Raw genomic sequence first — 72,089 nt, forward strand, 5'->3', positions numbered from 1 at the left:
GAAAGTAACTGTTTGCCTTTAACAGGTTAAACGGATAAGTGCTGTTTTAGTTGCGCGTACAGGATATAAACACACACATACTGCTTCGTAATGAAAAACTTGGTCCAAATATCCCCCAACATACAGAAAAATCGGGTGGTCGGACTCAGAAAACGAAAGTTCAACGCTTGCATTTGTGGACGGAATGTTTTTTGTTTTTTTTTATCGTTTATGTTCTACGGCGACATCGAGCCCGTTTGAAACCGCAATCATAAAGTCCAAGAGCACACCTTAAAGACAGTTAACAGTTTGGAAACATGGGGCTTCTTCTATATCCATCTATTAATCAATCTTAATTTGGGAAAAGAAAGATGAAGACTTTTACACCATTAATAAGAGTGAGCTGCCTGAATACAGAGGTCTTCTGTCTGTTATTGTAACGGTGTGTCATTTAGATCAGTCTCTCAGGCAATGATATGGAGTCCTTCCTGATAATCTCTGCATTATACAAGGCCATTACTACTTATATATGCACTTTATTGTGCCTATACAATCTGTTATATAGCGCCTTTATATTATACAGTGCCTTTATTATCTATTCATCTCTGCATTAATAGTGCCCTATCTATCTATCTATCTATCTATCTATCTATCTATCTATCTATCTATCTATCTATCTATCTATCTATCTATCTATCTATCTATCTATCTATCATATGGTGCCTTTTACTTCTATCTATCTATCTATCTTATAGTGCCTTTTATATTTATCTATCAATCTATAGTACCTTTATATCTGTATATCTATACATACATTATACAGTGCTCTATTATATAGTGACTTTCATATCTGTCTATCTAATAGCACCTTTTTGCATTCTCTTTTGTAAGTTGCTTTGGATAAAATGATCTGCAAACCAAACAAATGTAAATCTTTCTGTGTCGTCTCTATCTATCTTTCTTATATAGTGCCCTTTGTTCCTATATATGTTTCATAGTTCATAATTATATAGTGCCTTTTATATGTATCTTCTAATCTGGTTTATAGCACCTTATATAGTGTCTTTCGTTTCTGTATATCAACAAAAGAAGGAGGACTTAAATGTCTAATTGTGTCTTTACAATATGTTATATAGTGCCTTTCCTATTTATATTATACAGTGCCTTTAGTATCTATTCATCTCTGAATTAAAAGTGCCCTATCTGTCTATCGTAACTTGCTTATCTGTCTATCTCTACATATATTATATAGTGCTCTATTAAATAGTGCCTTTCATATCTATCTATCTATCTATTATATAGTGCCTTTCATATCTATCTATCTATTATATTGTGCCTTTCATATCTATCTATCTATCTTTCTACTATATAGTGCCTTTCCTATCTATCTATCTATCTATCTACCTATCTATCTAACTATCGTAACTTGCCTCTGTCTATCTCTAAATATATTATATAGTGCCTTTCATATATATCTCTCTATCTATCTATTGTAATTAGCCTTTCTGTCTATCTCTACATATTATTTAGTGCTCTATTATATACAGTATCTATCTATCTATCTATCTATCTATCTATCTATCTATCTAATAGCACCTTTTCACATTCTCTTTTATAAGTTCCTTTGGATAAAAGGTTCTGCAAAGCAAATAAATGTAAATCCTTTTGTGTCTTCTCTATCTATCTGTCTTATATAGTTCCCTTTGTTCCTATATATATATTTTATAGTTGATAATTATATAGTGCCTTTTATATGTATTTTCTATCTGGTGTCTCTCATACGTGAATCTGTCTGTTGTATATCGTGCCTTTCGTGTCTGTCTATAAACAAAAGAAGGAAGATTGTTGTCTGTCTCTCTTAGTGTCTTATATAGTGCCTTTCATATCTGTCGAGAAACGAAGAAAGCTCCAGACTGTCAGTGCGTGATAAGAGTGAACACCACCCTTGTTTCTGGGAAATCCACTGGAGTGTCCGTCCGATGCCGATGATGACATTAAGCAGTCGGTGACGATGTAACCACACAGCCAGATCGCCAGTGCTAAATTAACATTTAAACCGTAAAAGAAGAGAGCTGGTTTAACTCTGGCGGTGTATTCATTTGCATTTGCCCCACTGTTTTGAAATGACACCGTTTTCGCGGAGACACTGTAGGATGAAAGCAGGGCGGTAATTTAATTGATGTAATAAAAAGGTGACCCCACAGCGATTGGCAGTGTTTATCTCCTCGAAATTTCAGTTTAGTTCAGTTTGTGTTTGTTTAGGACTCTTCCATGAATGCGCAGGCGCAGAGCGCTGCCAGACGTTCTCATGTAAAATGTAAACTTTTTCTTTTTTAAATAGAGAATTAATAAGCTTAAAAACACAGATTGGTTCACACACACCGGGAAACAAAGTAGTTTGAAACTGATTAAAATAAATGGAAAATAACACTACAGGTCCATTAATTAATTATTGAACTGTGGCCAGTTGACTCATCATGTTGCGCAAATCTGCTTTAGGAGGAATGCGGGACTGAGTGATAAAAAGCCTGTGATGATGGCCTGCCTGGTAGTCGTGTTTACCGATTGGGTTAACTTCTTGTCGGTGCTAATGGATTTAAAAAGCAAGGCTGTTGAGTCTTTAAGGGAAGATTGAGAGAGCCGAACAACTGCGGATCTGCTCTTCTCTACGTGCGAACTGCGCTTCTGTAAGAATTACAATACACTCAACACGCCACACCGCGCGGGCGACGCTCTTTTGAGCTTCTGGTTTTTATTAATTAAATTGTTTATTTACACCCCCCACACACACACACACACACACCCTTCCCCCAAAAATGCACAAGAATAACGTTATACTCTTCAACATAAAGGTGTCGGAGAATTTATTTTTTTTTAGAGTAAAGCCACAGGGGAAACGTTTTTGGTTCCCAAAAGATCCATCCCATCCACATGAAAGTTCCGGATAGGACCTTTTTATCGATTTAGCTCTGTGACAGGCGTCGTGCAGTAAACAATCATGAATAGATGGTGACAGATTGGGTCATGATAGAAAAGTAAGAAATTAACTAGAGGAGACTATTTATTCCATTCGTCACTCGTTTGTTTAGCTAATAGCTAAGATGTCCCGGTGTCTCATCCAAATGGCTCTGAGGCTGGGGATCTGCACTGCCAATCGGAAGGTTGCCAATGCCAATGGGGACTCTGCTCTGTTGGGCCCTTAAGCGATGCCCTTAACCTGCAATTGCTGAGCGCTTTGAGTAGTGAGAAAAGCACTATACGCAAAGAATTATTATTTTTTATTAAATGCTTCTTAAAGGTTTTCAAGGTTTCTGCTTCCAAAAACAAACAACTAAATGAATAAATAAATAAAAAGACTATCGTTGCATACAATAACACAGGCAAAGTCCATATGTTCTTAATCTGTTAGTGTCCTGCTAAGTAGGCTGCTATACGATTTTCCCTCATATTTTGAAGATTTTTAAAACCCAAACAACTAACTTTACCAGCAGAGAAGCCTCCTCAGAATGAAATGATGCTTGATTAAGAAATGGTGCCTCGAAAAATCTTCACACTACCCAGTAAAGAACCAGAAAGTGTCATTAAGTGACATCCACCCTAAAAACACCAAAGCGAAGCTTCCCGAAGTGACAAAGCAGCGGAGAGATGTGCGGGATTTTGAGGGACAACACGGTGTCTTCCTGAGAGGTCTGAAGGTTTGATCACACGGGTTCAAAAACCTGCCATCAACGAGCATGATACTAGATTATCTGCCAGATATAGCGCCTTTCTGCTGTATACAGTGCCTTTTGTCATTCTTGAATAATGTAGCTGCTTATAGGTCTATGCTCCTCGATAGATAGATAGATAGATAGATAGATAGATAGATAGATAGATAGATAGATAGATAGATAGATAGATAGATAGATAGATAGATAGATAGAGTGAAAGGAACGAGATAATAGATAGATAGATAGATAGATAGATAGATAGATAGATAGATAGATAGATAGATAGATAGATAGATAGATAGATAGAGTGAAAGGAACTATATAATAGATAGATAGATAGATAGATAGATAGATAGATAGATAGATAGAGTGAAAGGAACTATATAATAGATAGATAGATAGATAGATAATAGATAGATAGATAGATAGATAGATAGATAGATAGATAGATGAAAGGCACTATATAATAGATAGATAGATAGATAGATAGATAGATAGATAGATAGATAGATAGATAGATAGATAGATATGAAAGGCACTATATAATAGATAGATAGATAGATAGATAGATAGATAGATAGATAGATAGATAGATAGATAGATAGATAGATAATCTACATCCAAGTGGCTTTCATAAATTAAACAAGCGAAACGTTTAAAACATATTTAAGCTGCCACCTTTTTTTTAATTAATTAATCTTGCAAAAGTATGTTTACACATTTAACTAAAACCTTTTCAATGCACCTTTTTACGCGTATTTTCACAGACTGGCCTCTTTCTGTGTCGAGGTGATGATGTCCGGCTTAAACGTTTCATTTCGCTAGAATTACAAAGCCAAGGCGAATTCCAATTCCAAGTGATGATTAGAAATCCCATATGAACACAGTATAAAGTTTACTTTTGTTGAAATTACATTCTTATTCGAAATGTCGATTAGTGACTCAATAGGATTGCATTCACAAGATGAATTTTGCTGAGATTTGATAAAAACCCTGTAGTGATTAGCGGTGCCTCTCCAAGTTTAATTTCACTGAAATGAGAAACACAACTTTATTTTTAGTCTTGCTGATGATCAGCGAATCCATCAGAATACACTAGAAAAGTCTGGTTTCGATTAAATTAGGTAATCTGATTTGATATGTATATATAGCGTTCACAATATTGTATTAAAAGGGTTAATTTTGCCGAAATTAAAATGCGATCTTAATCCTGACTAGACCAAATGTAATGATTGTCACTGAAAAGTAACTAAAATGCTGCCTTCTTACTCCGCGTGATGATTACTGATTCCATTTGAACGTAATAATCGCCCTTTTTGGGTTCGTTTTCATGAATTTGCTTTGAAACGTTCATTTCAATTTACGTGTCCTGTTTAAATTTGCTTGCAACACCATGCAGTTTCCTTCCGTTTTCTCGGCGAAAATAGGGATTGCGAAATTCGGTCCTTTGTCTCTTTTCAAGAAATTAAATCAATCTTTTTTATTATTATTATTATTACTTATTTTACTTTAAAGATAGATTTTAGCCATTTCTTCCTATACTTGTGAAGGTATGGGCCACGTGTGCCCCCCAATAGACAACGACTACAACAAACAAGAGCAGTTAAACAGATTTAAAATCCAGGTTGATGTTTTGTAAAACGGGGTTTTGAAAAAAAGAAACTGTGGATGTAAGAGAATTATTTTTAGCTACTCTTGTGTATTTTTGGACTAAAGAGGAACTATCAGTTTCCTTTAAGTAAGGATGTTCTCCGTTAAAGGTCACATCTTTGCTCCGTGTTAAAAGAAAACAGGGCCTCGCAAAGCCAAAGCACAGTACACACTGCAGGCACATCTTAAAGCGTCTACGAAAAGAAAAGAAAAAAAAAATCAAAGCAGGATCGGCTTACTGCGGCTTTTTAAATGGGGGGATTGAACTACAGCCGCGTAAATTGTGTATTGGGACTGCTGTTAATTTGATTTTTGCACGGCTGTTATTTTTCACACATTTCCCTTAACGTTCTCTAGAACCGGAGATCTGTGTTTGTTTAAAATGTGTCACTTTAGTGAAGATGAATGCGCATTTAACGAAAAGGTAATTGTGTCTCACTCAGTGAAGCAACGGCAAAGAAGCGCATGCGAAATGTACGGGCTGCTTGACGGACCGACGGACATAACGTTTGTTTTTAACTCTTCTAAATTCCGCCTGCGTATCTGATGGGTTAAGCTAAAACTTCATGAGCTATTTAGGCAAAGAGTTTTTATTTATTTTTATTTTAATAAACCCGAAATTCTATTTAATTAAAAAATCAGAACGTTGATCTGTTACCTTATGAATTAAATGAAGACCTGCGTCAACTTGCCAGTTTTAGGAAGCGTGTATCAGTTTCTTTCTTTCTTGCTTGCTTTCTTTCTTTCTTTCTTGTCTCATCTCCATTGATCAAGTTTTATCTGGGCTGCTGACAATGATTAATCAAGATCAAAGGCAGGCATTTGCGAGATATACGGAGAGCACAGTCCTTACTCTTCGCCTGTCTGTCTCTTTTCTCTTGCACTTTCCACAGGAGCTCGACGCGCATTACGCAGTCAACGTGGCCGTGGATCGAAGTGGACTCGCGTTGATGAATTATTTCATGAAACATTTCTTACGATCAACACCCCCGTCCAATTTAGTAAAACATCTTAAATATCTAACCCTGCTGTTTTTGTCATAAAACGAGACCGTATTTTATTTTCGATGTTGGCCTCCAGACTACGCACGCACTTTACTAACATTTTTTTCTGGCAAAAAGAGCATTTGGCACACGAGAGAAGACCATTCAGTCCACCGAGCTCGTTTTGTTAGCATATAGTTAAGTTAAAGAAACGCTATAATTGAATTCGGGTTCACTTAAAAAAAGTTTCATATTTCGAAAACAAGAAAATAATTTACTTACATACGCAAATCTGTCTCTTCAAAAAGAGTTAAAGAACAGCATTGTTTTCGCGCATCTGCAAAAGGATATAATTTGTAGAAGTTCAGTTTACAGTGAAAAGTAAAAAAGAAAAAAAAACCAAACAGAAATATGTGATTAAAAACACATACAAAAAAAATGTATTCACATATTTCAGATTGGTTTTTTTTAGCAGCAAACTTAGATTCACACGCGATAAAACATCTTTTAAATATAAAATGTTAAATATTTCCTATTCACATTTGCGCAAAAATAGACCGCAGCGTACACTGCCAGTAACGGGTGCGTGCGATTGTATGTATACATTTTTAAAATTAAAATGTCTTTGGGATTGAATTTTCCTACTCATCTTTATATTGCACCATTCATATCTATATGGAAGAAAGGTTGGGAGCATGCATATCTGTATACTTGTATGCAATGTATTAATTTCATTAGTTCAAAAGAATTTCAATAATTTTAATCACAATCAAACTGCCTTACTTAAAAACTTTTATATATATATATATATATATATATATATATATATATATATATATATATATATATATATATATATATAAAGTTTATATATATATAAGAGATGTGGGCGCGTACACTTATTTAAACGTACTTGTTTAACTTTCTGGAGCATGAAACTGGATCGCCCGATTCTCTATTAACTAAATTACGATTTTGCCCGGTAGTGGGCGCTGTTGATCTATGAAAAAAACATGTTTTAATAACAACCTCCTTTTCTCAAACACTAAACCAAGCAAATTATACAGAACGCTCGAATGTGTTAAAGGCCCTTATTGAGTAAAGACTCCAACTGAAAAAGAAGGCAAATAAAAACGTACACATTTATAATCTTTAAAAACATAGTGGATTTCAACTTTGGACCCTGTTCCTTCCACATTAAGGTACATTTTCAGTCCCCGCGTGTGCACGAGTTAATACATACTGCTCAGTTACAGTATTACTGAATTTATTCCGTTTAATTGTATTTAAAAAAGAAAATCGCTGCTTCCCGTTCCCGAGAGAAGAGGCGCGCTTTTCTCTTCCAACACGTCTGCCCAAGTTTTGCTAATTAGACTAAAGAATGATTATTCGTCTTTAATCAAGTATCTTTCAGTCGTAAATGCCACTCACACCCTGTAAAACACTTGAGCGTCTCCCGGTTAGGGGGCTGCCTGTTTGACCCTCGAGGATGTGTAGTTGATTCAGACTTTTATGTTGAATTTTAAAGAAAGTTTAAAAAAAAAAAAAAACGGAAGAACGGTACTTTACAAAAGACACCGAATTCCAGATTTTATTTAAATTTACTGGAGATCCTTTAAGTTACTGTGTATTTCTAAACTTATTTTATCTCATATCTCATACATTTTAATGTATTTTAATAGCTATTGTACCATGCATTTAGAGAACGCGATCGTCGGTTTTAGCTCTATTAATAAAATAAACGTATGACTGCTTCGAAAAACAAACTTTTCTGATATGTGCATATCGTATCATATGAGTTTTTTGACTTCCGAGGTTAGCATTCTAGTTTCTATATGGAAACGTCTAAGCGAAGCCTTTTCGGCATTTATGGGGTTAATGTATACTCATTAAGGTCATATACATACGATTACTGTTTCATTCCTTGTAGTTTTCAGGTGCTTGTGCACTCAGCCAACCGTAAAGCGCCTCGCTGATTGACAATCTTGCGTTCCATTTAGAAAAAATCGCCTGCCAATGGGTGCAGACGTGGGCGGAGCTCCGTCGTAGAAATTGCTACCAAACATTGTGTCTTTTAGTCACTCTCAGTTAGTTCAATCCGAGGCGGCTGCAGTGCTGCTGCTGGCGGCGACGGCTCTGGTTGTGGAGTATCCAGCTTGCAAATTAATGAAATTACGGCATTAATACTAAAAAAAAAATCTGCTGATTCAATTTGAACATCAATAAGGACTTAATTACAAAAATAACGTGGCTGCGGAGGAAGAAATACAAATACAGCTTTTCGCCTTGTTTTACCGAAACCAGCACGTTCGAATGTGCATTGGCTTGTTCCGATTCTGATTAGCAGTTTCTAAGGAGGCATTTTGGAATACATTTGGACGAATACCACCGAAAGGGCATCTGCAGTGTACAGTTCTCCAAACGGTGCCTACATACGCACTGTTAATTTGGATCTTTACCGACAACTGTCGCTGGATCGTGGGATAGACTTTGGTGCATTAAAAGGTGCATTCTTCTCATTTTTACAGTATTTGCCCTACAACGGAGAAAGACGCGCTCTGGGACTAGAAACCTATTTGTGAGATTTTTTTTTTTTTTAATCTCTTTTGGGAATTGGGGATGCCGTTTTTAAGTTTATTTCTCTGGTTGTTTTTACATTTGGAAGCCTTTTTTTAAGCGAAACCAAAAAAAAAAAAGGATCGTCCGCTCTAGTGTGTTGTTGCTACCTTTCCGAAAGCGCCGACTGGGAGTGATCGACCATGACGATGATAATGAGGAACTGGTTTTGGAAATACTGCTTAGGAGTTTTGGTCATAATATGCAGGATAGCATTATCCCGTTCGACGATTTTGGACTCCATCTACTGGAATTCATCAAATACCAAGTAAGGCAAATTTTTTCTTGGGCTAACCAGTTTACGCGTTTGGATCGGGTTCTTTCTTTTTTTTTTTTTTATTTATTTATTTAAACTTATGTTTGTTATAGAATTCCCCTGATTACCAAAACCGAATTAAAGCGCATTATTGTTTGTTTCAAGTGGACGATTTTTAATCTTGTACAATGCAATATTTCATTGACGCTTAGCAAAGTTGTCTAATCGGGTGTGTCTTCTCAGGTGGTGTGTGTATTAAAGTGTATGTAGATAACCTTTCAAAAGTGAACACTTGATGGCTTATTACTTGTTCTCATTTTACAGTATCTCAATGTTCACTTTTTTCCCTTGCCAAAGCTAATTACTGCTAGCATAAGCATTTCCATCAGACAATCCATCACTGTGAACATTTTCTTACATAAGATACTTGTCCGACCTTCGTTCTTCATCCTCTTAAAATACTAGGGGCAAATAAAGTTTAACCGTCTAGCTAATAGTGACAGCTTTACGTACATATTTTTTATTAACAAACGATATGTAAAGCATTCCTGTTTTGGAGCGCTTACGAGAAATGGCCGTACCTGTTGGTACTAGAGGTTCTAGACGGCCTCCACGCCTGAAAATATATAGCAATAATGAGATTATGGAAATATCTGAATCCCTATAAACTTTGTCAAGAAGACGGCTCCTGTGGGGTTTTTTTTTCCTCCCCTACACGCCCCATCCCAGCGGGCAGAAATTTTACTTTTTTGGCCTTTACAGCCCCCGCTTAAAACTCTCTCTCTCTCTACAGACGTTTGCGCGTTAGCAGCTGCACCTGCTTATTTTTGTTGTACTGTTGTTTATCTGCCGTGTTTTGATTGTTGGTCAGTTTTTTTTTTCCGTGTAGCTCCGAAACCCGCGTCCAGTTGTGATGTGTGTGTGTTTTTTTTTTTTGTATACCGAGTTGGTACCACACTTTGAAATTTAATTTTATAATTTTTATAAAGGGTTATACGTCGATTCTATGTATCGCACACTTATTCGCCCCAGACCTAGCACCCGCAGACAACCCAGTCTTGGGGAAAGTTGAATAGCCACAAAAGTAAAACTCGTAAGCTACATTCGCATTTCTTGCCTGAAGCACTCGCAATAAATGAAGGCCGACTTCGTATGTCGCTCTATGGCGGCGTTTACTTTCACCCTCTCGGGAGTTCGCAGACCATACAGGCTAGAGGGGGTCTGTCCTGGCTTGACGGGATTTGCTTCCATTCACCCCCTTCACGATTTGTGTAATCGTTGGAACTGCTGCTGAAATGACTACACGTATTTTGCAAGAGGGAACGAAATGCGTCTAGAAAAACCGCATGCACATCTTTTTAAATCGCAGTTTATTTCTTTTTTTTTTTTTCCTCGTCCATTTTTGAACCATCCTCTTGCACCGCGGTGTTTGTTAAAACACACTCGTCAGTTATTTTAAAGGGCATTTATCTACCCTTTTTTATTTTAAAGGCGTAATTCCAATTGCGGAATGGCGCTCTTCTAACCTGACGGACTCGTCCCTTGACCGTAAATTCTTGTTAACCCTCTGGTAATTGAAATTGCATACTGTGATCGTGCTCCAAATGCCACCTCGAATGTCTTCTGCAGAGCGCGGCTTACGCTCATGCCCTACAGAGGTCAGTCGAGTCCCGGAGCTTCGTGTTCTCCTCTTATTTTGGGGGCTCTGAACGATTTTTGTATATTGATACTGCCACCACGCAGGTGTGCGCAGTATTATCTGCAAATCAAGATGCTTTAAAATTAACGCGTCGTATCATTTTTGCGTGAGCCGTTTGCACCGCATTGTAGCAACATTTCCACGCACTGTCCGGCATAACGGGAAAACGGTAATCGGCAACTCTCGGGGGGTTGGCTTGGCCGTTGGCTATGAAGATCTTTCTGTGATCGCTGCTGCTTAAGAACCTCGCTGTCATGAGATTTTTACATCCCAAACCCCCCATTTTCATCAATACAGACCGTAAAGCCCATCGAGTTGCATTTTTATCGGTGACGCGTTTTTATACAGTCGCCCTCTGGTCTTGGTAAAGGGCAAGGCAGCGCAACAGCAACAAAAAAAAAAAAAATCGGGCTGTGCAGATCTGACTGAACCGTTTAGTTGTCGCGAAATTGAATCAATGGAATCGGCGCGCGGCTTCAACTCAGCTTAGAGCAGCCGCTCGCTTCCTCGCAAGAATTTACTGCTTTTTTTACGCAGAAAAACGAGTACAATATCCTTGATGGGGGGGTAGGACGAGGTAGCCAAATTGATATGGACCTCATTACCGACCTCATTGTTCGGAGTGTTTTACGGCTTCAGCGAGGCCAGCGCGGTGTGTCGCACGTCTGGCTTTCTAAATCACATTCAGTCAATTCGCCGTCCTCCTAACAGCCAGCTCGGCTACTGTATTTGAACGCCTGGCGAATCTTTTTATGTAATTTATTTAACGGGTTGTAATTAACACACGCGCGCGCACACACACACTCGTACGCAGGCGCGCGTGTGTGTGTGTGTGGACCGCCTCGGAGATAAGTAGAAGAATGCGAGATAAAGAGCCTGCTTCGTAAATGCTGATCTTCCCATGCGGAACAATAAAACGCGATCAGCGGCCTTGCAGAGGGAATCCCTTCCGTTGCTTGCTCCTTGATGTTTGTTTGAACAGATTATCTCTGTGTATACCGAAAAAAAAAAAAAAAATCCTGCCCCTTTATTTGTTTTTAAACTTTGCACTGTAGGCTGGAGCAGTTTTTAATTGTTTGCTAATCTTGTGCCCTGTTTTTGAGGTAACGGCGGATTGGGCTGCAAATGCGGTTCTTTATCATTTGATTGTGTCCTCTTAAAATCATTAAGCACCCCTCCACAGAGGTAGAACACAACCATTCAGCAAGATTATTATTATTTTTATATAGAACAGAATATATAGTCAAATTTTAACATGGTAAAACCTTGCCCGAGTGCAGCTTTAAAAACAGTGGTGGATCCAGACCAAATTTACCAGGGGGGACCAGTATTCTGTGCCCCCATGAAAAAACATCACCCTAAGTATTTTCAAATTTTATCTCTTCAGCACAGGGGCCAGGGCCAGTTCAGTGCCCCCGTCTAAAACCGCCTATGCTTAAAAATGAAGGCTCTGAAGTGGCACTTTATTGAGTTGTGTGGTTTCTTTTATGGAATCCGTTTGCTTGGGAAAGAACCATTTCATTCATTAACATCCGGAATATATATATTATACAATAATAAAAAAAAATGCAAGCGAATAAACACCGCAAACTTGGAGTACACACTCAAAAATAATTATGAAATGACATTTTATGAGGCTGTGTGGTTCCTTGTCAAACAATTGCTTTATAAAAGAAACCCTTCATCCTGGGATGGGCTCTTGAAAGAGGTGGACGAAAACTGAAATCTGTGTGTGTGTTGTACACAGCGAGACCTCTTTTGTAAATTGCCGAGCCTCACTGAGATTTCACAGATCTATTATCTCTATTTTTCTTTTTGAATTTATTACAGACTTTAATAAAATTTGGTTCTTTTCTGGCACTCTTTTGGTTCCTAAATGAACCTTCCACATAGAGTGCCATTACTCAGGGCTACTTTCTGGACATCTTATTTTTAAGAGTGCATGAATGTTGTGAGTGGGGTATGCCCCCCCCCTTTTCTCTTTTTGAAGTGGTTTGTTTGCTAACTGATGATAAAGTTTCTTTTTAAGTAAACAAAGACCCCCATTTCCCCAAAAAAAATCTAACAATAAATCATTACCGAACTGTGCATTTCAATGCTGTTATTTAGTGTGCTGGCACTGATAACAGCCCTTATCAGATGTAAAGTTATTTAAAGTATTGTGTGTGTAGAAGAGACCTGCACTTTTTAAGCGTCCTTGTATATAAATAGAATTGCTTAACCTTGCATTTAAGTTTTACGACAGCTTTCTCCCCCATAATATTAAAAACCGTAATTCCATTTGCCACCGCTGAAATGGTGCCCTGGCTGCCATCTCTGCAGAGCCCCTGCCTCAGTTTTAGTTTTGAATATTTTATTTTTATTTATTTATTTTTCCTTCTGATTGCGCTGTTGCCCAGAAGTTTTACGGGGCACATCTTCACGATGAAAAGGCAAACCTTTCCATTGTTCTTAATAAATAAGAAACCCCCATATTCTTATTTTAGATTTTATCTCTGCATTAAAATGCACCTTACAGTGATGTTTATCCATACAAAATGCCTTTAAAACCCTTTTTTTTGGGAAAACATGACCATGGGAAAGGCGCTATATAAATTATTAAAAATCTTAGTCCTTCTAAAATGGCACTTTATTGCATTGTGCGGTTCCTCTTTGAACCTTTTTATTTTGTGAAGGGTTTTCAGATTTGCACACATTCCCAGGACAACTTTTGAGTAGGTGACGCCCAAAAAATATATACTGGTTCTTTTTGATAGCATTTTACAGTTCTTTACTGGTTTGTGTGGTGGCTCTCTCTCTCTCTCTCTCTCTCTCTCTCTCTCTCTCTCTCTCTCTCTCTTTTTCATACCCCCATGGACCCCATTTCCTTCTTGACCAGGGTTCTTTGCATCTGAAGTTGGTCCTTTTGTGCTTTTAAAAACTTTTCTAATCCGTAGAAAGACCTGCCAGTGTTAATATTTTAGCAGGGCACTAACAAATTACGAAAATCTGCTTGTGTTGGTGTTTAGCAGTTGCTCACAATTTCCGACTCTCGATGCATTTTCAAATGTCTTCCCAGCTAGTTACGGTTCGCTACTGTATGGAGCTCATTTTGAATTTAAATAAACAAACGGCGGTTCTTTCTGGAACCTTTTTTTTTTTTTCCATGTGGAATCTGTGTTTTTGGGAACCAGAAATGGCTCCCCTATGGCATTGTTCTGAAGGTACCTTTTTTAAATTTTACTCTCCATAATAACGGCTTTTAAATGGCATTTTACGTGGGTAGTGGTGTGGTTCCTTCGTAGAACCGCACTTTGACAAAGAACTGGGACCAGTTCCTTGTGTTCTGCAGATCCTTAACTTCATAAAGGGCAGAGTGGTGGTTCTGAGGCTAAGGATCAGCGTTGGTATCCCGAAGGTTGCCGGTTTGAGTCGCCATCACTGCCAAAAAGAGATCCTACTCTGCTGGGCCCTTGAGTAAGGCCCTTAACCTTCAATTGCTCCATGGGCGCTGTACAATGGCTGACCCTGCGCTCTGACCTACCAAGGGGTATGCGAAAACGAACAAATTCCTAATACGAGAAATTGTATAAGGTGAAATAAAGACCAAAAAAAAGTTGGTTCCTTGGGCTCTGAAAAGATTCCTAATGTGGGTAAAATGGAGATCGGGTGCTTTGTAAATGACATCGACTTTACTATACATTAAAAACACTGAAAAACAGCTATCCAGCCTGAACTTTTTAAGCCCCACGGTGTGTGCAGCAGTCATTTTTTTTTAAAATGGTGAACCCTTCTGCATTTTTTCAACTCCGTTCTATTCATTCGATCAATGTGGATGAGACCCACCAAAGCTTGCCAGTCCTATCTTTCTTTTTTTTATTCCTCCTAAATAACCTCAAGTTGTGTTTCTTGGAGGTCCCTAAAGTTCTACTGACTACCACCACACTGCCTGGAATATTTTATTGAGCCTGCTGTAGATCTTAATAGAAGGTTCCTTTTTCTAGCACCTTCACATGAACGGTGGAGCTTTCAGGATCCAAAAGTGGTTCTTCTGGGATAACGCTCTGACGAACCGCCCTGGCACCTTTTTAAGTATACACTTTAAAAAAAAAAAAAAAATGAGAACCCGAGGGGGCTTCAGAAGCATGATGCTTGTGCACAACGGCTACAACAAAAGACGTATGAAATGGTTTGAGTTCACGTGTTTCTAGTCTGGACTCTCCACAGGCACAATACCTGAGTTTTTATAGAAATGAGTGAACCATTTTTTCTGTGCAAGCACACCGGTTTATTATCAATATTTTGAGTTTTTTTTTTCTTTTAGGAAGTGTACACCCTCTTTAAGGTGCAGTGCTGTGTTCAAATGGTGCCAACCCCAGAAGCCTCGGAGTTTTTCTCTCAACCCAAATCTCCACCACTGTGTTCTTCGGGTACAGTATTTGGAAAAGGGGACCACAGTGTGAAGAAATGAAGAACAGTGCAGAAATATATAAATCGCCCAAAGATGGTTCTTTTGTCTTACTAAGGCCCAAGTGGACAAAGACCAAGATGGTTTTTGTCTGTCGTGCGTGAAAGAGAATTTCATTCTTAGGCATGGATTTCTCTTCCGTCGAGTTGTCTTTACTTTTTAACAGATGTGTGAACTCCATAAAGAATTTGCCGGTAATCCGTTCCTGTAGCTCGGGGAACCAAAACAAAGCGGGCAGCCATAGCACTCGCCCCCTAATTTATTTTTAAGTAAATCAACCCCAGCTCTAGTTAATAAGGAGATTATGCTGCATACTACCTCTTTGTAAAAGTGATGCAAATTAAAGACTGCGGTAGAAAGGCACAGATCCAACATGAATGAGGTGCAGATAACGCACACACACACAAAAAAAGGGCCAGAGGAACTCGCTGTTGTAATCGGGCTGTTTTTGCAGAGTCGTCAAACCCCCCCACTTTAGTCTTTTTCTGCATAAAATGTGCTAAATCCTCCTACTTTATACAATGTATAGAAAAGCCAAAAAAAAAGGGTGCTTCCATGGCAACCTATAGATTAAGTTCATGTTCACGATGCCCCCCAACCATCGGCGTGGCTCGAGGGTATTAAGTGAGAACGCCAACGGCCTTAGAGAGCTGGGATTAGAGTCCATGCCTGGCTGTGGACTGGGTAGTATGCCAGGTTACAAAGAAAAGGGGTGGGGTTGGCAAAACATTTTGTTTGGTTTGCAACCACCCTTAAGTTTTTTTTATTTTTAAAGATTCGCATTGTCAGGTTTTTTTTTTTTTTTTTAGGTTCCCAAATTCCATTTCACTTTACCTTCGTGCCCATTCAGCTCGATGTGTACTCCGACATCTGCTTCATTCATTTGTGCTGCAGACGCCGCCCGACAAAGGCTTGGCCATCTTGGAGGTTATCTGAAAGGAAAACACAATTATGTAGATGTTAACCTGAGAGGGGTTTATTAGACCCCCCCGCCACCCCCAGCCTCTGAGCAAACACGCGGTATAAAACTTGGGAGCAGCAGGCTGTCCTATTTCCCGAAAAAAAAAATGGAACTGCCTTTGTTTATCCATTCTGAATTTTTTTTGTTTTGTCTTTATTTTCTTGCAATCCATACAAAGCAATCAAGTTTTTACAAAAAGAAAAAATTAACAGTTTAACAGTATTTATTTATTTAAGGTGCCCCCTTTTTGATATATGTATATGTGTTATATATATATGTGATATATATATATATATAGAGAGAGAGAGAGATTATCTCTTCTTTCCTAAAATTTTGATTGGCATTTAAATTTCAGAGTATCTTATTATCTGAATTATGGTCGTCTTTTTTTGGGTTGCATAATAATAATTCTTTGCATTTCTATAGCGCTTTTCTCACTACTCTAAGTGCTCAGCAATTGCAGGTTAAGGGGGCCCAACAGAGCAGAGTCCCTTTTGGCATTTTACGGGATTCGAACCGGCAACCTTCCTCCTGTATGTCTGCCAGTACCTCCTCCTGATTATGTGCTCTTGCGCTAAAATTGCTTCTGACAGGGGAAGGTGGGGGGGGCGTTAAATTTTTACCAGTTACAGGTTCTGAGCAGTAATGGAATTTGAGTTGCGGCTGTGCAGATTTTCTTCCAGCGCTACGTTCAGCACCTTCCATTAATTTTATTTGCCCGGAGGAACAAAAGTCAATTACATAAAGGAGAGTCCCCTATGTGTTTTGTTTTTAAATGGTGGAAAAAAAAAAGAAAGCTGAAATACGCTCCTGAAAGCCCCCCTTTCCCCGTTCACAGTATAATTCAGATAGATGAGCTCTTAATTTGAGCTTTGCAAAAGCCAGAACAGCTGCGTCTGGAAGGACTTCTGAATTATACCCCTCATTTGGTGGTCCGGGTTTGTAATCTGCAGGCGTAGTTTATCTGCTTCCCGACCCTCTGCACTCTCGGATCCATGACACACACAAAAAAAAAAATGTCAGGCAGAGTTCCCGCTTTGCATTACAATGCATCATGTCACTCTTGTCAGTAGAGACCCCCACTGTTTGCTTTGCTATTGTCTCTACCGATTTTTGAAAGGGGGGGGAGAACTCCTGCGTTGGTACTGGTTCCCGCTTTGACCCTCTATGCAGTTTACACTTTGGCAACTTTCTGATCTTTTCTTTTTTTATTTTATTAAAACCTTTTTCTCTGTAGTAGTGGTACTGCAGGACCACATCACCCATTTAGCTTTGGGCTTTCTACAAAAGCAAACTGTTGTCAAATTGACGAGTATTGAGGTGGATTATAACACAAGCACGTGTGCGAGTGTCTGTTTCTGTTGTGTGCCCTTTTGGGATTTCTAAAAGCGCTGGTGAGGTTTTTGATGCACCCTCTGTTGAAATGAAAAACGCACAGATTTAATCACAAAATGTGTAGTGCACTGCAAAGCACACATGCAACAGAAAGTAACTTGCGGATGGGCGGAAATCCACTTATCCACCTTTTAATGGATCCGACGTGATTTGAAGTGTTGAACATTCTGAAGGGAATTAGTCCAGTGGATTGAGACTGCGAGTTCATCAAGAACACTGAGAGGGTACATTTCACAGAAACATTAGGAAGGTTTTCTTGACACGTGGAATAAATGACCAAGTAGTGTGGTGGACAGGAGGACTTTAGGGGCCTTCAAGGCTCGACGTGATGGTTTTATGGAGAAATGAATTGGACCGGACGGGCGTACTTTGTTGGGCTGAATAGCAGGGGCGGCAAAGAATTGCTGTATATTTTAGTCTTTTAAATTGAAATACCTAAATAAGGGGGCGGCAAAATTTTTCCTCCGCCCCGGGTGGCTGATACCCATGCTACGCCACTGCTGAATGGCACATCCTCTCCCTTTTTTTTTTTATTAGAACAATCTGGACAAGTGCCGGTTTGTCCATCCAGTGGTTAGCATCTGGAACAATTTTTAAAAAATAGGCAAAAACCTGTAGAAGAGTAAAAAAAAAAAAAAAAAAAATCAAAAATCAAATTAGGGACTAAAAATCTGTGCAATCCACCAATTCCGTTTTCTGTTCTACACCCAGCACCTTTCTTGCACTTGCTCGGGCCACGTGAATGCGGTTTTGTAGCTGATGACTGATCACTTTTTGTGTGGTGTGCAATGGATGAGTGAAAAGAACGATAAATTGGCGTGCGTGTCACGGAACTCTGAGCCCTGACGTGACTAGGCCAGTGTCGCTAAGCCAGGCATATATATATATATATATTTTTTTTTTTTTTTGTGGTAGGGACCACCGGCACCTTTTTATTTGATTTTCTAGCAAAGCGCTTCGAGTGGAAAAATTCAACAAGCAGTGCTGGGCGGCAGCAGCGAAAACGGGTGGCTCTGTCTGTAGAGGAACAGGGAACGGGATCTTGTGTGTGGGGTTCTACCAGATCAAACGGAGAAACCGTGTCAATGTCAATTTATATAGCACATTTAAAACAACATAGTAATGCTGCGGCCAAAGTGCTTTACAATAATAGAATAAAAGAAAAAACAATAAAACATAAATAGTAATAATAATATACGAACATAAAATAAGAGAACAAATAGAAATAATGTTATATGATCACAAAGAGGAAACCATCAGTATTGCTGAAGGTCACTGAATGCAAGTGAAAAGAAGTGAGTTTTTAATCTCGTTTTGAATTGTAGACGACTCCTTAATATGACGAGGTAGAGAGTCCCACAGGCGAGGAGGAGGAGCAGCAGCTGCAAAGGCCCTGTCCCCCTTAGTTTTACACTTGGTACGAGGGACAACAAGAGACAACTGACCAGAAGATCTAAGCACTCCGGATGGCTGGTGTAAAACACACAATTCAGATAAATAGGCAGGAGCGAGCCCATGTCAAGATTTAAAAACTAGCAGCAAGATTTTTAAAATCAAGTCGAAAACTGACAGGCAGCAGCCCGTGTAAAGAAGCTAAGATTGGAGAAACAGAGTCATACTTCCTTGCCCTAACCAGAAAGCAAGCAACAGCATTTTGGACCAGCTGTAACCTGTATATCAGGGATTTGTTAATGCCAGAATACAGCGCATTGCAGTAATCGAGGCGAGAAAAAATAAAAGCATGAGTGGCTTTCTCAAGATCTTTAGAAGATAAAAAAGGCTTGACCTTACCGAATAGACGAAGTTGGAAAAAGCAACTCTTGACTACAGAAACTGTGAATCGGACAGACCATTTTTTCTAATTACTTGGATTTCAATCCATCTTAGGTGGGTAGCATAGCTAGTAAATACCCAAAACTGAGAATAACTTTTTTTATGCTTTGTGGGTAAGAGAGATCTAATGCCCTCGTGGTAGGTAGGAGCCTTGCATGCATACAGTATGCCATAATTTTGGATTTAACATTCTCTGTTTAAGTTGCCTTTCATGTTGCACAAACTCTCCAGCTGTATAATTCCATACTCTTGGGGGTGACGGAGCATATGTGTTAAATTTACGATTGCAGGTTCAATCCCCACCGCTAGCCCCCCTGCTGTTTCCCTTCACCTTCTGGGGTTCAAGCGACATTATACAGGGTGGTTCAGATCTAATTATGAGAAGGTGAAAACATCACACCTGCTGTTCGACTGACGACCGTCTCCCCGCCATTTTGGAATGCAGGTCAGGGGCTACCATCTATCGGCAACAAAGATATTTTTTTTTTTTTTTGGTGAATTCTCTATGTGATAAACTTCAGTTCTAGCGTAATGAGAATTGCGTAATTCAGTCTGGACCACCCTATAGTAGTATGTCAAATTTCTTCTTATTCACACTTCCATTGATGAGCCCAGATCTACCATCTAATACGCCTGCTTAATCCTGAACAGGACTATGGTGGGCCGGATCTAAACCTAGCAAGCAAGGGGCACGAGGCAGGAACAATCCCTGGGTAAGGGTGCCAGCCCACTGCAGGGTCAAAATTCACACACGCACACGGGGATAATTTAGCATTGCCTGCTCGCCTGACCTGCATGTCTTTGGACTGTGGGAGGAAACCCAAGCAGACATGGAGATAACAACAACATGCAAAGTCCACACAGGGGGAAGTTTAAATTTCACAAATGCGAGAAGATCTTCAGGTCGTCGAGCTCGTTTGTTTAGCTGATGGTGAAGCTGTTCCAATATTTCTTAAAGGTGTTTGTGGTTTCTGCTTCATCTCCATGTCTTGGTGGGTTCCCACATCGCCCCTAACTTCCCACCACAGCTGTTTGCATAAAGAAGTTCCTTCTGGTTTCAGTCCTAAATGCACTTTACCCTTCATTTCCTAAGGTGTCCTCCAGTCCATGATTATCCCGGTACTATTTACGGCGAGCGCTGCACCAACATGCCACCCTTATTCCAAAGAAATAACCAAAAATGAAGTGTAGCCTGAACTCAAGAGGTCCAGTCGCTTTTTCCGTTAGAATCGTCAGTTGTGTTTCCTGAGCCTGCTTTTTCTGTTACAGGGTCACGTAGAGTCCGACCTTCCCGATCCCAAAACTGACTACAAAGCAAATGGTGATTTCTTCTATAGGCGTCTCTACGTTAGATGAAGCGTCGGTACAAACCATCGGGGGTGTCTCTTCGACAACGTGCTTCACGAAAACTGACGCGCATTTTAGGTAACCTGCCGTGGGGTCTCTTGACCATTCAGGTCCTTTTTTCTACCAGTAGAATAACAACTTGGAAATGTAGTGGTGCGTGTTTTTAAATAAATGGTATAGATTTAAATTATGACTTTACGGCCTGATCCTCTTGAGCTCTCTGGTGATTGAGCTGAAATCGAACGCCTGCAAAAGGCAAAGAAAAGGGTACCAGAGGACTATCTAATTATAGAGGAGTCTTCCAGGTTCTCGCAAGTGTGAAGCGAGATCGGGCAGGGCAGGGCAGGGCTTCCCAGAATGCACTTTCACTTTCATTGAAACGCCAATTCAAGTGGTGAGGTCTGGGGAAGTAACTTGTAGAGGATGGAAGAATCCCATCGGCCTCCTGCTGAACACTCCTTGTGCTCTCCGCATTCAGAGAATCGCTGTGTGTGCGTGAATCTTGAACGCTCGAATAGCTAATTTGTGTGTGTGATCTAATTAAAGTGCACATATGCGCTGCACCAAAGCCCATACATTTCCCAGCATTGTGTTTCTTGGCCACCCCTAGAAGTGGGGAGGCCTTCTATCGGTGCCTTCACAGCATGCCATTTCTGCAGCTTGCTTGCATCATCAAGTTTTTATTTAATGGGGGGGTGGGTGGTGTTCCCCTGTGGTAGTGTTAGGGTGTCACGCAGCCCCCTCGCCCCTTCAGTTGATCGAATGAGCTCACTGTCTTATTAGGAGGCCATGCAACTGTATCTCCTAAGCGGCTCACCCGCAGCAGTTTTTCCCCCCTTTTTAGTCCTGATTGTCTCTGGATGATAATTTTGTGAAATCGTCGTGTAAAGAATCCATCTTCTCTCTCTCTTGTTGTGAACATGAAACTTTAGTAATCCATCTCTGTAATTGTACCTTCTCTTCATTGCCAGGCCGCTCACATTCGGTATTCAACAATGATTGCTAATAGCCCATTCAGGCAAGTATTTACTTGTTAGCAGGAGAACAGAGCATGATAAACGTCCAGCAAGCCCCGAGCCTCCATCGGCCTTTTTATATGCAGACTGGTGCATATTTATGGAGAGGAAATGACAAAGGGGAATGTGAATGGACGTGGCCCTCCGTGTTTACTTTAAATGAAGGTTAAAGTGATTACAGGCAAAAGATATAAAGGGAAGCCGGCTATGTTTGTTTCTCCTTATCAAACATGGAGCTTCACTTGTGTACCTGTCTTTTATTTCATTTTATTTTTTTTTTTTACCCCCAAATTAAATTAATGGCGTCTGTGTGGAATGCAGACGGCTTAACGATGTGACCTTGCTAGCTTACATTAGGGGGACCAGCTTGATCCAATACACGTACACCAGCATCTGTTTGTGGTGTGGCTTGCATCACATTTCTTCTGTAAAGTGAAACGCCTTTTGTGATTATACACAAGTGTGTGTGTGGTTTTAAAAAAAAAAAAAAAAAAAAAAAGTGTAATCGCAAAAGGCGTTTCACCTTACAGAAGAAATTTAAGTAAGCCAACTGTACTAGACGGCAGAGGTAGTAAATGTATGTATATACTGTATGTGTATAGATATCTCTCTCTCTCTCTCTAATATATATTAATATATATATATATATATATATATATATATGAGAGAGAGCGAGCGCCGTTTGTGTTGTTGCTGTCACATAATGCAAAGAGTACACGACACGTGTTTCGCCCATATTTGGGCTCATCGGGCGTACGCACTCCACTGCACCCCTTGCGGGAATCGAACCTCGGATGCCAGCGTTAGACAAAGTCCCTTTTACGCTGCGCCACGGCGTGGTGTTCATTTTTATTTGACAGCCTGGAGATTGGAGTAATTTATGTTCATAGCATTCGTAATCCGAGTCTCGATCTGATTGTATGGGTGGTTACCTACCAGGTAATGCATGTGGTTGGTCGGTCTGCCAGTCGGCAAACGTCCGCCACATTCCCTATCAGTTGAGAGAAGCACATCATAGAATGTTACATCGTTTTACTGTCAAATAATGCAAAGAGTACACAACTCGTGTTTTGCCCTTATTTGGGCTCATCGGGCGTACACACTCCCTGCACCCCTCGCGGGGCGGGATTGAACCTCGCATACAATCCAATCGGGACTCGGACTACGAATGCTATGAATGGGGGGAAAAATATGTATATGTGTATATAGAGATATAGAGAGGTGTGTATTTTAAAAAAAAAAAAAAATCTCCATCCATTATCCAATCCGCTATATCCTAATTACAGGGTCATGTCTGCTGGAGCCAATCCCAGGAAACAAACCCCGGGCGGGGCGGCAGCCCACCACAGTGCGCACTAGTGATGGGAACTTCGGATCATTTTACCGACTCGGACCTTTTGAGTTTGGTTCAGCAAAATGAACAAATCTTTTTTCGAGTCATTTCGTTCAATTCTCTTTCTGGCTCAGACTGCATAGGTTAAGCTTACGGGGCTGTCACGTGATGAACGAATGACTCAAACCCGAAGATTCGAGAGATGAACTAATTAATTCTGTTTCCGGCTCAGACTGAGTTGGTTAAGCTTATGGGGCTGTGACGTGATGAACGAACGACTTGAAACACCCGAAGACTCGAAACAAGTAAATCAATTCCAATACAGAAACTATAGGAAGTTGCGCAAATGCGCATGCGCAACTGAACGAATCACTCACGAGACGACTCGTTCTTCCCGAGTCGTATTAAAGATTCGTTCAGTCGTTCAAGAACAACCCATCACGAGGGCGCACACACTGGGGACAAAGAATCACCAATGCACCTAACCTGCATGTCCTGTGTGAGGGAACCCACACAGGCACGGGGAGGACATGCGAACTCCACGCAGGGAGGACCCGGGAAGCAAACCCAGTAGTGATGGGTCGTTCTTGAACGATTATGAATCTTTAATGTGACTCGGGAAGAACGAGATGTCTCGTTGGAGTGATTTGTTCAGTCGCGCATGCGCATTTGAGCAACTTCTTAATTTCTGTATTGGAATTGATTCACTTGTTTCGAGTCTTCGGGTTTTTCGAGTCGTTCGTTCATCACGTGACAGCCCCATGAGCTTAACCTATGAAGTCTGAGCCGGAAACAGAATTGAACGAAATGACTCGAAAAATGATTTGTTCATTTTGCTGAACGAGACTCAAAGGTCAGAGTCGGTAAAATGATCCGAACTTCCCATCACTAAAACCCAGGTCTCCTAACTGCGAGGCAAATGAGAAGTGATTGGACCGTGGGCGTGGTTGTCAGTGTTTGACAGGAGGGCGGGACTTGTCAAAATCTCTTGGCGAAAAGTCTCCTCTCGCGGGAGCTGAAATTATCTCAGAGTTTTATAAAAGGAAATCCTAGGATGAGACTTCTTACCCAAAAGGGTATAATTTCCTGCAAATAAGGTGGTCTAAAAATGAGGGTGTTTTTGGGTGTAGCGGTGTCAACATTGAGAGCCCCAAAAATGTGATGTCTTGTATAACTAAACTTTAAGTTTAACGAGATCCCGTATGTTGGGGATTTTCTTGTACTACTACAACAACAACAACATTTATTTCTATAGCACATTTTCATACAAACAGTAGCTCAAAGTGCTTTACATATTAAAGAATAGAAAAATGAAAGACACAATTATAAAACAAAATAAATCCAACATTAATTAACATCGAATAAGCGTAAGGTTCAATGGCCAGGGGGGACAGAAAAAACAAACTCCAGACGGCTGGAGAAAAAAATAAAATCTGTAGGGATCCCAGACCACGAGACCGCCCAGTCCCCTCTGGGCAAACTGAAACTACTGATTTAGGAAAAGTGATTTTTCAAAATGTTTAGAAGTAATTCTCATGAACACAATTGGCAGCAGGTGGGTAGTAATTGCCTCACAGTTAGGAGACCCGGGTTCACTTTCCGGGTCCTCCCTGTGTGGAGTTTGCATGTCCTTCCTGTGTCTGCGTGGGTTTCCTCCCACAGTCCAAAGACATGCAGGTTAGGTGCATTGGAGATTCTAAATTGTCCCGTGTGTGTGTGTGTGTGTGCCCTGCAGTGGGCTGGCGCCGTGCCCAGCGTTTGTTCCTGCCTTGTGCCCTGTGTTGGCTGGGATTGGCTCCAGCAGACCCCTGTGACCCTGTAGTTGGGGTATAGCGGGTTGGATAATGACTGCCTGTTATTAGCTGTTCAAGGTTGTTGAGTTTTAACTGTGTATATTAAGAATGCCCCCAAAGATCATGAGAAAAGATGATTGTGGCCTCGGAGGGCTACCAGTTTTATCTGCGAATCATGTCAGTGTGTCCTTACTTTGTGACATACGGCGCTCAAGTAGACGCTGGAGGTATGGCATTATCTTGCAGAAATGGAAGCACTGGGTCTTAATTTTCAGACCTGGGTGGAGTGACCGGCAATTGGGCCCATCTACGTGAAAGCTAGAAGAACGTCGGGCGGGGGTAACCATGCCCATCCATGAAGTGCGGACCTATTTGACGTTTGTTTACTCGGTGCCCCTTTTTTTTTTTTTGCCTACTCAGTGTATCAGAAACGTGCGAGTCTATCGTTAGCCACCACAGGTCAGCCCTTGCTTTTGATTTACATCCTTCTTTCAGAATTGCAAGAGCAGATGGCTGCCAGCCTGCTTTTAACTCCTGAACTGCTGGACTTTTATTTTTATTTATTATTTAGCGTGTCTGAGTGCCCAGTGACTTTTCGACATGTGATGTATTTGTGTGCAGAGGGCATCTTTTAGTTTTAAAGAATAAACCTTTAATCATTCAGAAAAGAGCAGCCACATTTTTAACCTTTAAACTGATGCTACATTACAAGTATATCTTCCCATTTATACATGATAGGGATTTTTATAAATGTAAGTGGCAGCATGTTGGTTGACCCAAGGCAACATTATTTTACTTTATTTTTTTTTTTTGCACTCTAGTTTATTACATGCGCATCAAAGGGAGTCATTTTTCATCTCTGTGGTGGTTCCCTCTTTCTGCTGTAGGCTGTGAAACGTAATCTTATCAGCATCTTGTATTGGTAATTGTAAAGAGACATTTTAAATTAAAATTTGAATATAATTGTGCTGAAAATGACACCAGTTAAGCCAGAGGGGAAGGAAAAGGGAAGCCCCTCCAGCACTTATTGGCAGGGGAAATGTAATAAATGACGAGAGGTGCAATCTGTAAGGTGTGCTTTTAACCCAGTAGTCCGTGAGGCTTAGTGGCTAACGTCTGGATTATAAACCATCAGGCTCCGTGTTCAACCTCCAGACGCTGCTTTACATCCTGTGCCTTTCTATTTAATAAATAAATTGTAAATCTAAAGGGCAGCACGGCTGCTCGGTGGTTAACGCTGCTTCTGTATGGGTCCACCATCCTGTTCAGACCCTGCAGCTGGTTGGCGTTTTCTATGAAATTTGCACATTTTCACCATACAGTAGTACCTCGGTATACGTCCGCTCTGGTATACGTCCTGTTTAGACGCGAAAAATTTAGCTTGGTATACGACTTGCGTGCTGGAACATCACGCGCTACCCTTGTTTACCGCTCTCGAGACAAAGTCACGACTGCCCACGAAAGTCAGTACGCCAGTTGCTAGCATTCATTGAACAATTTGCACGATTAACTCTCTCTCTCTCTCTCTCTCTCTCTCTGTGAATTTTTCATGCGATTTTTGTGTTTTTTCACGTAAATTTGAATTGATTGTTGAAAAGTATGAAGGTGGCATGCGTATCTGGGACTTGGCTGCTGCATACCGTATGCCGAGAACAGTGAAAACAAAGACGTTATTAAAGTAAAGTGAGGTTAAATTTTCATTGATTTCATCCAATTGCGTTTGTATTTATGTATTTTAGTATTAAGCAGCGTTTTAAATTATTTTATACAACCCCACCAATGTATAATATGCCAATAGCATTTTTTTTTTTCTTTTTTTTTTCCTCATGGGAACAGATTAATCATTTTTCCCTTTTATTTCTAATGGGGGGGAAAAATTAACTTGGTATAAATCAACGGATCTGGAACGGATTAAGGACGTATACCGAGGTACCGCTATCTGCATTTAGTTTTCCTCCAACATCCAAAGACGTGCGTGCGTGCGGACCCAGCATAGATCAGATAACCCCAACCAGGGTTTGTTTTTCTCCCTTTTTTAAAACCAGTTCAGCTCTTCCAGGGTTAGGATCAGGGCTACTTGTGTAATGCACGGACGGCTAGTACCCTTTTCTATTCTCGTGACGCAAATCGGATTTTCGTTTTTCACATTCGGCGCCCAAAGGGGACATTAACGTTAGGGACCTTTAGGCAACTATGCTCCACCCCCCACTAACTTTTAAGGTTTGTATTTGTGCTTGGGGTCGGTCAGCCTAATAATTTTAAACCCCAAAAATAAAGCAACCGGTGGCGCCTTCACCCCCCAACCTTCGGTTATCTTGCACCGATTTTTTCCTCCTCGGCCACACGGGTCTTGCATTGAATGGCGTCTGGTGATTCTGCCATTCTACGTGATGTCAAATGGCAGTCCAAACTCCTCATGTGTAACTCCTAGCGAGTGGAATGAAGGTAGCCATCTCCATTCGGAGGCTCACTGTGTGTTTTGAAGACTCTTGTGTACTTCTAACTGAAACTTTGGTTCTGTAATTCGAGAATTCTTTTTAAAAAAGCCTTTTCCTTTAACGCTTGATCCCAGACTGATGTTGACCTCTTTCTGTACATCACTTTGGGGTGCTGAGCTCATCAATGCAAATGTGTGCGTGCCTGCATGTATAATAGAAATACAGACCTCACATGCCCACTTTATACTGTATATAAATACCCTAAAATGATGAATCACTTAATTTTATTTCCATGTGTTTGCATGTTGGTTTTTATACTGTCATGCCTGGGTTTCCCTTCCATGATCCTAGTCCAAGGCATTCATTTTGAAATTTTGGAGTTCTATTTGTAGAAAAGGTCCATTTTCAACTGACCGACCTTCATCACAAGATCCCAGACAATCCACGGTGTCAGTCGGACATTTTTCTTAATTGCTTTATCCTTAACAGGGTCTTGCGGGGTGGCATTCTGGAGCCTATCCCAGCCAGCCAGTCAGTCAGTATAGGGCACAAGGCAGGAACAAAACCTGGACAGGGTGCCAGTCCATTGCAGGCACACACACACATACCAGGGCCAATTTAGCGTTGCCAGTCCACCAACCCTGCATGTGTTTGGAATGTGGAAGGACCACTGGAGCACCCAGACATGAAGAGAACATGCACACTTCTTACTACAAGACCGCAGTGCCACCCTGCCACCCATTTTGATGCTTTGTGGTGTGACTTTTTTTTTTTTTACATCAAGCTTTAAAAATTTTTAATAAGTGCCATGTAGTGTATTCCTGTCCAGTTGTTAAACCGCTAAAACGCTGTCTCCACCTTCTCGGCTCGTTCTTTACTTTATATATTTTACTCTTTACACTATTTTTTGCCTTTACGTTGTACAGTGAGGTTTTAATAATATTTTACATTTATATAGCGCTTCACATAGAGTGGGGAGCCCCTTCAGCCACCACTAATGTGTTAACATCCGAAATGTGCCAGTTTGATTTTTTTTTTTTTTTTGGAAAGGTGAGAGACAGACGGGGGATGATTTAGGGGGCTACAATGACCAGGCCATGGTGGGTATTTTAGCCTGGGTATTGGGATACACCCTACTCTTCACATAGGATGCCCAGGAATCTTTAATGACCACGGTGAGTCAGGATCTCAATTTTACATCTCCTCCAAAGGACATATTTTTACATTTAAGGGGTTTTTGAAGCAAAAATAGTTTAATATTCGAGGTGTTGGTGCTATGATTTCCTTAAAAAAACATGCCTGTGTTCTGTTTCTAGCGTGCCCCTAATTTACATTTCTTTTGTGCTGTCGTAGCAGAATTCAGGCCTAATAAGTTGCAGTTCTAAAACCCGCTCCTAACAGAAGGAGGAAGCCTCTTTTTATGCGTGCAGCAGAACTAAATGTCTGTTCTAACCGGCAGCTTGCTACCCCACAAATAAAGAAGCTGGGCATTTGTGGCATGGTGGAGGATTATGCTTTGGTTTCCTCTGGCTTGCGAAGTACCGCTTGACAAAATGAATTTGTAGACAGGCTTCAGTTGGTGCTCTGTACACAAAGCCGGGAGGGCGCTGTCTGTTGTGACGGGGTGCGGCTTGGAGTTTCTGTTCCTGTGAAATCTTATTTATTCACATCTGGAGTGAGTTTAGTGCAGTGGCGGGCAGGCAGGAGGGCACTGGGTACTGAGCTCATTTTTTGAGGAGAGCAACGTCCAAGATGTTGAACGAGTTTGTGTTTTTTAAAAAAAAAAAAACGCTCTTTTGTTGAGAAAGGCCAGTGAAGGCTGCAGCGGACTGCAAAGCGTTTTTATGCGGTTTGAAGGGCTGCTGCCAGCATTTTGGTTTGAATGAATTTAGAGAATGGCATGTTGCCTGTAAACCAGAATATGCTTAGGGTGCAAATGTGACTTGTGTAATTTATGGCTTTTCTACCAAACAAGCAATATATATATATATGGGTGGTTTGGAATTCTTGGTGTTGGTGCCTTTTTTTATTTTTTTCCTCCTTGGATAGAATTTCCACAGTTCTTGCACTGCTTTTCCACTGTCGCCCCACCTACTGTTTTGATGGCACTCTGCTTCCTCTTGATACGTCGCACCCTGTGACACCAAGTCTGCCAAATGTGGGGAAAAGTCCAAAAAGATGAAAGCCCCGCAAAGGAACAGGCCTCCAACTCGCTGCCTTTTCCGCACCTTGAGAAATGTCCGTCTGTAAGAACTTGGACTTTTCATCCTAATTCTGTTCAGTGGGCACTGCATTACAATTCTGTAAGGAAAGAATTCCTGCCTTGGGCCCAGTGCTGCTTGGATTGTAAGAGCAGACTCCGGAGGTGGAGAGTGGGATTTATTTATATTTTTTTTCCCTCTCCTACATTGGGTTTTCAAAAAGGTGAAGTTTTAACAAATAGAAAAGTAGTGCTGTGGATATGATGATACAGGGCGAGTCAAAAATGATGTTAACGTTGGAATGGCGGAAACCATTTATTCACAAAACATACTTCATGTGTGCAAGATTTACAGGAACATCTCAATCTGTTCGCCATCATGTTCAACACATGGACCATATGTGGCACGTAAATTGTCCATAAAAATGGTGTGTGCGTGTGTATGTAATATAGCAGTACCATTAGTGTTAACGGAATTTTCACCTGTCTGTCTATCTATTAAATAGTGCCTTTAATATCTGTGTAATGTGAGTGTTTTATTTAGGAGGGTTAATGGATAATGTCAAACACATTGCTAATAAAGCTAAAATCACAAAATTCTATAAATATGTAAAAGAAAAATGTATTTAATAGAGTAAAAATCATGAAATGAGAATAAAATATTTACTCTCTTACTGATTGGAGTATTCTTGTTAAACTGAGGTCCACTACGCTCAATGAGTATTTATAAGTTACAAAACAATCCATTTGTTAAGTGACAATCTTATAGATGATAAAAAAAAAAACTTTTTTTTAAATGACTCATTTGAATAGCAGGAAAAATCGGGTAATGACTAAAGTGATATGCAATAGGTCATCGTAACTCGACCTTCTTGATATTTTAGTTCATAATTTAAAAATGGAATAAGAATCTGAAAATCTAACGGCATCACATTAAAGTTCAATCAACTCTAAAAAGAATACCAAACATATGTAGGCTTTAAAATAAGCCCAATTTAAAGCATGACATAAGTCGCCTAAAATCGTTGCACTTTTAGGCTTAGGATTTTGTGGCTGGATGGATGGATGGATGGATGGAGAGAGACTTTATATATAAAACATACATAATACACACACCATGGTCCAGATCCAGATTGTGTGGATGACTGATTTATGCGGGGACGATTCCAGTTCAGGTCAAAGACGATTCTTCATGTCGTCGGTTTGCACACTTCTCGATGGCCTGGGATTTTTCAAATAAGTTTATTACATACAAAAATCAAGTTCTAGCGTAATGAAAATTGCATAATTGGATCTGGACCACCCTATAGATAGATATAGATAAGATAATATAGATATATAGATATATCTATCTCTCTATGTCTATTCTAGATATATCTAATATATCTATATCTCTATGTATGTCTATGTATAGATATATCTAATATATCTATATCTATCTCTCTCTATGATAGTGTATGATATATAGTGTGTACAATATAATATAGCAAGAATACACACGCACGCATACATTGCTTATCCTTGCTTGACATCGGTCAGATTTGAAAGTTCTACAAATGTGTGATTTAATTCCACCTTAAAGAAATGTGTACAGATTTATTGTATAACTGAAGGGAAACCGTCTGACGTGTGCTAAATTCACTTTTTAAAGTGTTTGTGGTTTTTTTTTTTTTTTTAATCCATTGCTTTTTAACACTACTTTGCCCCGACTCCCACTATGTGTTCGCTGAGGTTGGATCCCATTTTAGGAGCGAGTAAGGCAGGAACCGATTCCTAGTTGGCCACCACTTTGTCACAAGACACACACACTCTTACACCCTAACAAACTTGCCACCGTGCCAGCTGTGAATTCCCAGGTAACCTGTTCTGTACAGAGACCAAGTGAGGACATGTTCACACCTCGCGCGCACACAATTATCAGTCCAGAAATTTGAACCTGGGTATGTAAAAACACATAAGGCAACAATGGCTGTTTTATTTACTTTTAACTTCTTTTGCTCTTTGTATGCCCACCACTACGCTTCATGGGGGTTTGATGTGAAGCTTTTCTTTTCGTTGCTTTAGTATTATGCTGACATGGAAAGCCTGTATTTTAAATTTATTATGCAGTTAAAGGGGTTTACCTTGTAGTGGCCTCCATGTTCGTTCTTGGTTGGCTGTGTTAAAGATGTTTCCCCAACGCGGCCAAAAACCCCTCTGCCGTTTGGCTGAAGTTCTACCTGTAAATACAGGAAAAATATTACATGACTTAGGCAGTTGATTCGGACAAATTAGCGAACTAATGCAACAAGATCTGCCGTGTGGTGTTTATAAATCCTTCCTTCTCGTTTCTGTTTGTTTGTGGACTCGTCGTCGTCGTGTGGGATTCGTCCAGGTTCTCGGGTATCCTCCGACAACCAAAATTTTGTCTGCATTCGTTTTTATTTACTGGGATTACTTCAAACCGGCCCTGTTCAACTGTGGTTGTGCATCTGCAATGAACTTTTGCTTCCAATGCCTTGGACCCAATACTGCTGAAATGGCAAAATGGGTGGGAGTATGAAAAGCAAGCTCAAAGAACGAACTGAGCAATTGACTTTGGGAGTGGAGGGGTGCCAAGCTCCAAACTTTTGAATTTAATACCCTTTATCATTAAGAGGCCAGGCCGCAACATAAAAAAAAAAGAATGCTCTAGAAAATAAAGGGTAGTAAAGCTCATTTTAATGGGTCATAATAAAAAATGGTGTGTGTGTTTTTTAATGCTGGAGGTTTTGAACAGGGAGTGGTGATGGGAGGGAAAAAATAAAATACAGCAATGGAAACTGCATGTTCTGGAAATGGGCTTCATCATCACTGGTAGGCAGATATAAAATGGCAGCTACTTGGTCTTTGGCTGCCATGAGAGCTTACCCACATGTCCCCAAAAAAAGGAACACTGTGTGTGTGTGTGTGTGTGTTTTAAGATCAAGAGATGGCTTGATAACCAGCAGAACTTGTCATGTAGCTCTCAAGGAACCTGCAGGAAGAAAACACTTACTTACAGGGTGGATTTTTTATTTATTTTTTTTTTTTTTGTCTTCTCAAGAAGCACACAAAAGCTTTTTCCAGAAACCTGTTTGGTGATCTCATCAGTGTTTCTGTGACAACAGATATGTGTGTATGAGTTGTGTGCTTTTAAATATAGCCACCAGCGAGTTCCCACAGATACCTGATTGCTGTGTGATAATTTTTTTTTGCATATACCTGGCTTGACACGTTTCTATTTTATTTATTTATTTATTTATTTATTTATTTTCCCCTCCCTCCTTTTCTTTAATAGGTTTGCCCCCGGACAAGGACTGGTGTTATATCCACAAATTGGGGACAAGATGGACATTGTTTGCCCAAAGCTGGACTCGCGACAGAGTGACAAGTATGAATACTATAAACTGTACTTGGTTCCAAAAGACCAAGCGGAGAAGTGCATTATCACCAAAACGGACACCCCGTTACTGAACTGCGTCAAACCAGATCAGGACGTCAAGTTTACCCTCAAGTTTCAGGAGTTTAGCCCAAATCTGTGGGGGCTCGAATTTTCAAGATACAAGGATTACTATATCATTTGTAAGTATTCAAACCTGAAATGAATGTGAGCTTTGATGTGACTCATCCTTTTCATTTTATTTGCCTTTAATACATTTACAGTGTGTTGTAAAAAGTAAACCTGATTGTTGCCTCGGGCTTTGGCAGGCTTGATAAACCATTTAAAGCTGCAGCTCTAAAACCTCCCTGTGCTTTCTCACAGTAAAAGTCTGGCGTTTCCTGAAGCAAGAGATGGCCGGCCGGCCGACCAGTCTGTCTCTTATCGTGCAAATGGGCCTCCACCGCGAGGTGCTGCATAATTATTTTTTTTTTGTTTTCTTTATTTTCATTTGAAACAATTTTTTATAGATGTGGCAAGACCTGATTTTTATTTCACACATATATATAGTTTCCCATTTGAAACATTTCTAGCTAGATGTGGCAAAACCTGATTTTTATTTTTTATGTACAGGGGGTCCTCGGGTTACGACACAGTTCTGTTCCTACAACAGTGATATAACCCAAATTTTGGTGCAAGTCCAAACACACTCTCGCCCAAGTCGCTGACCTATCTTAACACATTTGCAAAATCATAATCTAGAACATAACACAAAATCTGAGAAAAAAGAAAAGGACATAAATATACTGTACTGTAGGAACAGGAAAAAATGAGTGTAAAAAAATCCTTACCTTTTATTCCTTCTCATGTCTCAAAAGTTTTTATGGGAGTGAGCGTTAAACTCGAAATGGACGTCGAGACGTTGTAACCCGAGGACCCCCTGTGTATGTTTCCCATTTTGAAACCTTTCTAGCTAGATGTGGCAAGACCTGATTTTTGTTTTTATTGTGGATGTGTATTAGTTCCTATCCCTCTATATAATTTACACCTTTTGTGCAAGTACACGGAGAGCTTATATGCAAATGTGCCCACTTCTGTGTGTGTGTGTGTATAGAGATAGAGATGGATAGATTAGATAGATATATGAGAGAGAGAGGGACATAGACAGAGAGAATAATATATGTGTGTGTGTGTGTGTGTGTATATATAAACTGCTCAAAAAAATTAAAGGAACACTTTGAAAACACATCAGATCTCAATGGGAAAAAGAAATCCTCCTGGATATCTATACTGATATAGACTGGGTAATGTGTTAGGAACGAAAGGATGCCACATCGTTTGATGGAAATGAAAATGATCAACCCACAGAGCCCTGAATTCAAAGACGCCCCAAAAATCAGAGTGAAAAATGATGTGGCAGGCTAGTCCATTTTGCCAAAATTGAATTGCAGCAACTCAAATTATGCAGCACTTTGTATGGCCCCTGTGTTCTTGTATACATGCCTGACAACATCGGTGCATGCTTCTAATGAGATGACAGATGGTGTTGTGGGGTATCTCCTCCCAGATCTGGACCAGGGCATCACTGAGCTCCTGGACAGTCTGAGGTGCAACCTGGTGGCATTGGATGGACCAAAACATAATGTCCCAGAGGTGTTCTATTGGATTTAGGTCAGGAAAGTGTGGTGGCCAGTCAATGGTATCAATTCCTTCATCCTCCAGGAACTGCCTGCATACTCTCACCACATGAGGCCAGGAATTGTCGTGCACCAGGAGCCACTGTACCAGCATAGGGTCTGACAATGGGTCCAAGGATTTCATCCTGATACCTAATGGCAGCCAAGGTGCCTTTGTCAAGCCTGTAGCGGTCTGTGTGACCCTCCATGGATATGCCTCCCCAGACAATCATTAACCCACCACCAAACTGCTCATGCTGAATGATGTTACAGGCAGCATAATGTTCTCCATGGCTTCTCCAGACCCTTTCACTTCTGTCACGTGCTCAGGGTGAACCTGCTCTCATCTGTAAAAACACAGGGCACCAGTGGTGCATCTGCCAATTCTGGTATTCTATGGCGAATGCCAATCCAGCTGCATGCTGCTGGGCAGTGAGCTCAGGGCCCATTAGAGGACATGGGGCCCTTGGGTCACCCTCATGAAGTCTTTCTGGTTGTTTGGTCAGAGACATTCACACCAGTGGCCTGCTGGAGGTCATTTTGTAGGGCTCTGGCAGTGCTCATCCTGTTCCTCCTTGCCCAAAGGAGCAGATACTGGTCCTGCTGATGGGTTATGGACCTTCTATGGCCCTCTCCAGCTCTCCTAGAGTAACTGCTTGTCTCCTAGAATCCCTTGAGACTGTGCAGGGAGACACAGCAAACCTTCTGGCAATGACCCGTATTGATGTGCCATCCTGGAGAAGTTGGACTACCTGTGCAACCTCTGTAGGGTCCAGGTATCACCTCATGCTACCAGTAGTGACACTGACTGTAGCCAAATGCAAAACTAGTGAAGAAACAGTCAGAAAAGATGAGGAGGGAAAAATGTCAGTGGCCTCCACCTGTTAAACCATTCCTGTTTTGGGGGTCATCTCATTGTTGCCCCTCTAGTGCATCTGTTGTTAATTTCATTAACACCACAGCAGCTGAAACTGATTAACAACCCCCTCTGCTACTTAACTGACCAGATTAATATCCCATAAGTTTCATTGACTTTATGCTATACTCTCATTAAAGTGTTCCTTTAATTCTTTTGATATATATAGAGATAGATAGATATATGAGAGATCTCCATATCATCTCTCAACATCCATTCATCCATCTTCAAGCCAGTTTTTAATCCAAATTCACAAGCGCCAGTTCACATTCACCCTTCAGTTCTTAAGGAGGTTAGCAAGTACAGATATAAACCCTTGATACATTATTTTAGGAAGTCCTTGTGCACTGGGAAAGTTCTGAAGGACTGGAAAATGGCAAATATTATCCAGCTGTGTTAAAAATAAAAAAAAAAAGGTGACTGAGCAGATCCTTGTCGTCTTCGAGAGTCAATGCTGGGGGGCTGTCAAGAGGCAGGGCCTGTTAAAGCCCATTGTGACCCTTATGTGATTTTTGGGCTATACAAAAATTAATTGTACTGTATCTAAGCAGCTATGACCTAGTAAGCTTAATGTGCATCACAAGGAAATTTTAATGGAATTAATTATTAAGGAAATGATGGGGCAACACATGGTGAGAGCAGGAATTTTACTGAACAGGTTCAGACGAGGGAGGTCATGTTTTACTAACAGGCTGGAATTCTATGAGGCAGCAACAAAAGGATACGACCAGAGTGGAGCAGATGACGATATTATTTATCTGGACTTTCAGAAAACATTCAATAAGGCGAATGAAATGTTGGGCATCAAGCTAAAAGAAGGGAAAGTTCAGGATGGCTGTTAACAGTGGTGCCCAACAAGGTTCAGAGCTGGGGCTGCTGCTGTTTTTAATATGATATTTTAATAGGAATATAGATGACAAACTGGTTATGTTTGCAGATGATGCCAGTCTAGATGGGTAGGTGGATTCTGGAGAAACGCACCACTTCTAAGTCTGACTGCCAGCCTCTCCTGTGGCATCTCGGCAAATGCTTTCAGTGTTTTTATAAGCAAATTTCTTTATCTTGCATTAGATGTCCAGAGTAAACCCAAATAGTAAGATTTAAAAGGTATTGTTTCCTCTTGGATACTACAAACTCCACGCTCTAGTTATATGCACATCCCTTATACACAAACTTGGACACTGTAGTGCTCCGGTAACATGAAATTACATCAATAAACAAGTCTGTGGCCCAGACTTGCCATGCCTTTTGTAAACTGCGTGATCTCCCTGTGTCCTGGGGGCTATCTCTGGGCACCATCTTCATGTGTCTACATAAATATTTGTGATTTTTAAATATAAACATGTTAGATTGTTCAGATGGGTACACCAAATAAAACAAAGCTCACCAGTCCTATCCACTTAAGTCTTCCAAAATTAACATCAAGGATATCTTTGTAGGTTCCTAAAGTCCCACTGTCCCATCACATTACTTGGTCCTTTATGCCATGTGTTTTGGGGTGGCATGTTGGAGACTTCCTATTGTTTGTGTGAAATTTGTCCCCGTGTTCCCGATGAACTCATTTTAAAGTCACAGGCTTGATCCATTGGACTAATTCCCTTCATAATGTTAAACATTTCAGTCAGATCTCCTCTTCATCTCCTGTAAAGGCTCAGCTCTTTTAATCTTTCCTCATAACTCATCCCTTGTAGCCCTAAATCAGCCTAGTCTCTTCTCTGGACCACCTCTAGTACTGCTATGTCCTTTTTGTAGCCTGGAGACCACCATTGTGTGTTAAAATTTGAGCAGGCCATCCAGCCCAACAAACCTCACTAATCTTACCCACTTAATTCTTCGAAAGTAACATCAAGTCAACTTTTGAAGGTCTCCTAAAGTCGTCCTGTCCACCACACTACTTGGTCAGTTACTCCACTTGTCTGTAGTTCTCTGTATGAAGGAAAACTTCCTAAGGTTTGTGTGAAATTTACCGTTAAGTTTCCAACTGTGTCCACGTGTTCTTGATAAACTCATTTTAAAGTCACCATCTCGATCCACTGGACTAATTGCCTTCATCTTTTTAAACACTTCAGTCAGGTCTCCTCCTCATCTCCTGTAAAGGCTCGGCTCTTTTTAATCTTTCCTCAAAACTCATCCCCTGTAGCTCTGAATCAGCCTCATTGCTCTTCTCTGGACCACCTCTAGTGCTGCTGTGTCTTTATGGAGACCCAAACTGCACACAGGACTCCAGATGAGGCCTCATCAGTGAGTTATAAAGCTTGAGCAGAACCTCCTGTGACTTGTACTCCACACATCAAGGCGCTATATAACCTGACATTCTGTTAGCCTTCTTAATGGCTTCTGAACACTGTTGGGAAGTTGATAGTGTGGAGTCCACTATGAATCTTGAATCCTTCTCATAAGGTGGACTTTCAAGTTTTAGACCACCAATTGTGTATTCAAACCTCACATTTTTAGTTTCTACATGTAATTCTTTACATTTACTGACATTAAATTTCATCGTCCACAGATCTGCCCAAACCTGTCTGCTGTCCAAGTCCCTCTGTGATGATTTATCAGATTCAGTTATCTGCCAATCAACCTATCTTGTCATCTGGAAACTTAACCAGATTGTTCCAGATGAGGCCTCACCAGTGTGTTATAAAGACTTGAGCAGACCCTCCTGTGACTTGTACTCCACACATCAAGGCGCTATATAACCTGACAGTCTGTTAGCCTTCTTCATGGCTTCTGAACACAGACTAGCAGTTGATAGTATCGAGTCCACTACAACTCCAACATCCAGTCACCATCTCGATCCACTGCACTAATTCCCTTCATAATGTTAAACACTTCAGTCAGGTCTCCTCTTCATCTCCTGTAAAGGCTCAGCTCTTATGATCTTTTCTCATAACTCATCCCCTGTAGCCCTGAATCAGCCTAGTAGCTCTTCTCTGGACCCCCTGTAGTGCTGCTCTGTCCTTTTTGTGGCCTGGAGATCCAAACTGCACACAGGACTCCAGATGAGGCCTCACCAGTGTGTTATAAAGCTTGAGCAGAACCTCCTGTGACTTGTACTCCACACATCAAGGCGCTATATAACCTGACAGTCTGTTAGCCTTCTTAATGGCTTCTGAACACTGTCTAGAAGCTGATAGTCCACTATGACTCCTAAATCCTTCTCATAAGGCATACTCTTGATTTTCAGACCTCCCTTTGTGTATTCAAACATCACATTTTTACTTAACTTACTCCTATGAATTAAGTTGATGTCTAGTGAAGGCTAAATCTTTGCAGAAATCTATGGAGGCCTCAGATTTTCTGTATCTGCAAAGACTTCACAAATTTAATGCAAAGACTGTATTTACATTGCACATAAATATTGTACAAGGCAATTTTTAACCTTTTGGTATAAAATTTAACTTTGGTATGTAATCCATAAATTGTCCCACCAGTGTTCTACAAGCCACCACCCATTATGTTTATGTTAAAATACAACCGCATTAAATTAGGCTGTATACATAAATGCAAATAATTGTAAATTAAACTGGAGCTAAGTAGACCATCACAATTATTTTTATAACATTTTCCAGTGTTTTATTTAAAGTGCAAGTTCAGACCTGTAATTATGTACACTCCGGTATAGAGGTGTATGGAAAATGTGACACCAGGACTTCTTTTAAAGCAAGTGCTTGTGTTTTTTTTTATATATAGCTTTTTTTTTCTTTTTCTGGATAAATTTTGTGCTTCAATCCTGAACCCACTGGGGTGATAGTCTAATTGCGCACACTAGTGCACTTAAATGTGTATATATAATAATAGCTCTGAGTGCTTTAACTAAACATGGCTTTCATACGGTGTCCTTGAGTTCTTCTAAACTGTATAAAGTACGGCTCGATCTCCCTGTAGTTGTGTCCTACTAAAAACAATACCTTTTTTTTTTTTTTTTTTAAAAAACTGCTTTGTTTGCCGAAGAAAAGTTTTAGTGTGCAATCACCCAGACTGGATTGCATTTGCTCGTCTTCCAAGTGTTTTTGAAATCAAGGAGGAAAAAAAGAAAGCGGTGTGCACATCTCTGGGTGCCTAACGGAGCTTGAAAGTTGTAAGTTGTTAATGGAGTCACGCACCATTGGGATTTAAAGCCTCGGTACCACAAGGGTGCAAGAACACACATTTGGAAATAATAGCTCATTACTCCACTTGAGTGACGTTAACTCTGCAGTGGACGGCCACTCTATAAAGATTTTTTTTTTTTTAAATGAGCGAGTTGGCCTCTCTGTTTTACCTGTCCTCGGGACTTTAGAGAGTGAGGCATTGGGACTTTATTTCCTACATCCTTCCCCAAAACAACATTTAAGAAGGGGAGATTGTCCACCCTGCCATCTTTGTGGGGAAACTTGTACATCTAGTGAAGCGGAGCTCGGTTTTTAGGTTTGGATATGGTGGTGCACTTCATGACTTTACTGTGGACTAAGTGAGTTTTCATGCAAACGTAATTTGAATGCACTGTGCGCAGGACCACACTTGATTGTCTAGTACACGGGTGTCAAACCCCAGGCTTGGAGGGCCGTAGTGGGTGCAGGTTTTCTTTCTAACCCTTTTTTTTCCTAATCAATTTTCACTGCTAATTAACTTTATTTTAATAGCCCTGGTTTTAAGGATTAAGTCTTCTGAATTGATTCTTCATTAAATAACAGCCAAACAGAAATATGACCTGAAACGAGCCAACAGATAGATGACCAGCTAAACCGGGGCTTCAGACTCCAACCAGTTCCTTAATGAGAAGCTGATTCTTGCCGTTAATTAAACCCGTTATTCAATTCCATGGCTTGTTGCTGCTGTCTTTCTGCCACAGCAGACATTTCCAAAACTCCTAAAATGTTTTGGTAACCTGAGAGATCAACCTTACTGAGACCGTCATCTTTATTTTCAGATTTTGTTTGACGGGTACACGTGAGCTGGTCAAGTCCTGCTTGTTTTATGTCTCATTACTGTCTGGCTGCTAATTAAGGAAAAAACAACTTTTGCCTGAGCCAAGCCAAGCCAATTAAAGCTAAGGCTAAAGTTAATTGGCATCAAAAACTGGTCACTAATTAAGAAGACGGTTAGAATGAAAACCTGCTGCCGCTGCAGCCCTCTAGGACTGGAGTTCGACACCCCTGGTCTAGTAGCTCTAATGTGTTTTGGTGGCCTTGTTTATTTACTTTGGGAAGGGCAAACTGTAGAGTGTAATGTTGGCATATTTTTTTATTTTTTTTAATTTTTTTTGGTTTAAATTGTGTATAGTACACTTCTTACTATCAAGCTTGGAGTGCTAAATTTTAACAAATCAAAAATTCAACCCATCAGAACACAACCTTGATGCAGTATGTATTTACAGATAATGAATACTTGATTATTACAACTTGTAATATAGTGTGACTGTAAAGAGACTAAACTGAAACTTGAGCCTTCGCAGATTTCATGCTAAATACAGGGACCCATTGTTTTAAACCGCCACATGAAAAACCTGACCTGGGCTAGTGCGCATAATATCGGAGTTAGTCATAGGTGACTTTCCACTGTCGGCTCTCTGAATTGTCCCATCTGTTTTTTGAGCCAAGTGGCAGCAAATCATTGAATCGCTAACAATTGCACTGCCGGCTCCTTACCTGTGCTTTGCATGTCTGTTCCCTGCCACAGTACATGAGACTGCCTGGAGCCCAAGGCTGAGTAGCCAGCTACGTACACGGTGATCCAGATCATCTGGATGACTTTGATTTATGCAGGAACAATTCAAGTTCAGCGTGTCAGTTTGCACACTTCTCGATTTCCCCACCGAGTGATTTTTCAATGTAATAAACTGAAGTTATAGCGTAATTAATATTGCATAATTAGATTTGGACCACACTATATAGGAGGAGACTGCGGTTTGGCTCTGAACGAATCGTTTTCCTCTTTTTTTCTCACTTCCATGTTGGGGTCAATGTGATTGATCCACCTTCTTCAGACGGCTTGGTTCTGCACCTTCTTGCCAGTCAGAACCTTTTTTCCCTTCAGATCTTCTTTTAATTCTGCCTTTTGGCCTCCCTCACTTTTCTCTTTCTATTGTCCATCACGTATTCCTTTTCTGTCCTCCTCACATGTCAATAGCACTTCAACATACTTTCTTGGATATCTTTCCCACGTTTGTTGTCGTTTCGGACCCCATCCTTTCCTTGTAACTCCACACCTCCATCTCGGTAATCTCATTTCTGCCATATCCAACTTTTTCCTCCTGTGCTCCCTTTACTACCCATGCATCATTGAAAAGCTTTACCTTTTTAACCTTTTGCCTAAATTCTTTGATCACACAATACTCCTGATACTTCCAGTTATTCCATCCACAGTGCACTCTATGGGTTTATCTTTGCATTGAATTCTCCATCTTGGGCTATCACTCATCCTACACATTTAAACTTCTCCACTCTCTTTTCAGTGGCTCTCCTTGCAGACTTAACATCTGAATCCTGATCATTGTTAAACCTCATTCAGTTTTCTTCGTATTTTATCTTTTAGCCCTCGATCTCCCAAAGCCCTTCTCTATTCTTCCAGCTTCCTCTTTTTCTGGAACTATTAAAACGTGTTTTTCATATTCCTTCAAATATATGGAAACTTTTTCTTTCTTTCCAAAGACACACCTTACTTTACACTGAAATAAGTGCCGCTTACACAGCAGCTGTGAATTCTTAAGCCACACTATATATAAATTCTGGGGTTGTGTGCATCTGGACTAAAGTGGTAAAAGTTATCGACCCTTAACGTTGGGCAGAGAAGTGGACAAAAAAAAAAAACTGAAAACGGCAACAACAGAGTAAAAAAAAAAAAAGCTAACCTCTACGCTTGATTGCCTACGGCAAACTAATTATAAGGACCATTAATACCTTTGCCAGGCGTTTTTAGTGTGTCGAGAGTTCTCATCCAAACTGTTCCTTTTTATTGTAGCTGCCCTTGTATCTCTTGTCGTCTTTTTTTTTTTTTTTTTTTGTGTGAAGTGTGTACTTTGAAAGGTGCTATAATAGTACTGAATAATTAGCCAAGTACATTGTGCTTCTGCAAGGAGGAAGGAACGAGAAAAAGTAAGAGAAAAGGAATCTGAAATGAAACCCTGAATTCAGACTATTGTTCTCTGAGCTGACTGAGCAGGTTTTAGATTTATCATTTAGGGAAATAATGAAAACAATTATTGCTAAGGGATCGTGGCGTGTAATCTCTATTTATTTTTGGATGTCTGTTTAGAATATCGAGCATAAACATTTGACGATGAGGGGAGGCCATTCAGTGTTGGTTTTGTGTTTTTTTTTCTTGTGTTCAAAAAAAACCCCTTTTAAGGTATTAGCCACGCTGTCCCAACATCTCCTGTAGAAGTTAAAGGTTATCAGGGTTTCTGCTTGAATTCTATGGCTCAGTAGTTTCTTGCAGATACCCACAAACCACTTTTTGTGTAAAGTGCTTTCTGGCTTCAATCCTAAATGCTGTTTTTTTTGTTTTTTTTTTTTTGTTTTGTTTTTGTTTCCCTCTTAATTTTTCACTATTGTTGTCAAGTTTGTGATTCACAATTACGGTAACTTGTAAGAATTCTGTTGGATCTACTTTATCAATTAATTTGACTATTTTGAAGACCTGGATTAGGTCTTAATGCGGTCTCCTCCGTTTAGACTAAACCAGGTTTAATTCTCCTGCTACAGTAGGAAATGTCCTTTAAGTCCTGGGGTGCACCTGGTTGGCTGTCCTTCTTTATTTAGTTGCTGCTAATTTAATTATGGATGATACATGGGGAAACGAGGGCACCTGAAGCATGTTTGGGCCCAGCCAGTACTTGGATGGGAGACCAACCAGGAAAAGCTTGGGTTGCTGATGTCACCTGGGGGTGCTTACCCTGTGGTCTGAATGTGGATCCCAATGCCACCAGTGCAGCAACTGGGACATTGTGCTGTAAAAATGGCACCCCCCCTTCAGAAGAAATGTTTAAAACAAGGGTGTCTCTCTGGGTGTCGGTCTGTCTGTCTGTCTCTGTCTCTGTCTGTCTGTCTCTCTCTCTCTCTCTCTCTGGGTGTCGGTCTGTCTGTGTGTCTCTCTCTCTCTCTCTCTCTCTCTCTGGGTGTCTGTCTCTGTCTGTCTCTCTCTCTCTCTGTCTGTGTGTGTGTGTCTGTCTGTCTGTCCATCATCATAAAGAATCCCCGAGGCCCCCTTAATAAAGAATAGGGGTGTGTATCCCAATGTCCAAGCTAAACTGCCCTCCATAGCACCTAGTCATTCTGGCCCTCTAATCCTTCCCGGGTCTCTAATTGGCTCACTAGATCTCTCGCGACTTGACCACCTCACCGCTAATGTGTGGCGAGCGTACTGAACTGGCGCAAAAATGTCTGCCATCGCATCATCTAGGTGGATGCTGCACATTGGTGGCTTATTATTAATTCTTCTCAAAGCCACCTCATAATTCAAGTGAATATTATGGGAGGGTGAAGCCTATCTCGGCAGATGTTCCTATAATTAAAACCTATAATATTATGCTTTGTTTTAAATATACATGCCACTTTTTTTGTTTTAAATGTGTGAATTCTGTGCTTTGAGGTGTCTATTACTTGTATAATTAAACTGCCCACTCAATATTCAAGGTTTTGAACCTTTTTATTTAGAAGTATTAAAAGTTTGTCCCTAGGTGTAATTTTTTTTTTTTATTGAAGCTCTTTACTTCTCTACCTATTTATGCATGTACTTATTTAAATACACACACACACACACAAATGCAGCCTTCCTGAGTTCCAGTGAAATGTGCTACAGGATTTGCACCATGCAGGTATGAAACAGGACCCTAATCAGATTCCTTAAAGAAAAGAAATGGAGGAGGAGGAGGAGTCTGGGAATGCTGAATGATTCCCTTTGTGCCTTCATGGCTCCCAAGGAGGGAAGCAAAAAAAAAAAAAACAAAACTATCAACACCTCCTTGCACTCCCCCAACCCTTTTAAAAAGGGTGCTTTCTAACCTAAAATAATTTGACCTTTTAAAGGAAGGGTGAGCTAATGTGCAGTGATGCAGTGAGAACTTCGCCTGTTTTTTTTCCCCTTCTCTTTTGAACTCCCCTCACTACTTTTTAATTCCTTAACACCGTACTAACTGAGGACACCGTTGGCCTTGTCTGCTGGACCAAATGAACTATCAGGTTCCAGCAGTGACTGCTTTCAATCCAAAAAAAAAAAAGTTGCGGGGTCAATTTTTTTTTTAACTGGCTTTCCGTCTCCTGTTTAGTGAGCTGATGCTATTATCAGAATCCGACTGATTGTGATTAGATGAATAAATTAAGATTTTTTTTTTTTTTTAATCGGGTTAAAACAACAAGCATGCATGCTTAAATCAGTCCTCTGTGACTTAAATAAATTTTCCAGTGCAAGTGGAACTAAACATGAACCCTTTTATGCAGCGGTAAATAGTGAAAGGGGATTACAAGCCTCACAATTCAAAAGAGCTCCATTGCCACATTCTTCAGCACAAAAGAGCCATTTTCCAACCTCCTTGTCTTGTAAACTACAGCAGGCTAGTTCATTTATTTTAGGTTTCAATGGTTTGGGACTTAAAGGGTTTTTTTTTTTTTAAGTTAAGTAGACATATGCAAATTCAGACTTGTTGCTTTTAATGGAGGAGCAGTGTTACGATCGTGTAGGATTTGGTTATGACGGCAGTGCCTGAAAATCTAGACGGCGATGACTAAATAAATATGTGAGCTTATTGTTTTTCGAGACTTGTCCACTTGGATAAGAGTTGTGTTTTTTTTTTTTTTAAGAGTTTTTAAAACAAACATTTTTATATATTCGGAAAATGAACTAAGCCTACTTCACATATCGAACACTGGTAACTTGTCATTTTGCTTTGCTAATCTTACCCAGTTCAGGATATAGTGGTTGAGGTCTTGTCTAATTTTAATTTTTCTTGGATGCCAGCACACCAATCTTTTGAATTATGGAGGATACAGAAGTCTTGTCATGGCAAATCTGCAATAAGGAGGGGGAAAAAAAATACATGAAAGTCAAGTCTAGTTGCAAAAAAAGGGAAGTTTGATTGCACAGTAACATTCCCCCCCAAAATCTATAAATGGCAAGTATTTTCATGCTAGTTCATTTATTTAAAAATAACTAAAATGTTTCTCATTCTGGTATAATACATTAAATCCAGTATAATCTCGGAGTAGTGTGGCCAGTCACACATTGAAGGTGAAATTTAAAACACCGAGGTTGTCCTGTGTGGGGTGTCTCTTTAAATGAACTGAATCGTTCAACAAAATGAATGATACTTGCTCTTCAGCACAATGCAAAAAGAAAATGGATTCGTCTGGAGTTTTGTTTTTTCTGGCCATCGGACCTTACTCTTATTCTATGTTCGTTAATGTTGTCTTACTTTAATTTCTTATTTTGTCTTTTATTTTTCTTTTCTTCATTATGTAAAGCACTTTGAGCTACTTTTTGTATGAAAATGTGCTATAGAAATAAATTTGTTGTCTTCAGCTACAGATTTTTAGGGTCTTATCATTGGAGCTCCGGACACAAAAGTAACTGGACTGGGCTTGGGGGGGCTTTCCTAGAAAACAGTCTGTAGGTCGGCTGGACATGAATCCTAGATCTCGATGCCCTCCTACACGCCCTCTCAAACCGCCAACTGGCTAGGTATATCCTGTGAAGAGCCCAACACGAGTTGCTGCGAGAATACCATACCATATTTGTTGAGCACTTAAAAACACAGCATTACAACTGACCGAAGCGCTGTACAGTTACAACAAGCAGGACTAAAAGCAAAATATTAAAAACAAACATTAAGAGAGAATTAAAACAGATACTAAAAACCGGTCAGGGGACCAAATAAAACAGAGAAAATAGCAAAAGGCAAGTGGAAAATGAAACGGGTTAAGAATTAAAAGCCATTGTGAAGAAGTGAATGTCGGGTTTAAGGAATCAAAGAGCGAACCTCAAATTTTCTCGTGAATTTTCCCTTTTTCCGTAAAAGCGTCAAGAAACAAACATTCCTGTCCTCGATCGTCCTCCATATTTGCCTGATTTTTAGCTCCCTGGGATTTTGTACTTGTTCCCGAAAATCAGAAGTGACCTGAAGGGAAATACATTTTTCTTCAATGGATGAAGTGAAGACAGAAATGTCAAGACTGTTGAAGAGCCTCATGCAAGAAGCCTTCCAGCACTCCATGGAAGATGCATATGGAGCGGTGTAGAGATCGGGATGGGGAGGATGGATAGATAGATAGATAGATACATAATCCCCAAGGTGAAATTTACATACTCCAGCAGCAGCATACTGATGATAACAATATTAAAGATCAATAAAAAAAAAAAAGCAGTGCAAGTTTAAAAACTGCAAGGTGGAGGAGAGTGCCAGGCAGGTATAACAGACAATAACTTTAATTTTAACGTTTTAACAACAGAGGGTGGAACTGAAGAGTCGCGTAGTGTGGGGTCTCCTCAGTCTGTCAGTGGAGCAGGACGGTGACAGCAGTCTGTCTGTCTCTGAAGCTGCTCCTCTGTCTGGAGATGATCCTGTTCAGTGGATGCAGTGGATTCTCCATGATTGACAGGAGTCTGCTCAGCGCCCGTCGCTCCGCCACGGATGTCAAACTGTCCAGCTCCGTGCCTACAATAGAGCCTGCCTTTCTCACCAGTTTGTCCAGGAGTGAGGCGCCCGTCTTCTTTATGGTGCCTCCCCAGCACGCCACCGCATAGAAGAGGGGACTCGTCTGATAGAACATCTGCAGCATCTTATTGCAGATGTTGAAGGACGCCAGCCTTCTAATGAAGTATAGTCGGCTCTGTCCTCTCTTGTACAGATCATCAGTATTGGCAGTCCAGTCCAGTTTATCATCCAGCTACACTCCCAGGTATTTCTAGGTCTGCACCCTCTGCACAGTCACCTCTGATGATCACAGGGTCCATGAGGGGCCTGGTCCTCCTAAAATCCACACCAGCTCCTTGGTTTTGCTGGTGTTCAGTTGTAGGTGGTTTGAATCGCACCATTTAACAAAGTCCTTGATTAGGTTCCTGTACTCTTCCTCCTGCCCACCATAGCAGTGTCGTCAGTGAACGTTTGCACGTGGCAGGACTCCGAGTTGTATTGGAAGTCCGAAGGTAATTTTATCATATGTACAGTATATCTTTTTTTATTTTTTTTATTAATCCGGTTATTTTTGTGTCTCGCCTTGTATAACTGGTTAACTGAAACTGGAAGGGATGGGGCTATGTGCCCTCACTGGGCAGTTTCTCCGAGCGAGGACAATGTTAGCAATAGCACACAAACAACTTATGACATCTCTCAAGGCCGTGAGGAGATCTTCAGACGTCCATGCAGGACGATAACATTGCATCGGAAAGATTTCTGTATAAAATTTATATAAACCGACGTCCTCTCCAAAAGTTCACTTCTTGATCTTCCTGTTACTCTGTACTGAATGAAGTAGCTGTATTGAAACAAAGATGTGTTTTACATTTTAATTTTTTATTTTTTTTTTGGTCTGTCCTATCATGTAATATATACTCTGCCTAAAATGTTATTTAGCCAGTGCAGAAAAGCAGATAAGATTAGTCCTTAACCAAAAAAAAAAAAACCTGCTGATTTCATGCCTACAGCCAAACCTCCATTCGGTGACCCTGAGTAAATCGCTTTTTCCTCACTTGCTCAGGGTCACTCAAAAGAATGTACTTTTTTTTTTTTTTTTTTTAACATTGTAAATGCAACCTGATCTTGCAGGCCTCGGAGTTTGTGTAGCTCATAGATGAGATTACTTAAATAAATGAGTGTACAAATCAAAGGTTGGTTTTGCACAGCAGTTGTTCCTCTAGTTTGACGTCTCTGCGTGGAGTTTGCTTGCCCCACTAGTGTCCGCTTGGACAGCCCGAAGGCCCAGTGCTGTATCGATGGCAACTCTAAACTGCATCATGTTATGTATGTGCCCAGAAATAAACGAGCATCGTCATTAAGGTGATCTCTTGCTAAGTGCTATTTACGACGATTGTAACACTGCGACCTTGACTGGAATGAGAGAGAGAAATGTGTATTTGTGCAAGTGTTTTAGTACGTGTGTGTGTGTAATACAATATACTGGCCTGTCTGTGTGTAGTAATATACTAACTTTCAGATTTTTATAATAGAAAAATTTATATAGAACTTTTTCACTGAACACCAATATAAGAATAAATTGAATTTGGAATATCGAATTAGGGTGACCTATTTCTATATACATTTTTTTATATAGAGAGGTATAGGTGGAGGTGTTTGTGTACGTAATGAGATGTATGTGGAGGAGTGGTGGCACTGAGGCTTGGGATCTACACTGGCAATCGGAAGGCTGCCAGTTTGAATCCCGTAAAATGCCAAAAGGGACTCTGCTCTGCTCTGTTGGGCCCTTCAGCGCGGCCCTTAACCTGCAATTGCTGAGCGCTTTGAGTAGTGAGAAAAGCGCTATATAAATACAAAGAATTAAAGAATGTGTGTATCTGTATGTATCCATCCATTATCCAACCCGCTGTATCCTAACTACAGGGTCACGGGGGGTCTGCTGGAGCCAATCCCAGCCAACACAGGGCGCAAGGCAGGAAACAAACCTCAGGCAGGGTGCTAGCCCACCGCAGTCTGTCTGTCTAGACCGTTGTATGTGTATATAGAGCGAGAGATGTCTGTCTGTATGTATAGACAGATAGATGTATGTGTATATGTGTATATAGAGCAACAGATGTATGCATGTCTGTATATAGATATACAGAAATAGATATTTACATAGAGATATATCTATAGATTGAGAGAGAGAGATCTATAGAGAATAAACCATAAATAGGTACTGCTTTTTTTTTTTTTTTTTTGGGGAAGATTTAAGCAAAGCTGCTAAAATGACAGGCTTTTAATTCCCTTCCGGTTTGTGAGAATGGTCTCCAAAAGGAACGCCTCCACCCCTGCGCTTTGCTGCCGTTTTACTTGTCTCTCTTTCTAATCACTCCAAATGAAAGCTAACACAAGCGCAAATCCGGCAGCTTATTCTTTCATCTGATTAGTTGAATGTTACTGACCTGATGGGCCGCGGGCCGCAAGCCGCCTGTGTAAAAGCTGTAACCCGGACTCTAGGGATGCGGTTCTAATTATCAAATGAAAAAATGTATAAAATTTTATATGAGGGTGTTTTTTTCAGGCATGTGTTCGGTCTCCACTGGGATCAAATAAAATTTATCGGACACATTTGTTTCTGTTTGTATGTACGTCACATTTTTCTTCACTGGTAGCTTTATTTTAAATCAAGGTTAAAAACTAGTGTGGAATCCTCTAACCCACCACACACACACACCCCTCCCTTGGTCTGTCAGTAAAGCTTGACATCTGCATTTGACAAAAATGTTTCTTTTTGTGTCCACATACTGCCTCATGGATGCCTGGGGGAAGGATAATCCTTCTCAGTTACATACCTGTACTCAGAGTGTGTGTGTGTGTGTGTTTAAATAGCAGCTGTACAGAAGAGCTGAAACTGCTTCATGATTTTTTTTTTTTCTAGCCCTACACACACACACACACTACTGTGTCATAGTGCTTGCAATTTATGGCACCAATTATTAAAAATGAGTCAAAGCTAATTGACTTGAAAGAATTCTTGGTGTAGACCCAGCACTTTAAATTATGCATTGCAAATGGAAACTGCTGTGCTTACCAAAGGGGCAGACTGGCTACACAATCCTGCTTTTGTATTATTAATCACGACAGCTGTTTCCAAAATGCTATAGATGGTCGTTCCTGCCACCCAAGGATTTTGCCAAGGTCCAGGGCACTCTACCCACCAGGGCATTTTTTTTTTTTTTTTCTTTTGATGTATTCAATAAAGATTTTCTTTTTCTTAACTTGCCAGTACGTATAGAGGGGAACTGAAACAAAACTGTTGGTAAAAATTGTATGTAGGGCTTTTGTCTTGTTGGAGCAAGTCGTTTTTTGTGTTATGTATTTATATTGCCTTTCATGCTCCTCATCCTCCAGTTGTTGCTACAAATCAGTCTTTCAAATTGTGAAGTCCTACTCCCGTCAGTCAGTCAGTCAAGCAGTCTCTGTATGCAGCGGCATCGTTCAGTTTGGATGAATAGTGTTTAAATTGCACTAGAAACTGAAAATCATGAATTTGTTTTTTATTTCAGCCACTTCAAATGGATCCTTGGCGGGCTTGGAGAATCAAGACGGTGGAGTGTGTCAGACGAATTCTATGAAGATTATAATGAAGGTCGGCCAAGGTAAACTGTACTTGTTGGCTTATTTCTGGTGGTATTTCACAAATCGACTCAATCTAGTTAAGTTCATCTCATTTTTGTATAGCGCTCTTTATGGAGTACATGCTCCCAGCATTATATTTACAGCTAATGCACAAATTACACATTTTACGTATAATATTGTGCGCACAAATTTAAAGTACTATAACAATGGTGTTTTTTATGAACCACGGCGTGACCTACCTAATCTAAGACCAGATCTTCACCCTTTCTCCCTGCTGCTCACCGACCCTCCATTCTGCCCACCCAGTTTGCCATTGGCGTGTTGTTTTTTTTTTTTTTCCCCTAATTTCGAGGTTGCGCGACTGTCTCGGCGCACTGCTCTCTGGGAAAATTTGGTGTCTTCGTTCAAAATCCGAAGCCGTCGGCGCTTTACTCACGAGACTCTCTTTGCTGTTTACAGGACCCAATGACGGTCCCCGAAAAGGGACTCCGGCAACCAGAAGCCCCAAGATGGCACCAGAAGCTACCAATAAACCTTCGGATCCAGGCAGACCACCCAGTAAGTGCATTTTAAAGTCACTGTCACCCTCCCCTTTTTTTTTTTTTTTTTAAGAAAGGAAAAGACAAAAATGAAGAGTAATTGAACGGATTAGAGCGCGTCTGCTGAATAAACCGTGTGGATGTTTCTGCTCGAAAATGAGCAGAGGGGGTAAACGGACCGCTAAGCTTGTTTATGGTTCCTACATGCAATATTGAGCTCGTTATTCAAAAAAAGTCAAGAATTTAAAATATGTTAACAAGAACGGGGTGGCACGCATACAACAATGCTTAAGTCTTATCCACACAGCTGTTGCTATATGGGGGGGAAAAATGGAAGATATAAATTGGGTCGGATCCTTTTAAACTTTGCTAATTACGTTTTGCATGGCCCGCTGCGGATACGATTCACCCGGAAACTAGTGATAGGTCGTTCTTGAACGATTCGTTCATTTTGAACGAATCTTTAATGTGACTCGGGAAGAGCGAGTCGTCTCGTGGGAGTGCTTCGTTCAGTCGCGCATGCGCATTTGCACAACTTCCTATAGTTTCTGTATTGGAATTGATTCACCTGTTTCGAGTCTTCGGGTTCGAGTCGTTCGCTCATCACGTGACAGCCCCATAAGCTTAACCTAGTATGCAGTCTGAGCCGGAAAGAGAATTGAACGAAATGACTCGAAAAATGATTCGTTCATTTTGCTGAACGAGACTCAAAGATCCGAGTCAGTAAAATGATCCGAACTTCCCATCACTACGGGAAACCTGACCACGTCTGCAGCCGCGACGTTTTAACTGTCATTTCAGAAGGTTCAATCGCATTGGGTTGCTTTCTGATTTCCACGTTTGCAACAAGAAGGTTTCATCCGTTTACAGAGTTGATGAAAACTGCCCAACCCGATATGGTGTACTTGTCAAATCGTATTAGTAACATCTTGTATAGATTGACGTCCACATAAGCGTATTTTATATATACAGGAGTTTTGTGTATTTGATTGGCAAAACCAAATTAAACGCGTGTTTTAATTATAAACCCCCTGGACTGTCCATGGCAGAGCATACTAATACACGCAGCAACACGGATTATGTCTGATTGGAATAGAAGTACCTTATTCTTTAAACTCAGATGCAGGTCTATAGGATAAATGATCATAAATAACATTGCATTAATCAGGTTAACGTCACCTTAAAAAAAAAAATAATACATTTTATTTATACAAGGAGCCTTTCTGAACTCCAGGACACCAAACAATCAATCAATCAATAAATAGACACGTTATAAACCACCTAACATCAGAAAAAACAGAAGATCTAAGAATTAAAGCCACTGTAATCAAAGAGAGACCATTTAAACAGATGTGTTAAGTTTACATTTGAAGGTTGAAAATGATTTCATATTTCTGAGCTCAGAAGGTTCTCAGAAGTTCCTGAATGGCTGAACGCTCCGCTCCCCATGGAGGTTGGATGGGCGAGAGGGACGGTCAGGTGGATGGAGGAAGAGGATCTAAGGTTATGGGAGGGAATGGCAACATGAAGAAGGTCAGACAGATATGGAGGGGGGAGAGGTTATGAATGGCCTTAAATGTTAATAGCAGAATTTTAAAATCGATTTGAAACTTAATCAGGAGCCAATGAAGCTGCTGCAAGATCGGAGTAATATGGTGAATAGATGGGGTTCGAGTAATGATGCGAGCAGCAGAATTCTGGACTAGCTGAAGCTTATGGAGAGATTTATTAGAGAGACCAAAGAGGAGTCCAGACGAGAATTAACAAGATTGTGAACAAGAATGGCGGTGGTATGGGGAGTGAGGGAGGGGAGGATACGATTTTTAATATTACGTAGGTGGAAGTAAGCAGACTGGGTGAGGTTGGAAAGACCGAGTCCTGTCGAGGATGACACCCAGACTCTTAAACTGAGGTGATGGGGAAACAACGGAGTTATCAATCGCAAGAGAAAGATTATCGGCTTTGGGTAATGATGATTTTGAGCCAATGAGGAGAACCTCGGTTTTGTCGTCACTGTTTAAGTAAATTCAAAGAAAACCAGGATTTCATTTCAGCAATACAGTCAATAAGTGAAGATGGTGGAAAGCCATCTAAGGTGGTGTTCTACCTCGAAATGACACATGACAAGTCTAAATTACCAATCTCCCAATTTTTATTTATTTTGTTTTGTGAAAAAGTAACTTTGGCCCCTCGTGTCCCATTAGTGGTCTGAACCCTTGAAGTTGTGCATGACACATCAAAAGATTGCAAGTCCTTTAATCATTTTTGAGAAACTTCTGAGTTAAAATTACTCTTAGCATAAAAATTAAAAAAAAAAAAAAGTCCAAGGGTCATTTGGACTACTCTTATTATATATTGTCATTTCCTGCTCAGAATACGGTGTAAAAATTTTCTTTTGGTGAGAGGTGGTCAAGAGGGCCAAAACTAGGGGTGACCCCGACCCCCAAAGCGCGAGGCTTTTCATAACTAGAAAGAGATTAACTGTATGTCCCATATGGAGCTCCCGACCAAACCAAAAAAAAAAAAAATCTGATTTCAAAGCATTCACGAGTCATTCTTCTGAACATGATTAGCTTTGTGCTAACAAGTATTGTATGTGTTCGTATTACCTGTGGGTGTGTTCCTGCCCAATGATGCCATCTTCGACCCTCATGAACCATGCAATGTCACTAATTGTAGGTTCTGTGATTTGGGTTTAGGAGTTCACTTTATCCATCCATTGGTTTATCCAGAGCCTGGAAGCTGGAGCCTGTCCCAACAGGGTTAGGGCACAAAGCAGGAACAACCCCTGGTCTTGAAGGGTGAAAATGCCCGCACACACACACACAAACACACAGGGGCCAAATAAACATTGCAGCTCTACCTTCCCTACATAATAAAATCAATTTTCAACATTCAGCTAAATTTAATTTAAATTTAACACTTAATAGGTGCTTTATTTTAAATCCTTTTTACGCTCCAAATATTTTAATAGCTTGAAATTTAAAATTACTGTTGGATCAAACTGGCACAATGCAGCTGTTTAATACCAAAGGGACAATGACATAAGTTAGAGTGATTCGCAATCTATGCATTTTGTTAGCCTGTTTGCCAAACGTTGGGTCAGCTTGATCTCTTCTTGCATGGATTTAAATTTGTAAGAATAAATCAATACATGCAACGTGTCGGGGTGAAAAATACGCATGCACTTGCCATTCCTTGCTGATTAGGTACACTTTGCAGATTGAGTGGAGAAAGAGTTTTGCAAGCAAACTTCACACATTTAGACATTTTTAATACAGCAAGATGACCGCAATGTCTAGAGTGTGGAGATGTCTAGTGTGTGTTCGTGTTTTTTTTTTTTAATATGTAACGCATTCTCATTCCAAGAAATAGTGCATAATGGGCCTGCACACTTTGTAAAGAGCACTATACAAATGTTTGCTTAAAAATGTGTTTTTTGCTAATACAGTTGTAAACATTGTTTACTGCAATCCGCCTTTCTTTTTTTCTTTAAACACCAGTAACGGTGTAGTGCACAATAACGTGCCATGAATCCACTTGACTTGACCATTCCTACTTTTTATCCTCTTTCTCTGTCTCTGTTTATCATTTGTTTGCTCAGAGGTTGATGCGCTTGCTACTTCCTGAGCGGCTCTTCTTTCATCCACTCTGGTGGCCCGCTGCTTCTCTTCTCTCGTTGCCATCTTTTCACGTTAAAACTGATTAACACAGTTAAGTGTCTTAATATTTAAGATATGAAGAGGTAGAGGAAGTGACGGCGAAGGTGGTAGGGATGAGAACGGCGCCCGTACGCATGCACCGTGTGGCCACCCTGCTGGCCGCTGCCGAGAGTTGATACTACGTTAAAATAAAATAACTGACCTCCAAGGTTCTTGCTCTTTTTATCACCTTGAAAGCAGATCTTTGACATCACATAGTATGTGTACCAAATTTCAGGTCAATAGGTCAAACGGCTTGTGCGCCACCGGTGATTTAAAATCCCGGACAGACCGACAGCCACAGTAGCGTAAGAAGAGATGTATAAAAATCCAACGTTTGTATATCTGTCTGCTTTTCACGAGAGAACTACGGATATTAGATTGGTCTTTTTTTTTTTTTTTTCTTTTTTCTTTCTATAATTTGCTTGAACATTCCGGTTGATTTTGCGCTAAGAATCATAGTTCACTTTGCAGGAGCGATTTTATATTTGTGCTAATCTGAGACCAAGGCTGTGGGCCGAGGGGAGGGGGAAGCGTGACATCGGGAGTGAGGAACCGGGCAGGGACCTCTTCACTACTACATGAGCGGAGCCACGGGGGACGACTAGTCTGAGAGAGAATCGGTTCCATTGCTTTTGTTTTTTGGAACACAAGCAGGTGAATTCATCTGCATGAGGTTTAACTGGTGTTAGCAGTGAGATTGGCCTTTCAGATCCATCCCTCCATTGATCTGCCTTTCCAGATCAATTATTACTTATTTGGCTCATGTCAGGGTGACTTGCAACATTCAATCATCCATCCATCCATTATCGAACCCGCTGAATCCGAACGCAGGTTAGCCAATCCCAGCTAACACAGGGCACAAGGCAGGAACCAATCCCGGGTAGGGCGCCAACCCACTGCAGGACACACACAAACACTAGGGCCAATTTAGAATCACCAGTCCACCTAACCTGCATGTCTTTGGACTGTGGGAGGAAACCCACGCAGACACAGGGAGGACCCGAGAAGCGAACCCGGGTCTCCTAACTGCGAGGCAGCAACGCTACCACTGCGCCACCGTGCCGCCCGACTTGCAACATTTGAGATGCAATTTATTTTTCAATTTATCCGAATTAGCTCAGGTTGGTCATAGTCACATGGGGTCTGCAGTGGGCTTTTAACCCACACCCTTAGGGTTTGAGGTTCAGAGCCTTAACCACTATGATGCACTGCCTACCTGCAGTATAAAGGGTTATGGAGTGCTGGAACAAAGCAGGAATAAATTCAAGATTGGACACTAATCCATCACGAAGCACACAATCCCAACACTCCCTAAACCCTCGTGTGAGCAAATTTTAATGAAACCGTCGGCTCGGTCTCGATTTGCATACTCCATTTCTGTGTGGGAGTTTTTCTCGGAGGGGTACTCCGCTTTTCCTCCCGCATACCAAAGCTGTGTCTTCTAATGCCAGACTCCTAAATTGGCATTAAAAAGAGTGAATGTGCCATACGTTACTCCATCTAGGTTTGTGTGGCACCCAGTGCTGCTGGTAGAGGGCACAGCACCCCTGTGAACACACAACTCTACTCGAGTACATTTGGGAAGTAGATGGATGCAAGTAAGCAACATGCACGTGATTTGCCTCTTGTTGAGGAGGCAGTGCCAACTACTTGGCAGCAGCCGACATCTGTAAATATTTAAAAAGGTTTTAAATGCAGTACATCTCGTAATCTTTACCTGGTGTCGTACTCTGTTTTTTTTTTTGTTTTTTTTAAATCCATTTCATGCGGTGGGAAGAGAAATCTTGACAACCTTTTTAATAAGGATGAGAGATTGGGACGTCGTAACGGTTACTAAACAAACAAGCTTGGAGGGGAGGGTGGTGGTCTCGTTTTGTCAATTTTTCATTTTTCAGTCAAACCTCTCCTGCATTAGGACGGTCTCTGAAGTTTGTGTCCTTTTGTCTAATGTAATAGCTTTGGTCCAGTAAGGATAGTTTATGCTCCCTGAATGCTTGTTTAAAATTTGACTAACTTTTACTATCTTTTTTTTTTTCCCCACTAGACCCTGGATCTGGCACAGATGGGACCACCACAGCAGGCCATTCCTCCAGCATCGTTGGATCTGAAGTGGCCTTGTTTGCTGGGATCGCCTCCGGCTCTGTCATCTTCATCATCATCATCATCATGCTGGTTGTCCTTCTGATGAAATACCGTCGAAGGCATAGGAAACACTCTCCACAACACTCTGCGACGCTCTCTCTCAGCACCCTCGCAACCCCCAAACGCGGGGGAAACAACAATGGCTCCGAACCCAGTGACATTATCATCCCTCTTAGGACTGCGGACAGCGTGTTCTGCCCTCATTATGAAAAAGTCAGTGGGGACTATGGACATCCAGTTTATATAGTTCAAGAGATGCCACCACAGAGCCCAGCGAACATTTATTATAAAGTTTGAACTAGCAGGAGGACCACTGCTGAGGAATAGTCATATATATATATTTTTTTTTAAATGGAGAATTCCCTGTTGAGCTGCGTTTTGTGGTTGGGGTTTTTTTCAGTGGCTAATTGTGCACTATGAAAGACTTGAACATGAACTCCCATACGAGAGATCAAGAGAGCAACTTCGGTGGATCGCCATGGTTGTGGTGGTATGCAAGCAGGCTTATCTAAAACTGGAGTACCGGCTGAGGTGAAATTTTGTTCCGATGCCAACATCCTGGGAATTTTAAAGAAAGAAAAAAAAAACCAGAAGCAAAAAAGACTAAATATGAGGGATGGCTTGAACAGAACAGAGCATCGCTGACTGGATGTTCTGCGCATTAAAACATTTTGGCCCTTGAATTTTATTTTATTTTATTTTACGTTAAGCATAACTTTTTTTTAATTTTAGGAGTTTCTCAAAGTAAGTCTGTATTCTCCTTTTTCTTTTTTTTTGAAGTTTGCCACTGGTATCACAACTCTAATTACTTGAAGACACTTTGATGTGCGTTTTTTGGTTTTGTTTTACTTCTTCCCAAACTTTTGAGGCATTTTTTTTATCCACTTTTATGAAATATTGACACTGTTAATTTGCATGTAAACATCACAATTTCCCCCCCACCCATACATAAAAAGCCACAAACAGACTTAGTAGATTGAAAAGTTTTCTTAAATAAGTGGAGTGACGTGGGGAACAGGAGGCAAGTCCACTGGAAGGCTGAGCTTGGCATGCACGTGGAGTTCACGTTGAACGGGGCCGCCACACATTGATGATGATGGTGGTGGTGGTGGTGCGCTGCTTACTTACGTTCCGCGACCCCTTGATGTTTCTTTAAGTAGCACTTTGGTACCGGCGGACGCAGTCGGCTAAAAGGAACGGAGTAGAAAGGTGAAAGCGGAGAATGTCGGAGAAGTGAGGGGGGCCGGCGTGGTGCGTTGCGCGGTCGTATGGTCGCAGGATTATTTGTAGGTACAGGCAATAAAACAATTAAAAAAAAAATAAATAAATAAACCTGTAAACTGCCTTACAGCTTGTTAAGGACCCTGGTCGTCTTCTGGTTGACGCCGAAGCAGACTGAGGTACTACGTCGACTGTTCTGTGAGTACGTTGCAGTGCAGGTCCTGTGAGTTTCACAGCAGTTCATTGGTGCTCTTGTTCCACTGTAAAGCACATTAAATAGTTGCAGTTTATTTCACTCAATTTTATTTTTTTTTTTTCCTGAAAAATAACTGTACATTCGGGGGCAGAAAACACTTATTTATTCTAGGTAAATATAGCACATGACTTACGTGGTATGAGAAATGTAATAATATATTCTGGTAAAAAAGAAAAAAAAATGCACATTATGCAAGCTAGGCTATTTTTATGTCCCTTTTTTATTAAATGTTCAATCTGTAGCTGCCTTGTTCAAATAATAACCTATATCCATGTATATTGGTGGGAGGGCGGGCGGACATTGTGAGGGTTGTTTTTTTTTAATTCTATTTTATTAAGTAAGCCCTAGCATCTTCTCCCTTCATGTCTCGCATTACAGGAGGTGAAGAAACAGAAATGATGATAAATGGCTACAAACAATAAATACAATGTTCTGGGAATTCTTGTCTCCTCTCTCCCACTGGCATCGCATTTCTTTTCCCCCCTTATGTTGTGGAAATTTGTTTTTTTTTCCTTTTTTCCTATTTTGTTTTATACAGTGCAGCAACACAGAAGTGGTTTTATTTGTAAGTGTTTAAGGCTTTGGCACTCTCTGGAATAATGAAAACAAAATTAGTTGTATTTTTACATAGATCCGTTACTATGGCAATATCTTTATATTCTGAAGTGGGAGGAAAGAGAACGAACCGCACTAGGAATCCCAGTCCTCCAAGGAGTGCATATGTATAAATGAACTGTCACCGAAATGATTATTTTGTCTCTTTCTTGAACCTAAAAATTACGTTGACCAAGCAGCAGAACAGAACGTGTACACTCGGCGACTCTCTTAAGAGGTTGCCATAGTTACTAAGTACTGCACATATGCAATTTATTTTTTTTTTTTTCCTCGAGTCCTTACACCCATGGAAAGTGTTCTTAAACCAATATTATTATTTTTTTTAATAATTTTGATTTTAGTCAGAAGCAGCTTTTTGCGTAACATCAGTTGCCTGTGTTGTGGTTATGAAGTAAACTGTGAAATTATAAAATGCAACCAGCAATCAGTTGGATTATTTTTTTTATTTTTTTTTTTGTGTGTATGTGTGGTTGCTGAGAGTCTGGTGCAGAATATGACAATCTATTGACTAATTTTTTCTTTTTTATTGTAATTTTTTTTTTAATTTTTTAAAATCTGAAGTTAGCTGACAACTTCAGGGTGTTACTGTAAATGCCTTGCTTGTATGGTCATCCCTAGTCACCTGACTTTGAAATTTGCACCGTACATTTTTAGTAGTGAAGATTACTGTACATATGTTAATGTTTGTATTGTATATGGAAATTGGGTTGTTACAATAGCCTTATTTTACCTTTTTAGGAAAGAATAAGAATACACCGCAAAACAATTTTTTGGTAACCAGCTTATGTAAATAGAAAAGATGTTTTTATAAACTCTAAAAAAAAAAACAAAAGGTTTTTGTAAAAAAAGAAAAAGAAAAAAAAAATTACAAAAAGAGATCACATTTTTTTGCAATGTATTTTAGCTATAAAGCTTGTTTAAAAGCCGTGTCATTTCTTCCCTCCCTCTCCCCCTTTTGCACTGTTTTAAAAGGTAATTGGTTAAGAAATACTTGCCAAATTGACTGCTGCATACTTGTGCCATAAGCGCGTACCATGAATATTTATTTATTTTTTATTTTATTTTTCTTTTGTGGTGGTGGGAGGGAGGGTGGTCCAGTGTGTAAGTATCACAGTATTATTTCAGATTTTTTTTTCTTTTTTTCTTAGCCTGCATATTTTTTTTTTTTTTTTAGTTATGCATTAATTACATTTAATAACCAGGAACAATTCCTGAAGAATCTTAAACAATCACATTCCACAAGTCTGTTACAAACTGAAGTTGGTTTTCAATAAAAATGTTTTTCCTATGGATATTTTTGTCTTATGTGCTTTATTTAATTTTTCACACAATGGTTTATCCATCCATCCATCATCCAACCCGCTATATCCCAACTACAGGGTCACGGAGGTCTGCTGGAGCCAATCCCAGCCAACACAGGGCACAAGGCAGGAACAAACCCCGGGCAGGGCGCCAGCCCACACGATGGTCTATAAATAGTATTTACAATGCCTATAAAACTATTCACCACTTGGAAGGGTTTTTTTTTCACATTATATTGTTGTACAACATTTAATTTGTGGGTTTGACACTGATCAACAGAAGATAACTCTTAATATTGGTTCAGATATGGGATGCTGGGTGGAATCTCATCAGAATTAGCTGACATTAAGAGTCCATCCAGTAGGGGTCAGTGCTGGGGCTGTTGCTATTTTAATATAATGGCTGCTCCAGATCTGTCCATCCATCCATTATCCAACCTGCTATATCCTAACTACAGGGTCACAGGGGTCTGCTGGAGCCAATCCCAGCCAACACAGGGCACAAGGCGTGAACAAATCCTGGGTGGAGCGCCAGCCCACCACAGGGGGCACACACACACACACACACTAGGGACAATTTAGGATCACCAATGCACCTAACCTGCATGTCTTTGGACTGTGGGAGAAAACCGGAGCACCACACATACACGAGGAGAACATGCAAACTCCACGTAGGGAGGACCCAAGAAGCGATCCCAGGTCTCCTAACTGCACGGTAGCCGCCTGCCGCCCGGTCCAGATCTGATTATGTAATTTTTGTTATTCTATAACTTTATTACATAGAAAATCGCCCAAAAAATCCCGGACCATCAAAGTGTGCGAACTGATGACATGAAGAATCGTCTGCACTCAACTGGAATTGTCCCCACAAAGTCATTCAGACCATCTGGATCTGTGTAATTAGATCTGGACCACCCTGTACAGGGTGGCTCAGATCTCTCTCTTCATATTTAAAAAAAAAAAAATTTTGACACAATGAGATTTTTTGGAAAAGATTCCCCCCAGACCCAAAGTCCTGCCCTCCTCTCCGCTAATTCCGGTTCATAGCCCACGCCCGCATTGGTGTGAATGCTTTTGTCAGACTCGGTTCCTGCGCTCTCGGCTCTTATACATTTTTATGTTTTCCTCACTTTAAGTTCCCAATAAAAGAAGACTTCTGTCCTAATCTTATTGAAGATTTTCATCCCGAAAGGTTATCGGAAGAAATGAGGACACGGGCAATCCTAGCATCGAGAAACAAAGTCGTACAAATTTAACGTGAAAGCTTGTCGATCGGTTACGCTGCAAATTGATTGAATGTGTATCAATAGACTCTGCTGAAACCGTTGATGGTGAGGAAAATGAAAACATCAACTTACAATATCACGAAGCATATTAACATCGTCTGCTCTTCCACCGGCTGAATTACTGTTGAAAGGAGGACGTATCGTGGTGATGTTGCATAATTTATAGTATCTCACAAAAGTGAGCACACCCCTCGGATTTTGGTAAATATGCAATATGTAATGTAGTCCATCTTCAGGGGATAACCTGAGACACCAAAGGAGATCTCGATATGCCATTCGTATTCAAACATTTGCAGTTTCCCATTAAAATAGCTTTTGCTACGACAATTAACAAATCACAGGGACAAACATTAGAAAAAGTCGTTTTATTTAATAGAGAGAGAGACGAAATTCAATCTGGGCAGTTATACGTTGCATTGATGCAAATGTTAGTCTTCACATGAACATTTTAAAATCCGTTTAAATTGTACGTACACAAGTGACAAAACCGCAAAGAGGCTAACGCGTAGTCCTGGCCAGGGGGTTGGTGAGCGAAGCGTGCAGGGGGCAAAGCCCCCTAGTAATAAAAATGAAGAACACAGAGAATCGTCCAATAAACGAGAGAGAAAAATATCCCAAACAAGTGAACAGAAATGCAAAAAAAAAGCAACGTTTCTAGAATGTAAGTTGGAGGATAAAGCAATTCATAATATTGTTTGACGGGGTGTTAATGACAGTTAATGTTTTATTTACTTTTTATTACATTTTACTTTTTTTTTTAATGTTTTATCATTCATTGGTATTTAAAATAGACAGATGTAGTGAAACACTCAAGTAACTGATTTTCTATTTATAATAGATAAGGACCAAACCATCTTCCTCCCACACTCTGCATACTCTTCTACATCCATCCATCCATCCATCATCCAACCCTCTATATCCTAACCACAGGGTCACGGGGGTCTGCTGGAGCCAATCCCTGCCAACACAGGGCACAAGGCAGGCACAAATCCTGGGCAGGGTGCCAGCCTACCGCAGGGCACACACCGGTGACAATTTAGAATCGCCAATGCACCTGACCTGCATGTCTTTGGACTGTGGGAGGAAACCCACGCAGACACGGGGAAGACCCGGGAAGCGAACCCAGGTCTCCTTACTGCAGCACTACCACTGTGCCACCCCTCTTCTACATACCAAATTTTTAAATACCATTTCTTTATCTAGCGGAGGGGTGCCCTGACGCACTTTGAGCAGCTCAGCCACAAGATGGCGGGAGGCCCAGTGTTCGCCCCCAGGGGTTAATACAGAATACGCCCAACAGAATGTAACTACCTAACGGACAAAAATCGGCTTATATTGTAAACCGAGTGGCCACTTTATTAGGTACAATTTGCTATTCCCGGGTTGGACCCCCTTTTGCCTTCAGGACTGTCATAATTCTTCATGGCGTAGAGTCAACAAGGTGCTGGAAACATTCCTCAAGGGATTTTGCGCCGTATTGACATGATAGCATCACGCAGTTGCTGTGGACTTGCCGGCTGCACATCCATGATGTGAATCTCCCGTTCCACCACATCTCAAAGGTGCTCTACTGGATTGAGATCTGGTGACTGTAGAGACCATTGGAGTCCAGTGAGCTCATTGTCATGTTCAAGAAACCAGTTTGAGATGATCTAAGGCTTGTGACATGGTAGTTTATCCTGCTGGAAGAAGCCATCAGAAGATGGGTACACTGTGGTCATAAAGAACATTACAACACTCTGGACGAGAACAGGCCATTCAGCCCAACAAAGCTCACCAGTCCTATCCACTTGTTACTTCCAAAAAAACATCAAGTCGAGTTTTGAAAGTCCCTAACGTCTTACTGTCTACCACACTACTTGGTCGCTTATTCCAAGTGTCTATCATTCTTTGTGTAAAGAAAAACGTCTAATTTAGTTAGGTATTAATGAGTGACAGGACTTGTGACCAACTATGGATGATCTCTCAACATTGGAACAGTCTGAACGAGAACAGGCCATCGAGCCTACCAAAGCTCACCAGTCCTGTTCACTTAATTCTCCTAAAATAACATCAAGTGGAGTTTTGAAGTTCACTAAAGTCCTAATGACCACCACACTATTTAGTCACTTATTCCAAGTGGCTATCGTTCTTTGTGTAAAGAAAAACTTCCTAATGTTTGTGTGAAATTTCCCCTTCACAAGTTTCCAACTGTGTCCCCGTGTTCTTGATGAATTCATTTTGAATTCACCATCTTGATCCACTGGACGAATTCCCTCCATCATGTTAAACACTTCAAGTCATGTCTGCTCTTAATCTTTTTTTGAATAAACTGTAAAGGCTTAGCTTAATCTTTCCTCATAACTCATCCCCTTTTCTTCTTCTTGCTCTTGTTCTTCTTTCAGCTGCTCCCGTTAGGGTTTGCCACATCGGATCATCTACTTCCATATCTTTCTGTCCTCGTCATCTTGCTCTGTCACACCTATCACCTGGCATGTCCTCTCTCACCACATCCATAAACCTCCTCTTAGGTCTTCCTCTTCTCCTCTTACCTGTCAGCTCTATCCTTAGCACCCTTCTCTCACTATACCCCTCATCTCTCCTCTGCACATGTCCAAACCAACACAATCTTTCCTCTCTGACTTTGTCTCCCAACCGTCCAACCTGAGTGGACCCTCTGATGTCCTCATTTCTATCCTATCCATCCTGATCACACCCAATGCCAATCTTAGCATCTTTAACTCTGCCACCTCCAGCTCTGTCTCCTGTGCCACCGTCTCCAACCCATATAACTCATAACTCATCCCCTGTAGTCCCTAAATCAGCCTAGTTGCTCTTCTCTGGATCTTCTCTAGTGCTGCTATGTCCTTTTCGTAGACCAAAACTGCACACAGGACTCCAGATGAGGCCTCGACCTGGAAGGGATGGACATGGTCAGCAACAATACTCAGGTAGGTTGTGGCATTTAAACGGTGCTCAGCTGGTACTAAGGGGCCCAAACTGTGCCAAGAAAAAATCCCCTCACACCTTTACAACACCTCCACCAGCCTGAACTGCTGATAGAAGGCAGGATGGATCCCTGCTTTCATGTTGTTGTCCATACCATCTGGATTTCACAGCAGAAATCAATACTCATCAGACCAGGCAAACATTTTCCAGTCTTCTGTTTCCCAATTTTGGTGAGCCTGTGTGAATTGCAGCCTGTTCTTAACGGACAGAAGTGGCACCCGGTGTGATCTCCTGCTGGTGTAGCCCACCTGCTTCAAGGTTCAATGCGTTGTGTGTTCAGAGATGCTCTTCTGCATACATTGCTTGTAACAAGTGCTTATTTGAGTTCCTGTTGCCTTTCTGTCATCTTGAACCAGTCTGGCCATTCTGCTCTGACCTCTGACAACAGAAAGGTATTTTCACCGCAAAGAACTGCCACTCCCTGGATATTTTTCTTTTTTCAGACCATTCTCTTTAGTAGATCAGCCGTTTTTGAAATACTCAGACCAGCCTGTCTGGTACCAACAACCATGCCACGTTCAAAGTCACTTCAGTCACTTTTCTTCTCCATTCTGATGCTCAGTTTGAACTTCAGCAGATCATCTTGACAAGGTCTACATGCCTAATTGCATTGAGTTGTTGCTATTTCATTGGTTGATTAGATATTTGTGTTAACTAGCAGTTGAACGGGGGTACAGCGCATCACTTTTTCCACATTTTGTTATGTTACAGCCTTATTCCAAAATGGATTCAATTCATTTTTTTCCTCAGAATTCTACACACAACATCCCATAATGACAACGTGAAAAAAGTTTACTTGAGATTTTTGCAAATTTATTAAAAATAATAAAACTGAGAAAGCAGATGTCCATAAGTATTCACAGCCTTTGCTCAATACTTTGTCGATGCACCATTGGCAGCAATTCCAGCCTCACATCTTTTTGAATATGATGCCACAAGCTTGGCACACCTATCCTTGGCCAGTTTCGCCCATTCCTCTTTACAGCACCTCTCAAGCTCCATCAGGTTGGATGGGAAGCGTCGGTGCACAGCCATTTTAAGATCTCTCCTGAGATGTTCAGTCGGATTCAAGTCTGGGCCACTCAAGGACATTCACAGAGTTGTCCTGAAGCCACTCCTTTGATATCTTGGCTGTGTGCTTAGGGTCGTTGTCCTGCTGAAAGATGAACCGTCGCCCCAGTCTGAGGTCAAGAGCGCTCTGGAGCAGGTTTTCATCCAGGATGTCTCTGTACATTGCTGCAGCCATCTTTCCCTTTACCCTGACTAGTCTCCCAGTTCCATCCCCACTGCATGATGCTGCCACCACCATGCTTCACTATAGGGATGGTCTGGTGATGAGCGGTGCCTGGTTTCCTCCAAACGTGACGCCTGGCATTCACACCAAAGAGTTCAATCTTTGTCTCATCAGATCAGAGAATTTTGTTTCTCAAGGTCTGAGAGTCCTTCAGGTGTCTTTTGGTAAAACTCCAAGTGGGCTGCCATGTGCCTTTTACTAAGGAGTAGCTTCTGTCTGGCCACTCTACCATACAGGCCTGATTGGTGGATTGCTGCAGAGATGGTTGTCCTTCTGGAAGGTTCTCCTCTCTCCACAGAGGACCTCTAGAGCTCTGACAGAGTGACCATCAGGTTCTTGGTCACCTCCCTGACTAAGACCCTTCTCCCCGGATCACTCAGTTTAGATGGCCGGCCAGCTCTAGGAAGAGTCCTGGGGCCTCATGTATAACGCCGTGCGTAGAACTCGCACTATAACATGGCGTAAGCACAAAAGCCGAAATGTGCTTACGCACAGAAAAATCCAGATGCAGGAATCTGTGCGCATCAACTTCCACGCTCTTCCGCTATATAAATCCCGATCAGCGTGAAAACTAACGCTCGTACGTGCACTTTATGTAACGCCCCAACTCCTCCCAGAATTACGCCTATTTGAATATGCAAATCAATATAAATCACCCTTAAGCTCAGCCTTCTGTGAAAAGACAATGGGAAAAACACGGGGGAAAATATAAGAATTTCAGCGAATAACAAGTGGAGGCAAAGGAAAAACTTTTTGTTCAAATAAACCGTGGTATAATCAACAAAATGAAGTTGATCGAGTGGCATAGCGTGTTGGAGAAACTTGAAAGCTCACGTTCACAAAATCGCACAGTGCCGGAAATAAAAAAGAAGTCACATATCAAAGTCGCCGTGAAAAGAAGAGTTGTAGCCCACTGTCTGAGTGTCATATGAAAGTTTATTAGGGTACAGAGAAAAAAGGCACACAGTGGGGAAAAAGCATGAAATGTCAACTTCAATCTCGACATTTCCACTTTAATCACGTAGTTTATTTTGTCATTAAAGTAGAACATCATAAACTTCATCTTAAAATCGTTTAATTAACCAGTTTCTCAAATCACATCGTAATTAAAGTAGCACGTTAAATGCTTTGTTTTGTATTTGATCTTCTATGTGCCTATGTGTGTGAATCACTACTTGCTTCTTAAACCGCTCTCTTCCTCCAACTGGACACAGAGTCCATTACATTCGTGATATTACAGCTCTCTGAATAACTAAAATACTGAGATGTATACGTGATGTCATTTTCATAATGATAGGAGTTAAAGCACATTATTAAACATGTGTTACACTTTGATGAAATAATTTATTGCAGCAGTACTCAGGGGCGGCTCTAGGCTTGTGGTGGCACTGAGCAGAGGAAGAATCGGTGGCTCCTTCGCCCGCCAATGTCAGTAAGGCAGCTTATGCACGGTGGATGGCCACGTCCGTTGCAGACACTGCATAGCCGCCTCGTGCTCATGACACAAGCATTTAACTTTTGCCGAAATTTGTCGCTGCGTTTTTAGCTGTGTTGTTATTTTTCTTTCTGTTTTATATTCAATATATATTGGCGTAGCCGCCACTGCAGTCCTTGCTTTTCTTTCTCCAAGTAACCAATCGCCACACAATCAGCTCTGTAATAGACGTTAAGCCATCTGTACGCTTAGTGCCGATTCTTCAAAACGTTTAAAGAACATTGAAATATCTTCGTAGTACATGTTTAATTATTCTGTCCTTCATGACACTCCCAGTGAAGAATATAGATTATTTAAATGAAGTTAAAGTTTTATCTGTATAATTTAACAAACATATTTTGCTGCATTTCACCTTAAAATGATATGTCATCATATGTAAATATGCGCTTTATAAAGTGGCTCAGGTTGTGAGATATTATAACTATAGTGCAAGTTTACAGTGAGGTGATTGTACTTATAAGTCCAAACAGTTCTACAAGGAGCAATTGATTGAGTGCATTTAAAGTTCTTGGGATGAAACTGTTTGTGAACCGCAAGGTCTGTACAGGAAAGGCTTTAAAACGTTTTGCAGTGGCTGAGGCAGCGTGTCCTTGATGCTGTATACCGATAATTCTCTTTCCGATCAGCTGCTGCTGTGATTCACACTCCAATACAGTGATATAAATACTCTGAGTGGTGCAGTGAGAGAAATATGGAAAAAGATGATCCACTGTGGCAACTCCTAACGGGAGCAGCTGAAAGAAGAAGAAGAAGAAGAAGGAGAAGTGAGAGTAACAACGCTAAAGCAGTTATGGTATTTGGAATACTATGGCTGTTCCCTGGACCATTATATTGTTACGAGTTAATTACAATCAGATGCATTACACTAATAAACAATATGCAGTTAGTTTCTGTGTATTTATAAAGCTGCATCAGTTAAATAAAAGGGTAACCACACAGTAACAGTAGCACTGCTTTGACGCTGGGTGCCACCAGTTTGCAAAACCGAGCGGAGAACTTGCGTACGACAAGACATGAGGTACCGTGGAAAAGTGCATGGCTTTACGCCAAGTGTAGGTTTTATAAATCGTGATTTGAACGTGGAAAAGTTCTTACGCAACATTTCTGTGCGTACGCAAAGTTTATACATGAGGCCCCTGATGGTTTCGAACTTCTTCCACTTACAGATGATGGAGGCCACTGTGCTCATTGGGACCTTCAAAGCAGCAGACACTTTTCTGTAACCTTTCCCAGATTTGTGCCTCGAGACAATCCTGTCTCAGAGGTCTACAGACAATTCATTTGACTTCATGCTTGGTTTGTGCTCTGACATGAACTGTCAACTGTGGGACCTTCTATAGACAGGTGTGTGCCTTTCCAAATCATGTCCAGTCAACTGAATTGACCACAGGTGGACTCCAATTAAACATCTCAAGGATGATCAGGGGAAACAGGATGGACCTGAGCTCAATATGGAGCTTCATGGCAAAGGCTGTGAATACTTATGGACATGTGCTTTCTCAGTTTTTTTATTTTTAATAAATTTGCAAAAATCTCAAGTAAACTTTTTTTCACATTGTCATTACGGGGTGTTGTGTGTAGAATTCTGAGTAAAAAAATGAATCCATTTTCGAATAAGGCTGTAAGATAACAAAATGTGGAAAAAGTGATGCGCTGTGAATACTTTCCGGATGCACCGTACCTAATAAAGTGGCCGGTGAGTGTATAGATTCTTGTAACAAGGTCAGGTCAGGTCAGGTTTGGGCGCATGCACTGGTACAGCGCATTGCAGCACCCAACACACAACGAAACAGCTCGGGATCCCGGTTGGCAAGCCCCCAGGCAGACACATGGTCCCGTCCCACCTTCCAGAAATGACCCTCTATCTGCCACAGGCAGGTGTTATGTGGGTATCCCCTTGGCCTGGTCCAGCCACTCGGGTCTTCAACATTGAGCCTGCTTACCCTCGGGGAATCGCGCCACACTCCCTCACAATGCAGGTCACGTGCCTCATTCGGGACTTCGTGAGCAATACTGGGTTGTCCAGATCTAATTAGGTGAAAACATTGCACCCGCTTTTCGACTGACAACCGTCTCCCCGCCATTTTGGAATGCAGGGCAGGTGCTGCCATTTATCGGCAACAAAAATAATTTTTTGTGAATTCTCTATGTACAGTAATAAACTTAAGTTATAGCGTAATGAAAATTGCATAATTAGATCTGGACCAGCCTATACAAAGTCAAACCAGTGGTTCCCAAGAATTCTCCATAGAGACACACATGAAGGAGTCCAGTCTTCGTCTCCAGGTCACTGGATAGCGTCCATGACTCACAAACAGGGAGCACCAGGACTCTAAAGACTTGGACCTTCGTCTTTTTGCAGATATCGCGAGCGCCACACACCCCTTTCCATGCTCACCCAATCCATCTACTGACTTCATCAGTAACAAGGCTATAACATAACACTAATGTTTGTGAGGCACCATCTGTTGGAATGAAAACTGCAACACATTGTATTACTCTGTGAATGACGAAAAATACTCCAAAAGGCGATGCTAACGTTAATAACGAATGCCCCCAAAAGACAGACAAAAAAATCCGCTTATATTGTATAGATTCTTGTAAAAAAAAAATAAATAAAAACCAGTTCAGTTCCTCCAACTCCTTTGATTTCAGTGCACTGTAGCCGAGTTCAAGCGAAATTCCCGAACATTTCTGTGATTTCACCCAATTCAGCAGAGTTGTGCTAATCAACACGCAACTCGTCTCTAGTGAGCAGAACTACGTGGCCGTCAAACTAAGCTGTAAAAATCTCAAGTGGTGTTGGTAACGTGGTGTCAAAGGTCACGTCTAAGCTGCGTGCTGACCAGTGACCGTCACTCGGATAGATCCATGATTTTCGCACTGAAAAACTGCATATTGACAAAGGTGAGTCCCCGGGCTGCCATCTTTGCAGGCTGAGTAATACAGAAAGAGTTTGAAACGACTGTCCAGCCGTCTGCCAAATTGCTGGCAATGCAAGCGTAATAAACGAAACACATGAAGCCCTGTAATGAAAAGTGACTACAGATGTTGGATGCTAAATTGACCATCAGGCTTAATTACAGCACATACCTCGTGTGACGAGCAATATGCACATCATTAGATTCTTCCATGTGGCTCCCTGCTGACCTTAGCGTGTCTTGTGCTTTGGCTGACTTCCTGGTCTGCGTCCGCTTTAATGGGGAAATTCAAAAAGCCGCCTGAAGACTCACGGCTGCTTAATGTGGTGAGCAGAAACACACACTTGCTGGTGAAGTGACATTGGACCAGCCGCTGTGTTCAGAATACACCAAAGTTGGGCTCAAAAACTTACTCGGTGGATTCACTGCGTATTCTGACTGCTCCGCTTTTCTCAAGTTTTGTTATGTCGCGGCCTGCTGCTCATATCATTTATAGTGCCCACCATAATGTTTGGGACAACAGACACATTTTTCTTTGATGTCCCCCCTCATCTCCACAGTTTAAAATCACAAATCAAACAGTTCAGATATTGTGATAAAAGGCCACATCGTGGACTTTCCTTTAAGGGGATTTGCATGCATTTTGGTCACGCAACACTTTTTCTACACGGTTCCCCCATTTCAGGGCACCATCAGGTCTGTTAAAGCTATTGACATATTTAGGACTTTGTTGCATGTCCTTCACATGAAATGACTTCTTGAAGTCTGCGACTCACAGACATCAACAGGAGAGGAGGGTCTTCTCTGGTGATGCTTTGCCAAGCCTCTAATGCAGCCATCTTGTTTAGGGAGACTTGTGCCCTTAAGTTGTCTCTTCAGCATATGGAAGGCCTGCTCAATTGGGTTGAAATCGGGTGACTGGCTTGGTCATTCAAGAATTAAAAAATTTTTAGCTTTGTGTGGCCTCAGCAGTATGTTTATATCATTATCTTGGTGTAGGATGAAGCGCCATCCAGTGAGACACAGATGTTTCTACAAACCTCAGAATTCATTGTGCCGCCAGCAGTTCCATCATCAGTGAAGAAAAGTGTGCCAGGACCTGTGGCAGCCATACATGCCAAGCCATAACACCCCCAGCACCGCCATGTTTAACAGATGAGTTGCTCAACTTTGGATTGTGGGCAGTCTCTTTTGGTCTCCACACTTTGCTCTTGCCATCACTCTGATGAGGTTCATCTTTGTCTCATCTCTCCACTAAACCTTTTCCTAGAAATCTGCAGGCTCTTTGAAGTCCTTTGTCACAAACTGTAATCTGGCCAACCTGTTTTAGTGGCTACCTAATGGTATACATCTTGCAATGGGGTCTCTGTATTTCTGTTAATTAAGTCTTCTGCTGATAGTCGTCTCTGACACATCCACATCGGCCCCCTGAAATCTGTTTCTGATCTGTCAGGCATTTGGGGGCTTTTTCTTG

General features: G+C 40.9%; 1 protein-coding gene across 1 annotated transcript; it reads left to right on the forward strand.

The window, feature by feature from the left end:
- The first annotated feature begins 8,415 nt into the window (after nt 1–8,415).
- On the forward strand, nt 8,416–59,144 carry efnb2a (ephrin-B2a). Its single transcript, XM_039745933.1, has 5 exons — nt 8,416–9,206; nt 32,955–33,238; nt 50,781–50,873; nt 51,313–51,411; nt 57,141–59,144. Exons 1-5 carry the CDS (start codon nt 9,082–9,084, stop codon nt 57,533–57,535), a joined length of 996 nt encoding a protein of 331 aa, XP_039601867.1. The 5' UTR covers nt 8,416–9,081; the 3' UTR covers nt 57,536–59,144.
- The last annotated feature ends 12,945 nt before the right edge of the window (nt 59,145–72,089 follow it).

The sequence above is a fragment of the Polypterus senegalus genome, chromosome 2 (genome assembly GCF_016835505.1).
Source record: "Polypterus senegalus isolate Bchr_013 chromosome 2, ASM1683550v1, whole genome shotgun sequence".
Taxonomy (NCBI): domain Eukaryota; kingdom Metazoa; phylum Chordata; class Cladistia; order Polypteriformes; family Polypteridae; genus Polypterus; species Polypterus senegalus.

Coding starts and splice junctions, on each gene's coding strand:
- efnb2a (XM_039745933.1), top strand. CDS start 9,082: ATGACGATGATAATGAGGAACTGGTTTTGGAAATACTGCTTAGGAGTT. Junction 50,874..51,312: donor TATAATGAAGGTCGGCCAAG/GTAAACTGTACT, acceptor TGCTGTTTACAG/GACCCAATGACGGTCCCCGA. Junction 51,412..57,140: donor GGATCCAGGCAGACCACCCA/GTAAGTGCATTT, acceptor TTTCCCCACTAG/ACCCTGGATCTGGCACAGAT.